This window comes from Capricornis sumatraensis, chromosome 3 (assembly GCF_032405125.1).
Source record: "Capricornis sumatraensis isolate serow.1 chromosome 3, serow.2, whole genome shotgun sequence".
NCBI classification, from domain to species: domain Eukaryota; kingdom Metazoa; phylum Chordata; class Mammalia; order Artiodactyla; family Bovidae; genus Capricornis; species Capricornis sumatraensis.
This window is the reverse complement of record NC_091071.1, coordinates 42,686,910-42,758,998: the sequence shown is the minus strand read 5'-3', so window position 1 is coordinate 42,758,998 and position 72,089 is coordinate 42,686,910. Positions and strand designations below refer to the sequence as shown.

General features: G+C 36.9%; 1 protein-coding gene and 6 pseudogenes across 1 annotated transcript; all 7 read right to left on the bottom strand.

The window, feature by feature from the left end:
• Positions 1 to 208, bottom strand: part of LOC138076233 (olfactory receptor 4A47-like) — a 3,926-nt pseudogene extending 3,718 nt beyond the window's left edge.
• An 11,353-nt stretch (positions 209 to 11,561) lies between these two features.
• Positions 11,562 to 12,444, bottom strand: LOC138076232 (olfactory receptor 4A47-like; annotated as a pseudogene).
• Positions 12,445 to 22,160: 9,716 nt separating this feature from the next.
• Positions 22,161 to 23,076, bottom strand: LOC138076231 (olfactory receptor 4A47-like; annotated as a pseudogene).
• Positions 23,077 to 36,858: 13,782 nt separating this feature from the next.
• Positions 36,859 to 37,977, bottom strand: LOC138076230 (olfactory receptor 4A47-like; annotated as a pseudogene).
• An 8,793-nt stretch (positions 37,978 to 46,770) lies between these two features.
• LOC138076444 (olfactory receptor 4A47-like) lies at positions 46,771 to 47,689 on the bottom strand (annotated as a pseudogene).
• A 9,986-nt stretch (positions 47,690 to 57,675) lies between these two features.
• LOC138075848 (olfactory receptor 4A47-like) lies at positions 57,676 to 58,605 on the bottom strand. The gene has a single exon (XM_068967904.1). The coding sequence runs from the start codon at positions 58,603 to 58,605 to the stop codon at positions 57,676 to 57,678; it is 930 nt and encodes a 309-aa protein (XP_068824005.1).
• A 5,805-nt stretch (positions 58,606 to 64,410) lies between these two features.
• LOC138076228 (olfactory receptor 4A47-like) lies at positions 64,411 to 68,445 on the bottom strand (annotated as a pseudogene).
• Positions 68,446 to 72,089: the final 3,644 nt, after the last annotated feature.

Sequence of the window (72,089 nt, the reverse complement as noted above, 5' to 3'; positions counted from 1 at the left end):
TTAGATATATAAATGATAAGCAAGCAAGAAAAGTGTGCATAGGTGAGTTCAGGGTCTTACTGACAGTTATAGTCACAACAATGAGCAGATTGCCCACCAGAGTGAAAATGTAGAAGAGCAAGAACAGAACAAAAAGGACTTTCTACTCCTTTGGATTCTCTGTGAGGCCCAGGAGGACAAAGTAAGTTACATTGTTCCATGGTTCCATCCAGTCTGGACAGGAACTGAGTTCACACATTAAAACAGTTTACCTACAAATCAAGATGGGAGGGGGGCAGTTTATGCATTATAAACTTCATCTTTTTTAGTCAGCCAATTAAAAGAATTTACATGAATTATGTATTTGTGTCCAATGTGTCACAGATATTATGAATACCAAGTTAAATAAGGCATATTTTCCTACTCTCAGTAAATAGATAATTCCAGAACCATGTAGTAAGTACCTTTATAAGAATATTCACACAAGTTTATAGTCAATATACATATATATTAATCAAGCTAAAGCATAACATCAATCAAGCTCAGTATAAAATCAATCCAGCTGAAGTCAGAGAAGGCTTTACAGAGGAAGCAATTTTTAAAATGTTTTTTAAAGGAAAAGTGAAACAATATGAGAAAGGAATTCCTTTAAAAGGTACACCATATATAAAGTCACAAAGGTATAATACTTAAGATCCATTTAAGCCAATTTCAATATTCACTGTTTGTAGGTAAAACTATAAATAGAAGGTTTGAATTGTGTCAAACCTCACTGAAACTTCTTTCCTAGGGTCTTCAGTTGGATATTCCTCATTTTCTAATCAGTAAATGCCAAAGCACTGTAAGTTTGTCTCCAGGCTCTAGCTTTCCATCTATTTTCACCTTTGTCTTAAAATTCTACATAAATATGTGCAAAGACTATAAAAATATAACCATTGTTGCAAATGGAGCTTTGGATCCTGGCACATGCTACATTTTATTTTGCTGGACAATAGAAAGAACTATGAGACAGCTGTAGAACAATGCAAAGCAAAATATATGCAACATCTCCAACTTTGGACGTACAATTGGATATCCATTTAATACATGTAGAAATAAGTTTTAAATATTCCACAATAAAAAGGGAATTTCCCATCTTATTAAATATCAACTTCCATGTTACTGCTCAAAAAAACCAAAAGCTTCACCATGTTCCTCACTCCCTAGTGTTCTCATCTTACTTAGGGATACCTTTAGCAAACCTTGTTGTCTCTACCTCTAAATACATCACAAAATGGATCATTCGCTACTTGCATTTTCTTCACAGCCCAAAGCAATGGCCTCCTGCCCTGTTTCTCTACTTCTATTCTGGCCTCCAATAAATGTGTTCTCTTAAAGCTATCAGTGAATATAATGCAGAAGACCTGGATTTGATCCTTTGAAGCAAGAAATGGCAAACTACTCCAGTATTCTTGCTTGGAGAATCCCACGGACAGAGGAGCCTGGTGGGCTACAATCCACAAGGTCACAAGAGTCAGACACAACTGAGTATGTATGCATATAAAGTCAGTTTCAATCAGTGCTCACAATATAACATATCATATTTAAACTTAATGAGAACTGTAATCTCTGTTTCATAGTTGAAGAAATTAAGGCACAGAACATTAAATTAATATTTCCAGGGTCACACATTTTTAAGTGATAAAACTAGAATTGATTCTAAATTTGATTTATTTCAAGGTGATTAAATTTCCTCAATAGTAAAGAAAATCACACAATTATGACGCCTACTTCCCACTATTTACTATTGGCCTTACTTGTGGAGGCTTGCTCATTATCTTCAAAATAAATATTAAAATCACTCATATGCATCTTGAATTCTTCTTTCATCCAGGTTGATAACAGAAGGAAAAGGTTTGCATTATTTCTTAAAGAAATATCTTATATCACACCAGTGTCTGTCCATTTTCTCCATGAGTTTTCTGACTATTCAAGAGTTTTTTATTTGTATAAGTTATTTAAAGAAATTTCATGCATATGCAGAAAGAAATTACCACATTAGGATAATTTATCAAAAACTGAAACAAATCCTAAATTTACATAGAAAGATAGCAAACAGTCATTTCCCAAGAAAATGTGTCTCTAGTAATTTATTTTCCTACTAATATCAAAATAGAAAAATACCATTCAATTGCTTAGATCTTCTCTTTTCATTTTGTTAGTAAAGCTAGAATACTTGAACCTAGACTTTGACAGAAATTCTTGTGTTTTTATCTTTTTTATGCAATGTTTTAAGTCAAAAATCCCACCTCCTGAAATTTTACATCAGTTCTTAAAGGATATCATCTTTTTCCTGATATTGATGATGATAACTAGACACTTATCCCTTCTAGCTACATTTATCACTGAGTCCTGAAACCAATATCAATCCTTCCTTAATTAAATTCACTGGGATGTTCGACTAAATGTTAAAACTACCTGTACATGTAAAGATACTATAAGGTCAAGTCACATAATTAGGTCAGAAAGTGTAACATGGAGGAAAATATGGTCTTAAAACCATTATGAAGTTATTGCAACTCAGGAGTGAAATATCAGACCAGGCATTTTGTTCCAGTTTGACTAATTAAAGACATACTTCCCAACTGCCACAACAAATTCATGTTTCTTTTTATTTAATAATATTAAATTTATTTACCTTAAATTTTGGTTAGATATAAAATTTTATCACCAGTTGATATGCAATTACTAGTGATTTACCTAGTAGTTATTTTTAAGCTAAGTTACCTGTTTAATGCCACCAACTGTACCATGAGTGAGTGAGTGAAAGTCACTCAGTCGTGTCTGACTCTCTGTGACCCCGTGGACTGTAGCCTGCCAGGCTTCTCTGCTCATGGAATTTTCCAGGCAAGAGTACTAGAGTGGGTTGTCATTTCCTTCTCCAGGGGATCTTCCCAACCCAGGGATCAAATCCAGGTTTCCAGCATTGCAGGCGGACATTTTACCATCTGAGCCGCAGGGAAGCCCCATCCACGGACAATATGACAACAAATAAAGTACAGTGACAGAAATAAAAGAGGGAATTTTTCTATGGATAATGTAATCAGAGAAGATGGTTTTTAGGGTGGTTCTGAAGCTGAAATCCAAACATTAGAATGTGGCTACCATTGGAAACACTGTTACAAACAATAAAATTAAGTAAAATTTAATTAATTATAAAATCACTTCAGAGATGTTACAATCTATTTGTGGAAAATTCTAAAAATTCCAAGAAAAGTTTTGAAGATCTGTGTTTCTGCAACGTGATGAAAGTCTGCACACTTCTCTTACTCCTAATTTTTAAGGGGAAAGTGTTCAACCTTTCTATAGAGTCTAACATTCCCTGTGGATGTGTCATACCCAGCTCTATCATCAGTTCAGTTCAGTCGCTCAGTCGTATCTGACTCTTTGCGACCCCATGAATCCCAGCACGCCAGGCCTCCCTGTCCATCACCAACTCCCAGAGTTCACTCAGACTCACGTCCATCAAGTCCGTGATGCCATCCAGGCATCTCAACCTCTGTCATCCTCTTCTCCTCCTACCCCCAATCCCTCCCAGCATCAGAGTCTTTTCCAATGAATCAACACTTCACATGAGGTGACCAAAGTACTGGAGTTTCAGCTTTAGAATCAGTCCTTCAAAAGAACACCCAGGACTGAGGTCCTTTAGAATGGACTGGTTGGATATCCTTGCAGTCCAAGAGACTCTCAAGAGTCTTCTCCAACACCACAATTCAAAAACATCAATTTTTCTGTGCTCAGCTTTCTTCAGTCCAACTCTCATATCCATACATGACCACTGGAGAAACCATAGCCTTGACTAGATGGACTTTTGTTGACAAAGTAGTCTCTGCTTTTTAATATGCTATTTAGGTTGGTCATAACTTTTCTTCCAAGGAGTAAGCATCTTTTAATTTCATGGCTGCAGTCACCATCTGCAGTGATTTTGGAGCCCAGAAAAATAAAGTCTGACACTGTTTCCAGTGTTTCCCCATCTATTTCCCATGAAGTGATGGGACAAGATCCCATGATCTTCGTTTTCTGATGTTGAGCTTTAGGCCAACTTTTTCACTCTCCTCTTTCAGCAAGAGGCTTTTTAGTTCCTCTTCACTTTCTTCCATAAGGGTGGCATCATCTGCATCTCTGAGGTTATTGATATTTTTCCCAGCAATCTTGATCCCAGCTTGTGCTTCTTCCAGCCCAGCGTTTCTCATGATGTACTCTGCATATAAGTTAAATAAGCACGATGACAATATACAGCCTTGACATACTCCTTTTCCTATTTAGAACCAGTCTGTTGTTCCATGTCCAGTTCTAACTGTTGCTTCCTGACCTGCATATAGGTTTCTCAAGAGGCAGGTCAAGCAGTCTGATATTGCCATCTCTTTCAGAATTTTCCACAGTTTATTGTGATACACACAGTCAAAGGCTTTGGCATACTCAATAAAGCAGAAATAGATGTTTACCTGGAACTCTTGCTTTTTTGATGATCCAGCAGATGTTAGCAATTTGGTCTCTGGTTCCTCTGCCTTTTCTAAAACTAGCTTGAACATGTGGAAGTTCACGGTTCACATACTGCTGAAGCCTGGCTTGGAGAATTTTGAGCATTACTTTACTGGTGTGTGAGATGAGTGCAATTGTGAGGTAGTCTGAGCATTCTTTGGCATTGCCTTTCTTTGGGATTGGAATGAAAACTGACCTTTTCCTGTCCTGTGGCCACTGCTGAGTTTACCAAATTTGGTGACATATTGAGTCCAGCACTTTCACAGCATCATCTTTCAGGATTTGAAACAGCTCAACTGGAATTCCATCACTTCCACCAGCTTTGGTCGTAGTGATGCTTTCTAAGGCCAACTTCACTTCACATTCCAGGATGTCTGGCTCTAGGTGAGTGATCACACCATCATGATTATCTGGTTCATGAAGATCTTTTTTGTACAGTTCTTCTGTATTTTCTTGCCACCTCTTCTTAATATCTTCTGCTTCTGTTAGGTCCATACCATTTCTGTCCTTTATTGAGCCTATCTTTGCATGAAATGTTTCCTTGGTATCTCTAATTTTCTTGAAGAGATCTCTAGTCTTTCTCATCCTGTTATTTTCCTCTATTTCTTTGCATTGATCCCTGAGGAACACTTTCTTATCTCTTCTTGCTATTCTTTGGAACTCTGTATTCAGATGCTTATATCTTCCCTTTTCTCCTTTGCTTTTCTCTTCTCTTCTTTTCACAGCTATTTGTAAGGCCTCCCCAGACAGCCATTTTGCTTTTTTACATTTCTTTTCCATGAGGTTGGTCTTGATCTCTGTCTCCTGTACAACATCACGGAGCTCCATTCATAGTTCATCAGGCACTCTGTCTATCAGATCTAGTCCCTTAAATCTATCTCTCACTTCCACTGTATAATCATACGGGATTTGATTTAGGTCATACCTGAATGGTCTATCATGGTGTGGTACATTTCTTTTGTTCCTAATTGTTGAAAAGTTTTCATCTCGAAAGGATGTTAAATTTCTATGGTGTCAATAAATACAACAAAGAGGAAATTAAGAATATAATTCCGTCTATGAGATCATCAAAGAGAATAAGATAATTAAAAGTAAACATAAGTGAAAGTTGCTCAGTCATGTCTGACTCTTTGCAACTCCATGCACTATATATTCCATGGAATTCTCCAGGCCAGAATACAGGAGTGGGTAACATTTCCCTTCTCCAGGGGATCTTCTCAACCCAGAGAACAAACCCAGGTTTCCCTCATTGCAGGTGTATTCTTTACTAGTTAAGCCACCAGTGAAGTCCAAAAGTAAATTTAAGTGAGAAGCAAAGTCTTCTACACTGAAAACTACAAAATATTACTGAAAGATGTTACAAAAAGCACACAAATATAAAAAGATATTCATGAGCTGAAATACTTAATATTATTAAGACGTCAACACTGCATAAAGTTATCTGGATATTCAATACAATCCCTATCAAAATCCCCCAAACTGTTTTTATTTTCTTTTTTAGAGAAATAGAAAAATGCCTCCTAAAAATTATTTGAAATCTCAATGGACTCCAAACAGCCAAAACAATCTTGAAAAAGAAGAACATATTTGGAAGTCTCCTATTTTTTATTCTAAAGCACTATAAAACCATGATAATAATAGCAGTGTGGATTTGGCATAAAAGCAGACATATACGAGAATGGCCATCATGCAGAATGGGCTTCCCCGATAGCTCATAAGGTAAAGAGTTTGTCTACAATGTGGGAGACCTGGGTTTGATCCCTGGGTCGGGGAGATTCCCTGGAGAAGAAAACAGCAACCCACTCTAGTATTTTTGCTTAGAAAATCCCGTGGACAGAGGAGGGTGGTGCAGGCTACTGTGCTTGGGGTCACGAAGAGTCGAGCACAACAGAGCAACTTCACTTCACTTCACTTCACTTCACTTCATCATGCAGAGTAAAAACCCTGAGCTCAGTTTTCCAACAGTGACACAAAAACAACAATTACTTATGAAAAAACTACTGATGGGAAAGAAAGAGTAGGAAAAAAAAATTCTCTGAAACAAAAGATATCAGGAAGATCCCACAACAAAAGATAGGAAGAATAGGAACACAACATTGTTAAGACCCTGCTCCACAAATGGGTGGATAATGACAACTGCAGCATTTCTCCCCAAGGAGTGAAAAGTCTGCACAGTACATTGAGCTCCTCAGCCAAGGAGTCCTACATGAGGAAGATGGCCCACAAAATAACACGTCTTCAAGGCCAGTGGGGCTTACTTTAGAGAGAGCCAGAAGATGGATTTAGACCATAGAGACGCCAACCTAAAAGACCCCACACCAAATCACACAGGCTCCAGCAGCCAATCAGGGCAGAAACTGTCATTTGAATGGATTTTGAATGAGACTCACTTGATGATCTTGGGGCATTTTCTAGAGAGGCAGGAAGAATTTGAGACTCTCCGTGGGGAGACATGCTGGGAGCAGCCATTCTGAGGAGCTAGCCTCCATCAGGACACTAGTGCTGGCAAGCTTTGCTATGGAGCCCCCACCACTGTCAGTCGGCTCCGTACCTAGGAAGCCCCAGATCAATGGGCAAAGGATACAACCTGTCCACCAGCATGCTGGCTACTGTGGGAAGTTCTGAAACCCCAGCCACCTGTGAACATGCTCGCTCACCAGCGGCCAGGCAGCAAACCCATGATTCCTCGGTCTTCAGTCCCATCCATGGGCAGGCCAAGACCAGGTTCTGAACTCCTGGACCCTGCCACCAGAGAACCCAGGACCAGTTCCACCCAACAGTGAGCTGGCGCAGCTTCAGGACCCATTAGAGCTTGGCTTCAAACACCAATGGGTGGACAGCAGCCCTGTGATCATAAAGATCCTTCAGCCCACTATGTCAGGACTCAGCTCACTCATCAGGGAACACTCTGGTCCCTAGCCTCATCCACCAGCTCAAGGATCCACAGACAGAAATCCCCGGACCCAACATCTCCACCGGTGAACTAGCACTGGTGAAAGAAATATAATGCACTTTAGATCTTCTAACCAGAAAGAAATTTAAATGGTGAATTAAATACTTCCAGATTATCAGAATGAGAAGAATTCATACCTGGATATAGCAGTGAATGTGGTCTCATCAAGGATTCCTCACATATGCTATGATTCCTCACATAGGGACATGAAATGTGGATCCAGGATGAAAGATCTCTGTATATACTTCTCAAAGTTCTTGTTCTTCCTGTCCAAGTTATAAGGATAATTATCTTTATGCTTTTTAAAGTGAATCATTTTCATTATTTGGGCTTCCCAGGTGGCTCAGTGGTAAAGAACCTGCTGGGTTGGAAAGATCCCCTGGAGGAGGAAATGGCAACCTACTCCAGTATTCTTGCTGTGATAATCCCCTGGACAACAGAATACAATCTACGAGGTGGCAAAGAGTCAGACACGACTGAGCAACTTAGCACACTTTCACATTTACATATTTAACCCACATAGGATATACATTTTCAAGTAGTGTGAAGAGGAAATACTCATCCCTTTCTAACCAACTGGTAAAGAATTTACCTGCAATGTGGGAGACCTGGGTTTGATCCCTGGGTTGGGAAGATTCCCTGGAGGAAGGAAAAGCTACCCACTCTGATATTCTGGCCTGCAGAATTCCATGGACTGTATCGTCCATGGGCTCACAAAGAGTCAGGCACGACTGAGCTACTTTCACTTTTCTGATTAGAAGAATAAATGAATTTTCCCAGTACATGTAGAGAATAATTATTCTGTTTCCCACTAACCTTCAGTAACACTACTTTGAAATATTAAAATCTATATATTTACTATTCTTTTTCTTGGCTTGTATGTATCCATGAAACATAACATGTGCTGTGCTGTCGCTCAGTTGTGTCAGACTTTTGTGACCCCATGGACTGCAGCCTGCCAGGCTCTTGTATCCATGGGAATTCCCAGGCAAGAATGCTGGAGCAAATTGCCATTTCCTACTCCAGGGGATCTTCTTGACCCAGGGATTGAACCTGCATCACTTATGTATCCTGCACTGACTACACTAGTGCTACCTGGGAAGCTCATGTTGGCTATAGTTTATTAAGCTATATTGTACCTTTGATTTTTTTTTAATCCTTCCTTTTTTGTCTGCACCATAGAGCAAGCAGGATTTTAGTTCTTTAACCAAGGGTAGAACCTATGCCCTCTGTTTTGAAAGTATGGACTCTTAACCACTTCAACAGAGTATATGTGTATAAAGTCATCACACTGTAATCTGAAATATACATTTTAATTTGTCAATTATACCCCAATAAAACTAGGAGGGAAAGCCTACATACCATATGACTGAATTTAATTGACATTCTGGAAAATGATAAAACTAAAGGAATGGAAATGGACTTGGAAATGGAGGCAGGAGGTGATTACAAAGTACATGGACAAATACTACTGATGATGAAATATTCTTCATATTGAATGTGACAGTGACTACATGACTTGTGTTTCAAAATTTATAGAACTTAGAATTTTTTTTAAATGATGGATGTACTGTGAAGATCATGTTATTAAAAAAAGCTTAAAAAAAACAGCTTAAAGAACAGATGTCATATATCGAAAGTACAGGTGCTTGGAAAATGTGATAGAAGACATAATCCACTTTAAAACAGTGGCATAAAAATTCAAAAATCTAAAGTTTCAAACTAGAAACATAGGGAGACTTGAACATAAAGGAAAACCTCTAAGTGGAAGATCTATGCAGTTTGTGTATAAAAATTATGAATTCTCAGATGATACAAATTCTTTCCCAGTCAAATCTATTCAAAATACTAAGTACAGTTCTAACTAGAAAGGCATATTGAAATTTAATTTTAAAGTATGAATATGTAAGAATAAGCATAGCTCTGATAAGGAATACTAAATAAAAGAGTCCTAGACTTATAAGATATTGCTTATTTTAAATAATATATAATTATATTCTGTGTTAAATTACACATGAAAAAAGAGATCAAGTGAACATAATGGCAGCCTGAGTTTGATCCAAACACATGCCATATTTTTGATTGCATAATTTGAATACCAGAGCTATGGGGAGAAATAAATATCCACCTAAAAATTGAAAATCTTGAGCAATAATTGAAATGCAATCCCTACTTAACACTTCACTTCACATCAAATGATATGTAGATGGTTTCAAATTTTATTTTTTATTTTTTAATTTTTATTTTTACTTTATTTTACTTTACAATACTGTATTGGTTTTGCCATACATTTACATGAATCCACCACGGGTATACATGTGTTCCCAAACATGAACCCCCCTCCCACCTCCCTCCCCACAACATCCCTCTGGGTCATCCCCGTGCACCCACCCCAAGCATGCTGTATCCTGCATCGGACATCTGCCTCACAAGGGGTGCCAGCGGTACACCCAGAAAACTGAGCAGCAGAGACAGAAAAGGCAACAAGTCGCAGCGACCGCGCTCGCCAGACTCCTGAGCTACTCGGACCTGGGAAGGGCACAAAACGCAGTCCCAACTGAATCTGAGCCTCTGAGGGCTACCTGAGCACCGAACCTGAGCAGCTTAGACCAGGGAGGTGCACGCAGCCTAAGGAATCCAAATTGGTTTCAAATTTTAAATAAAAAACATAAAATAGCAAAAAGACTTAAAAAGTTAAATGTGGAGAAGAATATTTTGGTTACATCAAATTTTAAATGTTCTGCACAGTATAAAAATAAGAAAAACAAATTACAAGCTAGAAAAATAATCATTCCACATACAAAGTAAATGAGATAATTTTTTAGTATATAATTAAATGCCATTCAGTATAGATAAAGATGAACAATCAAGTAAAACATAAAATTTCTTAATAAACCTATGAATAGATGCTCAAATTCAACTTTATTTATTTATTTGTAATTAAAGTATAAAAGTAGAATAATTTCTTTAATCAGACTTTCATACAACATGCATCTTTACTAAGCACTGAATTTTGGAATGTGTCAAAAGGGTATTTTCCAAACTAAAGGGAGTAAAAGACAGAGGAAAAGATGAATAAGACTGGATACATCAATATTAGTGTATCTTTATATCACAGTTAAGCAGTATGAAGAAAAAATGACTTAGTCTTATATATACTTGTATGGAGGCTCCCTGGTGGCTCAGATGGTAAAGAATCTGCCTGCAGTGTGAGAGACCTGGCTTCAACCCTTGGGTTGGGAAGATCACTGGAGAGGCAATCCACTCCAGTATTCTTGCCTGGAGAATTCCATGAACAGAGAAGCCTGGCGGGCTACAGTTCATAGGGTGGCACAGAGTCAGATGCAACTGAAGCAACTTAGCACACACACTTGCATGTAAAGATCTTCAGGAGTTAGAGAAGTAAAATGCAAAATGTATACACAGGATATTTTCATATATTTCTGTTACTATTTAACAACATTAGTTACAAAAATAGTAGCAAAAATATGTGAAAATATGCTTACTTTTAAAAAGATTATTACTTAAATAATTTTAGAAACAAAGTGAAATGACTACATCTGAAAAGTCTAGGAGGCTCAGGTTTGTTGATGAGCAAGAGTTTTATTCAAGGTGCTAAATGTTGCATAATTCTATTTCCATATGTATTCTTATCCAATATATTTTCAGTATTTTACTTAGTAATATTATACTAAAATGTAATATGTAAAACAAATGAAAATGAATAAGAAGACAATCTATATATTTTAAACATTTAACTAGTACAATAAAAATATTGAAGATAAAACCAAAAACTATGACTAAAATAAAATTAAGAATGAGAAAGAATTAAATCAGAATTTGAGTAAATAATTTTATAAATAATATAAAAATCTAATTCAGTAATAAATGACATATTATTATTGACTCCTTACCATAAATACATTTTCCCGCTCTAAGTACAGTGTTAAAATAGACATTATAAAGTTTACATTCTAGCAAAGAAACTGTTAATAAACATATGGTAGATTCATGTTGATGTATAGCAGAAACCATCACAATATTAAAAAATAAATATCCTCTAATTAAAAATAAAAATAACAACACAAACATATAGTACATATTTTAATTATACATATAAATCAGAGTAAAGATACGTTTTTGCATCAGACTTATGAAAACTTTCACACTCCAAGATTATAGGCTCTAATGCTAAATTACTTTTGTCATGATAGATAATGCATTTATCTACTGCCTGATAATGATATTTTTTTCTCCAGAGCCTCTTCATAGCATTAGTCAGTTCAGAATTACTTAGACTATAGATTAGTGGGTTCAGCATAGTAGTTATGACTCCATAAAACACAGTCAAAGATTTATCAATGGGAAAGTTCTGCTAAGGGAACAAAGAAGCAGACAACAGTGATGTGGGAACCACAGGTCTGGAGGGCTTTCAGCCTCCCTTCCTGACTCAGATTCTTCAGAGTGCAGAGAGAGTCCATAGAAGACGGGTAAGAGCAGAAACACTATAGTGCAGATCAGTATCCCATTGGCCACAACTAAGGTGCCACTGAAACACAAGACACCACCAGCAGTGCAAAACACACCCTCTGTCTCATGATCACCAAATAATGCAAGGGCTTGCAGATGGCAACATAGCGGTCATAGGCCATCACCAGCAGAAGGAAGACCTCGGATCCACCGAAAAGGTGCTCAGTAAAGAGCTGGGTCATGCAAGATTCAAAGGATATGGTATTTTTTTCCCAAACATCAAGTCTGAAATTAATCTGGGGGAAACTGAAGAAGAAGAAATTAAATCTATAAATGATAAGAAAAAAATACATTGGTGAGCTCAGAGTCTTACTGACAGTTATAGTCACAACAGTGAGCACATTACCCACCATGGTCAATATGTAAAAGAACAAGAACATAACAGAAAGGACTTTCTGCTCCTTTGGATTCTGTGTGAGGCTCAGGAGGACAAAGTAAGTCACATTGTTCCTTGGTTCCATCTTGTCTCTACAGGAGCTGAATTCACCTATTAGAAACAGTTTATGAGAGGGAAATTTTTAAATGCATAATAAGTTTCATCTTTTTTATCTATTCAATTAAAAGAATGTATATGGATTATTTGTATCTAGTTGCCGTAGATCTTGTGATTACCAAGATGAATAAGGCATAGTTTCCTACCTTCAGTGAGATATGACAAGAGATCCGAAAATAATCAGACTCATATAATAAGTACTATTATAAGAATATTCACACAACCTAAGAGTCTCACTGTAGGACTGCATCAATGAAACAGAAATCAGAGATAGCATCCCAAAGGAACACGAACCTTTGGTAGTTTAAGGGAAAGAAATGAAATAACAAGTGAAGATAAGAAGGGAATTCCTTAAAAGGTACACCATTTATAAAATTACAATGATGGCTCAGGCTATAAAGAATCTGCCTGCAGTGTGGGAGACCTGAGTTCCATCCCTGGGTCCCTGGGTCAGGAAGATCCTCTTGGAGAAGGGAATGGCTACCAACTCCAGTATTCTTGCCTGGAGAACTCCATAGATGGGGGAGCCTGGTGGGCTAGAGCCCATGGGATCACAAAGAGTTGGACATGACTGAGGAACTAACACTAGTGAGCATATCTAGTGCAATAAACAATAAATAAAGCTCTAATACTTGAGACACATTTAAGTTAATTTCTATATATTCAGCATGATTAGAAAAAATTAAAAAACTAAAAATAGAAGGTCAATGTTTTAAAATTTTCTCAAACCACACTGAGGATCCTTAGGGTCTTTAGTTGGATATTGCTCCTTTTCCTGACAAATGCTGAAGCACTTTTTTTTTAATTTTTATTTTTACTTTATTTTACAATTTTTTGTCTCAAGCACCTATCTCCTCACTTATTTCCAACCTTGTGTAGGCAGCCTCTCTAATTTTGGACATCTACAATTGGATGTCAATTCCATATACATCAAAAATAAATTTCAAAGCTTCCACAATAAAAAAAGTATTCCCTATCTCATTAAATGATACTTGTCATGTAATTGTCCAGACAAAAAACTTCACTGTGTTCTACACTCCCATACGCCCCTCAAATTATTTGTTGATACCCTTAACAAATCCCATTGTCTCTACTTTAAAAATATGTCCCAAATTAGACCATTTCCCACCCCACCTCCATGTTTTTTCTGATGCCTTAAAACAGCCTCCTGCCCAATTCTTTTCACTTTTATTCTGGCCTCCAAAATGTGTTGTCTTGAAGCAGTCCATATAATCCTCTTTAAATCCTATTTTGATTACATCTTCACTACGTTAGGAACTCCTACAGCGAATTCCAGCCATGCCCTCACAATTCAATATGTCACATGTAAATTTACTATAACAAGACATGTATTCCCCATTTCATAGTTGAAAAAATTAAGACTCAGAACATCTAATTAATTTTCCCAAGGTCACACATTTTTAAGTGATAAAACTAGAATTGAATCAAAGCTTGATTTCATTCAGAGTAATTTATTTACCTAATAAATTCACACAATGATGAAGCCTATTTCTCAATATTTCATATTAGTCTTACCTTCTGAAGGTTTGTTCATAGTCTGAAGGAAGACTTTTTAACTTACTCGTAGGGACCTGAAATTCTTCTTTCATCTAGTTTGACATTAAATGGCAAAAAAAAAAAAAAGTTGCATTATTACTTAAGATTGTATTTTATTTCATTCAACAGTTTACTTATTTTCTCCATGAAGTTTTCTGATTCTTCAGAAGATTGTTTTTGGTTACACTGTAAATTTTTAAAATAAAATCCATGCTGCATAAATAAAAATATACACACGATTCACCAGGTTGGGATAATTTATCAAAAGACGAGCAAATCATACATTGACACAGGAAAATAGCAACTAACCATTTGCAGGAAAATTGTCTCTAGTAACTTCTTTTCCTACTGATTGCAGAACAGAAAAATGCCATCCAATATTTTAGTCCTTTACATTGGACCATGCTGAAGGACCCAACTTGCTGAAATTTTGAGAGATAACCTTGTGCTTTTTTTTTTTTAATGGAATGTTTTAAGCCTAACAAAGAACCTCTAAATTTTTTCGTATCAGTTCCTGAAAGGATATCATCTTTTTCCTGATATTGGCAAAGATCTGGACATTTTCTTCTTTTTAGCCACATTTATCCTTGAGTCTTTTTTTCTTTTTTCATTGAGTCTTAGAATTGAAATGTGTCCAAGACTATTTTATACTTAATTGAATTCACTGGGATTTTCCACAGAGTTTTAAAAGTACAAGTACATGTAAAGATACGATTGGATAAAATCATATAGTTAGGATCAGAAAATGTAACATGAAGAAAAGAGTAGCTTTAGAACCATTTAGAAGTTATCATGACTCAAGAATAAAATATCAGCTCAGTCATTCCATTAAATTTACACTTACTAGAAATATATTTTCTAACCTGTCACAGAAGTTTTTCTTTCTTTTTATTTGGTACTCCATTTATTCTGCCTTGAAGTTTGGTTATATATATAATTTTTTTCACCATTTAGAAGAAAAACTATTTATCTAATTATTATTTTTTTAATTAAAGCTGCCCGTAAAGAATCTGCCTGCAATGCAGGAGACCCTGGTTCAATTTCTGGGTTGTGAAGATCTGCTAGAGAAGGGATAGGCTACCCATTCCAGTATTCTTGGGCTTCCTTTGAGGCTCAGCTGGTAAAGAATCCTCCTACAATCAGAGAGATCTGGGTTCCATCCCTGGGTTGGGAAGATGCCCTGGAGAAGGGAAAGGCTATCTACTCCAATGTTCTGGCCTGGAGAATTTCATGGACTGGAACAACAGACTGGTTCCAAATAGGAAAAGGAGTACACCAAGGCTGTATATTGTCACCCTGCTTATTTAACTTATATGCAGAGTACATCATGAGAAACGCTGGGCTGGAAGAAGCACAAGCTGGAATCAAGATTGCTGGGACAAATATCAATAACCTCAGATATGCAGATGATACCACCCTTATGGCAGAAAGTGAAGAGGAGCTAAAAATCCTCTTGATAAAAGTGAAAGAGGAGAATGAAAAAGTTGGCTTAAAGCTCAACATTCAGAAAACGAAGATCATGACATCTGGTCCCATCACTTCATGGCAAATAGACGGGGAAACAGTGGAAACAGTGTCAGACTTTATTTTTGGGGGCTCCAAAATCACTGCAGATGGTGACTGCAGCCATGAAATTAAAAGATGCATACTCCTTGGAAGGAAAGTTATGACCAACCTAGATAGCATATTCAAAAGCAGAGACATTACTTTGCCAACAAAGGTCCATCTAGTCAAGGCTATCGTTTTTCAAGTGGTCATGTATGGATGTAAGAGTTGGACTGTGAAGAAAGCTGAGCACCGAAGAATTGATGCTTTTGAACTGTGGTGTTGGAGAAGACTCTTGAGATTCCCCTGGACTGCAAGGAGATCCAACCAATCCATTCTGAAGGAGATCAGCTCTGAGATTTCTTTGGAAGGAATGATGCTAAAGCTGAAACTCCGATACTTTGGCCACCTCATGTGAAGAGTTGATTCATTGGAAAAGACTCTGACGCTGGGAGGGATTGAGGGCAGGAGGAGAAGGGGACAACAAAGGATGAGATAGCTGGATGGCATCACTGACTCAATGGACGCAAGTCTGAGTGAACTCCGGGAGTTGGAGATGGACAGGGAGGCCTGGCGTGCTGTGATTCCCAAGTCTCCTGTATTGCAGGCAGATTCTTTAGCAATCAATAAAACAGAGGAAAATATGTAAACCTTCCTTCCTAATAGTGAGTATGGACATACTTGTCTTGTTCCTGACTTTAATGGGATAGCTTTTAACCTTTCAATGTTGAGTATGATGTGAGCTGTGAATCTGTCATATACTGCTGCTCCTACTGCTAAGTCACTTCAGTCGTGTCCGACTCTGTGCGACCCCATAGATGGAAGCCCACCAGGCTCCCCTGTCCCCGGGATTCTCCAGGCAAGGACACTGGAGTGGGTTGCCATTTCCTTCTCCAATTCATGAAAGTGAAAAGTGAAAGTGAAGTCGCTCAGTCGTGTCCAACTCTTAGTGACCCCATGGACTGCAGCCCACCAGGCTCCTCCATCCATGGGATTTTCCAGAGTACTGGAGTGGGGTGCCATTGCCTTCTCCGTCTGTCATATACAAGCTTTATATTTAGTTGGAGTACACTCCTTCTATACTCAATTTGTTTAGAGGGTGGTTTTATCATGAAAGAATGTTGAATTGTTGTAATATCAATTAACAACTCAAATATCAAACTAAGAAAATTTCATTTACAATAAATAGCCTGAAGAAGAATAAACTTAAACCAGGAGGCAAAGCCTTGTATGCTGAAAACTGCAAAATGTTGCTGAAAGATATTGCAAAAGACACACATTAATTTTAAAAAGTTGGAATATTGAGAATATTGATATGTCAATACTACCTAAAGTGATCTACATATTCAATGCAATTCCAGTAAAAACCTCAAAAATATTTTCCATAGAAATAGAAAAACAAAATCTTTCTTAAAATTTATATGAAATCTCAAGGGAATACACATAGCCAAAACAATCTTGAAAAAGAATAAACTTGGGCAGGTGTTCCTATTCTTGATTCTAAAGCATGCTACAAAATGATGGTAATCAAAGCAGTGTGGTTCTGGCATGAACACAGACATAGGAGAGAGGAGGCAACGTGGCCACTCAGCATGACCTGGAGCTCACCTCCTTCCGTGAGTACACCACAATCGCAACTGTTGAAAGAGCAACTGCTGGCGAGAACAGCCTGAAGACTAGCAGAAATGATCCTCTGCAACAAAAGATATAAAGGAGGAACTGCAACAAAAAGGGTAGGAATTGTGGAGATATATTAATAGTATAGTTAAGACTCATACTCCCGGGACTTCTCTGGTGGTCCTGGAGTTAAGGCTCCATGCTTCCACTACAGGGGGTATGAGTTCAATCCTTGGTTGAGGAACAAAGATTTCGCATGCTGTGTTGTGTGCCCCGAAAAATAATAAAAATTACTGGGGAAAAGAAAACCCCAGCAGATGTGTCTGTGAGGCGTTACCAAAAAAACAAAAACAAAAACAAAATAACTCAAACTCAAGCAAGTGACACATAAACAAGATGACAATTACGGTTGCAGAGTTTATTTCAAAGAAGTGAGGAGTCCAAGCCCCACATAAAGTTACCTACTCGAGGAACCCTGCACCATGAAGATGAGACCACAAACTAATTTCACTTTGAGGGCTAGCAGAGCTTACTTGGGGGAGAACTGGAAGATGACTGGGAAATAGAGACGCCCACCTGAAAGAATGCACACAAAATCATACATGTTCTAACACCTAGTGCAGAAACAGTAACTTACAAAAAGATTAGGTCAGACTCATTGGCTGATCTTGGAGAGTTTCCTGGAGAGGCAGGAAGCAATTGAGAGCCACCTTGGAAAGAAAGATGCTGAAAGCAACTATTTTGGGAAGACTACTGAAAAAACCATAGCTTTGACTATATGGACCTTTATCAGCAAAGTGATGTCTTTGATTTTTAATACACTGTTTAGGTTTGTCATAGCTTTCCTTCCAAGGAGCAGATGTCTTTTAATTTCATGGCTGCAGTCACCATTCACAGTGATTTTGAAGCCCAAGAAAATAATACCTGTCACTGCTTCTACTTGTTTGCCATGAAGTGATGGGAACCAGATACCATTATCTTAGTTCTTTTAATACTGAGTTTTATGCCACCTATTGCACTTCCTTCTTTCACTCTTAAGTTTGCTAAGAGAGCAGATTTTAAAAGGTTTATGAAATGGCAACCCACTCCAGCATTCTTGCCTGGAGACCTCCTTGGACAGAGGAGCCTGGTGGGTCACAGTTCATGGGGTCACCAAGAGTCGGAAATGACTGAGAAACTAACACACACCAGAAAAAAAAAAAGTTGTTGTATTAATTAATAGATGTGTTAATTCACTTGAACCTGGTAATCACTTGAATACTGAGGAGGGTAGCCATTCCCTTCTCCAGGGGATCTTCCAGACCCAGGCACTGAACCCAGGTCTCCTGAATTGCAGGCAGATTCTTTACTGTCTGAGCCACCAGGGAAGTGCTGATAATCACTTTCTATGTATATAAAATCATCACATTGTACACAGGAAATATACAAAGTTTTAACTTGTCAATTATACCTTAATCAATCTGGAAGAAAGAGACTATATACTGTGTGATTCAATTTACTTGGCATTCTGGAAAAAGACAGCACTGACAGAATGGAAATGGATCAGTGCTTTCCAGGACCTGGAGGTGCAGCCAGGAGGTGATTACAAAGGCACGTGGGGAAACGCTTTGATGAAATGTACTAGAATGACAGAGAAATTATGAAACATTCTACATAGTGGTTGTGGTGGTGACTATACAGCTTACGTATTTGTCAAAACTTGTAGAATGCAAACTAGAGTATGAATGATGTACCGTGAAGATTGCATCTTATTTTTTTTTAATTCCTATATTTAAAGTACAGATACTTGGAAAATGTAATAGAGCACAAGATCCAGTTTCAAGTAGTGACATTTAAAGAAAAATTCAAAAAGACTAAAGTTACATGCAAGAAACTTTGTAAGCCTGATGAGCATAAAAGAAGGCTTAAGTAGAAAGACCTACTCAGATTATGGATAATAATTCTCAATTGTTTGAAGGTACAAAATCTTTTTGTAGCTTTTTAAAATAAGTTAAATCTTATTCAAAATACTATGTAAATGTAGATTTTACCAGACTAGCTTATTGAAATTTAACTTAAAATGTAAATATGTATGAATAAACCTAGTTCTGCTAAGAAATAATAAGGAAGGAGTCTTAGGCTAATCAGATACCAAAGTGTATTGTAAATTAAATTCAGTTACATCTTGTGCTAAATTGCACATGAATAAAGAGACCAATTGAAGATAACAGAGTTCTGGGTTGGATAAAAACACATGCCATATTTTAGAATGCATAGTTGGAGTACTAAAGCCATGGGGGAAAATAATTATATTTTATAAAAATAATTAAACTTTGACCCCTACTTAACTCCTTACAACTAAATGAAATGAGGATGGTTTTAAATTTAAATATAAAGCAGCAAAGAGACTTAAAAAATTAATGTTAAAAAAAATGTGGGGAATATTTTGGTAACGTTGCAATAGGGAAATTCTAAACAAGACATAAAAAACATAACATAGTGATAAATCTAATTATATAAATGTAAAAATATTTCTATATGGCCAAAAATATTTTGCCCAATATAGAAACATCAAAAGCAAATCACAAGCTGAAAAAATAATAATTCCACATATGTGTTAAATGGGATAATTTCCTTAGTACGTAATTCCTTAGTATATAAAGATGTATGGAAAAACCAATACAGTATTGTAAAGTAAAATAAAGTTAAAAAAAAAAGACAAAAATGCTCCACCAAAAAAAAAGGAAATTAAAACTAAAGTGTACAAAATGAAAAGTGAGAGTATCTTCTAATTTCACCCTCCAGAGTAACTACTGTTAACTGGGTTCTGTAATTTTCAAAACATCTTCTCTCCCTCTTTGTATATAAAACATAAACTAATTTTTAAAAAAATAATAAAATAAAGTAAAATATTAAAAAAAAGAAAATCCTAAAAAAAATATTAGTCTGGAAAAAGACTAGCAATCAAATAAAACACACAAAATTCATTGATAGGCAATTCATGAAAGGAAAAGACATCATTTTGAATTTGTGAATAATTGCCCAAATTCTACAAAACTTATTTATTTGTAATTGAAGTATACAATGATTTGTATTTCTCTTATAGTTACTATGGTGATGTTGAGCATCTTTTCATGAGTTTTTTGGCCATCTTTATTTTTTCTTTGGAGGACTGTCTATTTAGATCTCCTGCCTATTTTTTGACTGGGTTATCAGTTGTTTCATTTGCAGATATTTTATCCCATTCTGTGGGCTATCTTTTCATTTTGTTTATGGTTTCTTTTCCTGTGCAAAAGCTTTTAAGTTTAATTAGGTCCCATTTATTTATCTTTGCTTTTTTTATTTTTTTTATTTTTACTTTATTTTACTTTACAATACTGTATCGGTTTTGCCATACATTGACATGAATCCACCACAGGTGTACATGCATTCCCAAACATGAACCCCCCTCCCACCTCCCTCCCATAACATCTCTCTGGGTCATCACCGTGCACCATCTTCATTACTCTAGAAGGTGAATCAAAAGTGTGTGCTGTTGCAATTTATGTCAAAGAGTGTTCTGCCTACGTTTTCCTCTAAACATTTATAGTGTCTGACCTTACATTTACATCTTTGATCATTTTGAGTGTATTTTTGTCTATGGTGTTGAAGAATGTTCTAATTTCATTCATTTACACTACTATATATGAAACAGAAAATCACCTACTGTACAGCACAGGGAACTACTATATAGTACAGGGATCTCTACTCAATATTCTGTGATAACCTATATGAGAAAAGTATCTAAAAAATAATGACCATGTATGCATGTATAACTCAATCACTGTACTGTACACCTGAAACTAACACTATATTGTAAATCAGCTATATGCCATAAAATTAAAATTTTAAAGTACACAAATGAAACAATTTCTTAATCAGACTTCCATCAAGCACTGGTTGTTCAGAATGTGATCAAAAAATTTTTTCCACTGAGAGTGGTAACAATTTTGGTCATGAATGGCATTTTGGCAATAGCTATAAATGTCAATGTATGGCAAAACCAATACAGTATTGTAAAGTAAAATAAAGTAAAAAAATAAATACATACATACGTACATATACCAATTGACTCAAATGTTCCACTTCTAGGAACTCAAACTTAGAAAATTTCAAAAAGATTTCACTGTATAATTATTTCTCATAGAAAAAGACCAAGGAAAACATGAGCAGTATTTAATACATCAATGTCACTGTATCTTCAAACCACAGTTAAGCAGTATGAGGAAAGAGAATGAGTTAGGTTTGTATAAACTGATATGTAAAGATCTTCAGGAGGCTGAGGAGTAAAATGCAAAATTCATAAATGGAAGCACAGTTACAAACACATTTATTTTTGCAAAGATTATTGTTTGAGTGACTCCATCTGGAAGAAATGGGAGGGGCTCTGGTTTGGGATGGATTTGGAAGGTTTATTCTACAGTACTGAATTTTGCTTAAATTTATTATATATGTATTAATATCTAGCATATATTCAATACTTTATTTAAAATTAAATATTACCCTAAAATGTCATATACAATGCAAATAACATTGAACAAAAAGGATAATCTGTGTAGCATTAAATATTTTAACTATTACAATCAAAAAGATACAATAAAAGAATATCACTAAAATAAAACTAAGAATGAGATTGTATTGAAAGTAAATCAGAAATTAAGTAAAAATTAGTGCAACTGTAAAAATTTCATTGACTAATATTATCTTTGATTCCCTACTGCATTTCAGCTTTCTAGATGCAATAATAAAACAGACATTAAAAGGTTACATTTTAGCAGAGAAACTATTATTAATACACAGACATGTAGTTCTGTTTTTAGTTATAATCATCATAAATCATTTATAGAAATGGAAAGGTTGCATCAGATTTATGAAAACTTTTACATTCCAAGGAGACTGGCCCTAAAACTACATTACTTTCTTCACTATGAATAATGCAGTTATTTGCTACTTGATAAGACATAATTTTCTCCAGAGTTTCTTCATAGCATTGGTCAAGTCAGAATTTCTTAGACTGTAAATTAATGGGTTCAGCATGGGGCTTATGGGTGTATAAAACACGCTCATTGATTTGTCAATGGGGAAGATCTTAGCAGGTCTCGCATACATGAAAATGAAGGGAAAAAAGAAGCAGACAACCCCAGTGATGTGGGAACCACAGGTCTAGAGGGCTTTCTGCCTCCCTTCCTGACTCAGATTCTTCAGAGAGTGCATTATGACTCCATAGGAGACAAGTAAGAGCAGAAATAAAATAATGCCCATCAGTCCTCCATTAGCCAACACTGAGACGCTGATGACAGGTGTCAGTACAGACGAGTTTCAATAGGGGTACATGTCACATGTAAAGTGATCAGTGACATTGGGGCCACAGAATGGGAGCCCATAAACAGTGCTAAGTTGAATAATTGAGTGCAGAAAACCTCCAAAACAGGGCACTATCAGCAGCACAACACACACCCTCTGCCTCATGATCACCAAATAATGCAAGGTCTTGCAGATGGCCACATAGCAGTCATAGTCCATCACCAACAGAATAGATATCTCAGACCACCAAAAAAATGTTCTGTAAATAGCTGGGTTATGCAAGATTCAAAGGATATGGTGTTTTTCCCAAGGAACAAATCTGAAATCAATCTCGGGGTAATAGAAGAGGAACAAATCAGATCTATAAATGATAAACAGGCAAGAAAAAGTACATTGGCGAGTTCAGGGTCTTACTGACAGTTATAGTCACAAAAATGAGCAGATTGCCCACCATAGTCAAAATGTAGAACAGGAACAGAACAAAAAGGACTTTCTGCTCCTTTGGATTCTGTGTGAGGCCCAGCAAGACAAAGTAAGTTACACTGTTCCTTGGTTCCATTTAGTGTGTACAGGAGCTGACTTCACATATTAGCAGTTTACATACAAAACAAGAGGAAAACTTTTACAATGCTCTATGATCTCAACCTTTTTTAATCTATTCAGTTAAAAGAGTATTGTGGAGTATTTGTGTGCAATGTGTCATAAATATTCTGATTACCAAGTTGAATGAGGCATAGTTCCCTACTCTCCATGATATGATACATGATGAGGATTAAGACAATTTCAGGCCCAAAGGGTATTTACACAAAGCCAAGGTTCAGTGTAAAAGCATATCAATCAAACCAGAATCAAGAAAGAAGTTTCAGAGGAGAAAAATCTTTAGCTGAGTTTTAAAAGTGAAAGCGCAAGAGAAGATGAGAAGAAAATTCCTTAAAAATGTACATCATACATGAAATCACAAAGGTGCAACACTTGATATCAATCAAGCTAATTTCCATAGTCAGTATAAGTGGATCAAACTATGACTTGAAGGTCACTGTCCTGAACTGTCTAAAATCATATTGAGAATCCTTAGGACTTTAACCTTGATATTCTTCCTTTTCCTGCACAATAAATGCTGAAGCACTTTAATTTTGTGTCAAGCCCCTATCTCTCTACTTATTTTTTAACCCTTATAGGCAACATACAATTTTGGACATCTATAGCTAGATACCAATTTAATACATATAAAAATAAATTGTAAAGTCTCCACAATATAAAAGGAGTTCCCTGTCTCATTAAATGGTACCCATCTTCCATGTAATTGCTCAGACAAAAAAACTTTAGAATTTTCTTTACTGGCTTTATTGCTCTAATTTTATTTTTTGACACACTTGACAAATTCTGTTGTCTCTACTTTCAAAATATAATAAGTTTTATTTCCTTCCTGGCCAACTTCAGTAGCTTCCTGCTGTATCTTTCTACTTTTATTCCTGCCAGGAACAACTTGTTGACCTAAAGTGGCTTGTATGACTGTTTTTGAATCTTGTTCTGATTATCTTACTCCACTTCTTAAAACTCCTGCAGTGAATTCCAATCATGCACTCACAGTTTAATACATCACGCTTAAATTCTACAGTACATTCTATAATCCTTATTTCATAGTTGAGGAAACTAAGGTTTGTATATGGGCTTCCCTGGTGGCTCAAAGGTTAAAGTGTTTTCCTCCAGTGTGGGAAACCCGGGTTCTACCCCAGGGTTGGGAAGATCCCCTGGAGAAGGAAATGGCAACCCACTCTAGTATTCTTGCCTGAAGAATCCCATGGATGGAGGAGCTTGGTAGGCTACAGTCCACGGGGTCACAAAGAGTCAGACACGACTGAGTGATTTCACTTTCACTTTCAAGGTTTGTATGGTCATATATGGATGTGAGAGTTGGACTGTAAAGAAAACTGAGCACTGAAGAACTGATGCTTTTGAACTGTGGTGTTGGAGAAGACTCTTGAGAGTCCCTTGGACTGCAAGGAGATCCAAGCAGTCCATTCTAAAGGAGATCAGTCCTGGATGCTCATTGGAAGGACTGATGCTAAAGCTGAAACTCCAATACTTTGGCCACCTCATGCGAAGAGTTGACTCATTGGAAAAGACCCTATACTGGGAGGGATTGGGGGCAGGAGGAGAAGGGAATGATAGAGGATGTGATGGCTGGATGGCATCACTGACTCAATGGACATGAGTTTGAGTAAGCTCCAGGAGTTGGTGATGGGCAGGGAGGCCTGGCACGTTGCGATTCACGGGGTCGCAAAGAGTTGGACACAACTGAGGGACTGAACAAAACTGAACTGAAGGCTTAAAACATCTAATTAATTATCCCAAGATCACATATTTTTCAATGGTAAAACCAGAATTAAATCTAAGCTTGGCTTGTTTCAAAAGAATTTAATTTCTTGCATAATAAAAGTCACACAATTGTGAAGCCTGGATCCCACTCTTCACTGTTGGTCTTACCTTGTGGAATCTTGGTCACAATATGAAGGAAGACTTCTTAAGTTACTCATAAAAATTTCAAATTCTTTATTCATTCAATATGACAATAAAGGCAAAAGGATGCAGTATTACTCCAGGATATATTTTATTTCCTTCAGCTGTCTGTCCACTTTCTTCATGAAGTTTTTTGGTTATTCAGAAGACTGTCTTAATTGCACTAAGGACTATTTAAAAGAAATTTCATGGGGCACACACATAAACACATGCATGCACAAAAATAAATATTTACCATGTTAGGACAATTGATTAAAATTATAAACAAATCCTATGTTGTGAAGGAAGATAACATTCATCTTTTCCCAAGAAACTGTGTCTCTAGTAATTTCTTTACCTACCAACTTCAAAGTATAAAAATACTATTTAGTTGTTTAGTCCTTCTCATTATACCATGGTGTAGAACAGACTAGTCAACTTGAGATTTTGAGAAACATTCTTGCATTGTTTTTCTTTTTTTAATGTAATGTTTTCACCCTAACAAAGGACCACCTGAAATTTTTATATCAGTTCTTAAAATAATATCACTTCTTTTCCCCAAAAGGGGCAAAGATCAATGGACATTTTACCCCTTCTAACGACATTTATCACTGAGTTTTGGAGCTGGACTGTGTTCAAGATTGATTCTGTCTTAATTAAATTCACTGGGATTTTCCACAAAGTTGTATGTGAAGATATTATTGGGTCAAATCACATAATTAGGGTCTGAAAGTGTAACATGGATAAAAAAAATTATTTTAGAACCATCATGATGTTATTATGAGTCAAAAATAATCAGCTCAATCATTTTGTTCCAGTTAGACTAACTAGGCACACATTTCCCAGCCTGCAACAGCAATTTTTCTTTCCTTTTATTTAATACTAAATTTATTCTACCTTGAACTTAGGTTAAGTGTATAATAATTTTCTCACTAAAATTTAGATATAATATCTAATTATTTATCTGATTTTTAAAATTACCTATTTAAAGCCAGGAACTATACTCTGAGTGAGAACACAGCAATTAATAAAACAGGGTAGAAATCATGTAAAAATTCCTTCCTGCATGGGTCTCATGTCCTCATGAGTCAAACAATACAGGAGAAAATTTAATAAAGTATGAATTGCCTTATTCACTGCTTATAAGAAAGCAAATAGGGTACTATGACAGAAATAAAGGGAAAAAATTATACTGAAAGGTTGCTGCTTCAAGCCAGGTATTATGCCAGGATTCATGGCCTCTGGAGGAGAGGATTACAATCCGGGTTCAGAAATGAGCTTCCCTGGTGGCTCAGAGGTTAAAGCATTGGCCTGCAATGCAGGAGACCTGGGTTTGATCCCTGGGTCGGGAAGATTCCTCCTGGAGAAGGAAATGGCAACCCATTCCAGTTTTCTTGCCTGGAGAATCCCATGGACAGAGGAGCCTGGTGGGCTACAGTCCACGGGTCGCAAAGAGTCGGACACAACTGAGTGACTTCACTTTCTTTTCAGAAATGAGGCTTGACTACTTGGAGCTTTTGTGTAGCAAAGTTTTATTAAATTATAATAGTTTATAGCAAGGTGTTTTATGTCTGTTAGAAAGCTATTCATCAGATAAGAGAGACACCTCAAGGCTGAGAGATTTTCACTAGACCCCTCTCCCACAATATGTGCTTTTGAGATAGGATAGCACAGGGTGTGTTTCCCCTGGCCAAAAAACAATTGACAGGAATACCGGTTTGTTGAGTCATTTTCAGCCCAAGTTTTGGGAAAAGAAAAGTTAGTCTTAGGCAGAAATATTTTGAAGAAAGGCAAATTCCAAAGGACATTCGTAGTTTCATTAACATATGGGAGACAGCAAAAGAGACACAGATGTATAGAACAGTCTTTTGGACTCTGCGGGAGAGGGCAAGTGTGGGATGATTTGGGAGAATGACATTGAAACATGTATAATATCATATATGAAACAAATCGCCAGTCCAGATTCGATGCATGATACTGGATGCTTGGGCCTGGTGCACTGAGACGACCCAGAGGAATGATATGGGGAAGGAGGAGGGAGGGGGTTTCAGGATGGGGAACACGTGTATACCTGTGGCAGATTCATGTTGATGTATGGCAAAACCATACATAATGTAATCAGTCAGTTCAGTTCAGTCACTCAGTCGTGTCTGACTCTTTGCCACCTCATGAATCGCAGCACTCCAGGCCTCCCTGTCCATCACCATCTCCTAGAGTTCATCAGACTCACGTCCATCGAGTCTATGATGCCATCCAGCCATCTCATCCTCAGTCATCCCCTTCTCCTCCTGCCCCCAATGCCTCCCATCATCAGAATCTTTTCCAATGAGTCAACTCTTCGCATCAGGTGGCCAAAGTACTGGAGTTTCAGCTTCAACATCATTCCTTCCAAAGAAATTCCAGGGCTGATCTCCTTCACAATGGACTGGTTGGATCTCCCTGCAGTCCAAGGGACTCTTAAGAGTCTTCTCCAACACCATAGTTCAAAAGCATCAATTCTTCAGCGCTCAGCCTTCTTCACAGTCCAACTCTCACATCCATACATGACCACTGGAAAAACCATAGCCTTGACTAGACGGACCTTAGTCGGCAAAGTAATGTCTCTGCTTTTGAATATACTATCTAGGTTGGTCATAACTTTTCTTCCAAGGAGTAAGCGTCTTTTAATTTCATGGCTGCAGTCTCCATCTGCAGTGATTTTGGAGCCCCCCAAAATAAAGTCTGACACTGTTTCCACAGTTTCCCAATCTATTTCCTATGAAGTGATGGGACTGGATGCAATGATCTTCGTTTTCATTTTCTGAATGTTGAGCTTTAAGCCAACTTTTTCATTCTCCTCTTTCACTTTCATCAAGAGGCTTTTTAGCTCCTCTTCACTTTCTGCCATAAGGGTGGTGTCATCTGCATATCTGAGGTTATTGATATTTGTCCCAGCAATCTTGATTCCAGCTTGTGCATCTTCCAGCCCAGCATTTCTCATGATGTACTCTGCATAGAAGTTAAATAGGCAGGGTGACAATATACAGTCTTGACGTACTCCTTTTGCTATTTGGAATCAGTCTATTGTTCCATGTCCAGTTCGAACTGTTGCTTCCTGACCTGCATACAGATTTCTCAAGAGGCAGGTCAGGTGTTCTGATATTCCCATCTCTCTCAGAATTTTCCACAGTTTATTGTGATCCACACAGTCAAAGGCTTTTGCATATTCAATAAAGCAGAAATAGATGTTTTTCTGGAACTCTCTTGCTTTTTCCATGATCCACCGGATGTTGGCAATTTGATCTCTGGTTCCTCTGCCTTTTCTAAAACCAGCTTGAACATCAGAGCGTTCACGGTTAATAAATTCACATTTAAAAAAAAGAAAAACACATTGGTTAGCTCAAGGCAGGAAGAAGGCAATGGCAACCCACTCCAGTACTTTTGCCTGGAAAATTCCATGGGCAGAGGAGCCTGGTAGGCTTCAGGCCATGGGGTCACTAAGAGTCGGACATGACTGAGTGACTTCACTTTCACTTTTCACTTTCATGCATTGTAGAAGGAAATGGCAACCCACTCCAGTGTTCTTGCCTGGAGAATCCCAGGGACGGGGGAGCCTGGTGGACTGCCATGTATGGGGTCGCACAGAGTTGGACACGACTGAAGCGACTTAGCAGCAATAGCATCAGCAGCTCAAGGAAGAACCAGGTGTCTTTATTTGTTTTTAAATATAAAGTTATTTATTTTATTTGGAGGCTAATTACTTTACAATATTGTATTGGATTTGCCATACATCAACATAAATCCTCCATGGGTGCACATGTGTTCCCCATCCTGAAACCCCCTCCCTCCTCCCTCCCCATACCATCCCTCTGGATCATCCCAGTGCACCAGCCATGTATAATATCATATTTGAAACGAATCACCAGTCCAGATTCTATGTATGATACAGGTGTCTTTAATTTTGTGTAGAAGGGGAAAAAGAAAATCTGCCAGGTGCAGTTTATTTCCTCCTGCCCCTTGGGGACCTCTGGCCTTCCTGCCTGTTACCCTCTCAACACTATGATAATGTAATTGGAGTAAATATTTTCTGAAAGGTGGTGTTTAAGTTGAGATTCAAACACCAGAGAGTGGCTACCATTGGAATCACTGTTACAGACAGTAAAATATAATTAATTATAAAATTGTTTCACTTTGAAGATGATATGATCTATATGTAGAAAACTCAAAAAAATTTCAAAGGAAATCTTTTACAGTACTTTATATTTGTTTTCTTTAAGTGGTAAGTGGTTGCACTTTTATGTTACTCTTGATTTTTAACAAGAAAGATTTCAGTCTTCCAGTGCTGAGTCTAATGTGAGCTATGGAACTGTTCTATACAGTTTTTATTATGTTGAGGTACACTGTTTCTATACCCAGTTTCTTGAGAGCACTTTTTATTATGAATGAATGTTGAATTTCTATACTATTAATGAACAACCCAAAGATCAAATATGTTGCTGAAAGATATTACAGAAGACACAAATAAATGGAAAACATTTATTTTCTGGACTGATGATCTGGACTATTTAATATTATTAAGATGTCAATGCTACCTAAAGTGAATCTATAGATTCAATGCAATCCCTAATAATTTATTAGGGATATTATAAATTATAAATCCCCAAATATTTTTTGTACAAATAGAAACCTTCATCCTAAAATTCATATGAAATCTCAAGGGAATCTAAATCAGCAGAACAATCTTGAAAAAAGAACAGATTGGTGGATTTCCTATTCCTGATTCTATAACATATGACAAAACAGTGGTGATCACAGCAGTGTGGCTTTGGCATAAAGACAGACATATAGGAGAGAGTAGCCAACATGCAGGGTAGGAAAACCCTGAGATCACTTCCTTCCATGGGGATACCACTTTTCAAGTGGCTAACGCAGGAAACACAAGAGATGCAGGTTGTATGCCTGAGTCAAAGAGATCCGTAGAGTAGGTAATGGCAACTTGCTCCAGTATTCTTACCTGGAAAATCCCATGGACAGAGGAGCCTGGGGGGCTATAGTCCATGGGGTCACAAAGAATCAGATATGACTTGAGCACACACACATAATAATAATATAGAGCAATTACTAAAGAGAACAACGTGAAGACTAGCAGGATAATCCCCTACAGCAAAAGATATGATATAAAGAAGGAACCACAGCAAACAGGTAGGAAGAGTGAAGACACAATATAGTCAAGACCATGCCCCCAAGTGGGTAAACCACACAGGATGGCAATAACAGTTGTAGTTTCTCCACAAGAAATCAGGAGTCTGAGCCTCACTACAAGCTCTGCAGCCAAGAGTCCTGCACCAGGAAGAGGGATCCTCAAAATATTGGGGAGAGCTGGAAGACAGCTGTAAGAAGCAGACTCCAACGTCAAAGAACACACATGCAAATCACACAGGCTCCAGCCTCCAGAGGATAAACAGTATTTTGAAAAGAGCTCAGGTAGACTAAGGTGACAATGATGATGATAAAAAAAAAAGTAATCTAGGTTTGATGAACAGAGGCCGAATTGAAACACCAGAATTTGGTTCAGGAAAATCATGGCCCCTTATCTAATTATCAGGTTTCCCTGGTGACTCAGATGGTAAAGAATCCGCCTGCACTGCAGGAGACCTGGGTTTGATCAATAGTTGGGAAGATTCCCTGGAAGAGGGCATGGTAATCCAATCAAATATTCTTGCCTGGAGCATGCCATGGACAGAGGAGCCTACCAGGCTACAGTCCATGGGGTCGCAAAGAGTCAAACATGATTGAGTGACAGCACACATCTAATTACCTGGTGTAAAGACTTTTTGGGCCCCTCAGTTGGTGCAGTGGTAAAGAATCCATCTGCCAATGCAGGAGACACAAGAGATGACGACTTGATTGCTGAGAAAAATAGATTCCCTGGAATAGGAAATGGCAACCTGTTCCAGTATTCTTGCCTGGAAATTTCATGCACAGAGCAGCTACAGTCCATGGGGCTGCAAAGAGCTAGACAGGACTGAGTATACACACACATTTTTTTCCCCAAATCCAGAGATTTTTGAATGAATGAATCTTCTTGTATTATGGAATAAGATTCTTGCAATATGACCACACATAGGTGATATAAGTCTTCATTCCAACATTTCTATGAAGGATCTGAAAAGGAAATATTTAATTCACTGTACTACACACTTCCAAATTATTAATTAGGGGAATTCACACCTGGATACTGCAGTGAAGATGGTTGGAATCAAGGATTAACCACCTATTCTATTATGTAGGAATATGGAAACTAGATTCAGGATGAAAGTTCTCTGCATTTTAGTTCTCAAAGTCCTTCCCTGCCTCAAGTTTATAAAGATAATTATCTTTAAGCATTTTAAAGTTATTTATTTCACATTTATATTTATAACCCATATAGACTATACTCTTTAAAGTATAATGTGAAGTGAAAATACACTTTCCTATCATAAGGATAAATAGGGACTTCCCTGGCAGTGTAGTGGTTAAGACTCTGTGCTTCCAATGCATGGGTACAGGTTCAAAACGTGGGTGAGGAACTAACCTCACCTCACGAGGCTGTGCCTTGTGGCACAGCCAATAAAAATAAATAAATAAATAAATCACGATTGTTTTTTAAAAAAATAAATTTTCCCAGTACATATAGTGAATAACCATTTTCTCCCATCCCCTGAAACACCATTACTTCCAGACACAAAAATCTGTATATTTATCATTCTGTTTCTTAGCTTTCTCTTTTGTTCAGTCAGTGCACATATCCATGAGCCAATAGCATAGTGTCTAAATTACTAAAGTGTTTCAGATACTATTGTAATATCTGAAAAAAAAAACTACTTGAAACACCAACATTCACTTTATTATATCAGATTATTTCAGTGGGTCAAGAATTTGATCCATTCATCTGAATACTTCTGGCTCCACCTCTCTCAAGATGGAAGTTAGAAATTATCAGACTGAGGTCATCTAAAATATTATTCAATCCTCCATCTAGTACCTAGGCTTGGAAACCTTGAAATGGCAACTGAAATAGCTTGTACCCCTTGAGATCATAAGGGTCAGTCCCAATCTGATAGAACTGGCATCCTTATAAGAAGTGGAGGGGACAAAGAACTTTCTCTTCCACAAGTGCACAGAAGAAAGGCCATGCAAAAACAGGGTGAGAAGGTGCCCAATGCAAGGTAGAAAGAGAAGATTCACCAGAGACTAACCTAGCAATTGCCTTGGTCTTGGATATCAGCCTGAAGAACTATTAGGAAATAAATGTCTGTTGTTTAAGCTCCACAGTCTATAGTATTTTGTGATGGCAACCCATGCAGACTAAGGTGACAATGATAATGATAAAAAATAATCTAGGTCTGGTGAACAGAGGCCTGAACCAAACCACCTGAAAATTCAACTCAGGAAAATCATGTTCCCTCATCCAATTACCAGATGTAAATATTTTTCAAATCTGGAGATTTTTGAATTCACATATTCTTGAATAAGGTGTATGCAATATGACCACAAACAGGTGGCATAAATCTTCATTCCAACCTTTCTCTGATGGATCTGATACCATTTAGCTTGTGGATAGGAATTCTCAATTCTCTGAAGATGCAGATGCTTTCTCAATCAAATTTTACTCAAAATACTAACTCAATGTAGTTTTTACCAGGCTAGCTTATTGAAATTTAATCTTAAAATACAGATGTCCATCAGCAGATGAATGGATAAGAAAGCTGTGGTACATATACATAATGGAATATTACGCAGCCATTAAAATGAATACATTTGAATCAGTTCTAATGAGGTGAATGAAACTGGAGCCAATTATACAAAGTGAAGTAAGCCAGAAAGAAAAACACCAATATAGTATACTAACACATATATATGGAATTTATAAAGTTGGTGATGATAACCCTGTATGCGAGACAGCAAAAGAAACTTAGATGTATAGAACAGTCTTTTGGACTCTGTGGAAGAGGGAGAGTGTGGGATGATTTGGGAGAAAGGCATTGAAACATGTATAATATCATATATGAAACGAATTGCCAGTCCAGGTTCGATGCATGATACTGGATGTTTGGGTCTGGTGCACTGAGACAACCCAGAGGGATCGTATGGGGAGGGAGAAAGGAGGGGGGTTCAGGAAGGGGAACACGTGTATACCTGTGGCGGATTCATCTTGATGTATCCAAAACCAATACACTATTGTAAAGTAAAAAAAAAAAAAAAGAGAAAGAAAAAATACAAATATGAAAAAATAGACATAGTCCTGATAACAAAATAGCAATGAAGCAGTCCTAGATTTTTAGATAATAAAATATATTCTAAATCAAATGCACACAATTAAATTGTGTGTTAAATGGCACAGGAATAAAGACATAAATGGAAGCTAGTGAAGGAATGAATTTGATGCAAACACATGCCATATTTTGTAATACAAAGTTAGGATATCAAAGCCATGGGGAAAAATAATTATGCATCTATAATAATGACAATCTAGGAAAATAGGTAAAATGTAACCCCTACTTATCTTCTTATATCAAAGGAAAATGTAAACAAAATGTAAACATAAAATGTAAAACAACAGAAAGACAAAAAATTAAATGTTGAAAACTGTGAAGAATATTTTGGTAACAATGAGATAGACAAATTCAAGACATAGAGGCAAAAAAATTAATAGAATCAATTATGTAAATATAAAATATTTATGCAGCCCCAGAAATATTCTGCACAGTATTAAAAAAATTTTAAAAGAAATCACAAGCAAGAAAAATAATAACCAAACACAGGGTAAATTGGATAACTAGTGTATAATTCAATCATAAAATCAGTATGGAAAAGTTGCAATCAAATACACACAAAAAATTCAAAATAGGCAATTCATGAAAAAGGACTGCAAGTCATTTAAACATGGGTGATACTCAAATTAAATTATGTTTATTGAATACCAATAAAAGTATACAAATGAAAGTTTCTTTAATCAGATTTTCATATACCATAAATGTTTATCAAGCCCCCACAGTAGTTAAAAGCACAAAAACATTAAATTGGCAGTTTGAGGACACATGTGGAACTTTCCAACCCTATGTACTTCCTACGCTCCCCTTTACCCTGTGGGGGAGGGACGTGCTGTCTCAAATAGGAGTTGCTCAGAGAAGGGTTTTCTCAAATTCTTAGTTATCAACAGGCGGTACAATTAACAATACTTTATGTATTATTATAAATACATAATATATTTAAATATAAATATATTTGCCTAATTACAGTTTGCCTAATTAGATATGGATATAAATAAAATATAATAAAGGTATACCTAATTCTATTTATAAATTTATACTTTATTAACTCGTATATAAATTATATATGTATGCTATATATATACATATTGAATATATACCATATAATTATATTATATATATAATATATATATTGCGGTAATATATGTATGTGGCTGATATTAATTGGTATAGATTGGTGTGCTGTGATGGTATGTATATTATATATACTGTATAATTATATTGTGTATGTGTGACATATTTTATTATAGTACATTGGTTTGTGTTGGTTAGTATTAGTTGTGTGCATGTTGTATTGCTGCAATAATATTAATTAATATATTAATTATAAAGATTAATTCAAGTATATTAATTTATATATATTATATGTCAATAAATTTATACTTATTGCCATATATAAATACATTATTTAGGTATATCTGTATACCTAAATGAGATAAGGAGGTTATACATTTATTATTTAAATTTATACAGAGACCTAAACTAAACATTAGACCTAAATTAATATATCCCTAAATTCATGTCATTAAAACACAAATTTTAAAAATTTTAAAAATTAAATTGACAACTGCTTGACAATTCCTTTGCCATAAAACCCCCGTAGGTGTAATTGGGGTAGCCAGACCCAAAAAAAAATTAGTTTTATGGCAAAGCGGCCCCCTAGAGTGGGTCCATCTTCTCACTCAAGCTACAAAAGCAGTGGCTTCTTATCCAGGGCTGATAGCTACTTTGATATTAAAGAGAAGACAGCAGAGTATTGAATTATTTGGTAAAGAGTCATCAAAAATTGTAATTCCATATAATAAGGAGCAGCTTGGTGCTCATTTAATGTTTGATGAAGATTGGCAGATTGCCATAGGAAATTATTGCGGTCAAATTTTGCATCATTTACCCTCACATGCTTTGTTAACTCAAAATAAAAAAAAAGGAGGGGAGGATTTAAGTATAGTTCTCCCCATCAGATTTTATAACATGCTCTCTTTGTAATAAATAACCTAAATGCTGATTCGTCTGGAACAACAAAATGCAAAGCCATTGGTAAAGTGGAAGGACCTCCTCTCCGGACACTGGAAATGTCCCGACCCATTATTAACTGGCGGTAGAGGATGTGCTTGTATTTTTCCACAGGACGCAGATTTGCCAATTTGGATCCTGGACAGAAGAGCCATAAAAATGTTAACAGGCCCTCTGGCCAGAAGATGATGTAAAACCACCTGGGAGCTTTTGTATACGGGAAGGTATGCAAGAGGAAAGCCTGGTCTCAATAAGGGTCAGGACTGCTGCCCCTGCATAACTCTGCATATTCCATTATTTCTTTATGTACAACTTGGCGTATATAAGCTGCTTTTGAAAATAAAGTTGTGGGTCTGGCACCAATGCTTGGCTCCCCCATGTCATTCTTTTCTCCCTTTCTGGCTGAATTCCCATCTGGAGCATGGAGGGTCATCGTGTCTACTTATTTGCCCTGGCTTCTAAGACCCACATGAGAGAGAGCCCAAGGCGGGGCACCCTCCGCTATTCAAGCGGGCGCCGATGGCCTACGTAGATGGTGCAATTTCCTTGTCTTGGAACTTTATTGGTTTTCCACGTAAACCAAGTTATTCAGCCTCTTTACTCCACTTATTTTCCTACTACACTATTTCTTTCTAATCTCCCTCCATATCTTTAATTAAGCAATTAATTCCCCAGATGCTGACTCCATCCCCGCTTCGAATTCCCTGGATCCACCAGGGCTGGAACCTGGCAGGAACTATAATGAGTTAGATCTGTGAAGACTGTATGGAAAGATCTTCAGAAAACTGAGTTGCAAAAGGCAAAATTTATTAACAGAGACATACAGGCAAACACACATGAAAATATGCTTTTTTTGCAAAAATTATTATTTGAGGAGTCTTAGAAACAGAGGAGCCTCTTGGACTGCCATCTATGGGGTCACACAGAGTCAGACACGACTGAAGTGACTTAGCAGCAGCAGCAGCAAAAACAGTATAGTGACTGCATCTGGAAAAACTGGGAAACTCTGATATTGGGTGAACAGGAGGTATATTTTATATGATTCTATTTTGTAGGGATTCTATTTTTTTAACATTTATTATTGTCCATCATACTTTTCAATTTTCTATGCAAAGGAAAATGTTACAGTAAATTTTCATATGTAACAAATGAAAGTGAAAGAAGATAGAATATAGTATTAAATATTTTAATTAGTAAAATTAAAAGTGACTATAAAAATAAGAATCTAGTCACAAGAAATGAGAAGTAATAAAGTAATGCATAATAGTTAATTATTTTTGTAATATTGACAAATGCATTGCATATTACTTACTGACTATTTTAAATGAATTTCACCTTTCCAGTTGCAGTGATGAACTAGACATTACTGTTTACATTCAAGGAGGGAAACTCCCATTAATAACATAAACATAAATTTTATTCTTTAATAAAACATAATAAATTATTCAGAGAAAAGGAAAGTTTACATCAGAATAATAGACTTTGATATTTGAACTAAATTCCTAGTGTTAAACTACTCTCTGTAATGCATAATGCACTTAGTTACAGCTTGATCTCACTTTTTCTGTCCAGAGCTTCTTTATAGCATTCATGATCTCAGAACTTCTTAGACTGTAGATTAATGGGTTTGTCATGGGACTTATGACTATATAAAACATTCTCAATGATTTGTCAATGGGGAAGGTCTTAGCAGGTCTTGCATACATGAAAATACAAGGAACAATGAAGCAGACAACCACAGTGATGTGGGAACCTCAGGTCTGGAGGGCTTTCTGCCTCCCTTCCTGACTCAGGTCTTCAGAGAGTGCAGGATGACTCCATACAATACGAGTAAAAGCAGAAAAACAAGAGTGCAGATCAGTCTCCCACTGGCCACAATTAAGATGCCAATGACAAGGGTGTCAGCACAGATAAGTTTCAATAAGGGGAACATGTCACACATAAAGTGATCAGTGATATTGGGATCACAAAAAGGGAGCCCATAAACAGTGCTAACTTGAATAATTGACTGCTGAAAACCTCCAACACAGGATACTAGCAGCAGTATAACACATATCCTTTTCCTCATGATCACCGATAATGCAAGGGCTTACAGATGGCCACATAGAGGTCATAGGCCATCACAAACAGAAAAGGTATCTCAGATCCACCAAAAAATTTCTCTGTAAACAGTTGGGTCATACAGGATTCAAAGGATATGGTGTTTTCTCCAAAGAACAAGTCTGAAATCAATCTGGGAGAAGCAGAAGAGGAATAAACTAAATTTATAAATGATAAACTAGCAAGAAAAACTGCATTGGTGAGTTCAGGGTCTTACTGACAGCTACAGTCACAATAAGCAGATTTCCCACTACAATCAAAATGTAGAATAAGAAAATAACAAAAATGACTTTCTGCTCCTTTGGATTATGTGTGAGGCCCAAGAGGATGAAATAAGTTACTTGTTCCTTGGTTCCTTCTTGTCTGTACAGGTGCTATCTTCACATGTTAGAAGCAGTGTACCTACAAAACTTTGGGAAAACTTTTAAATGAATTATAATTTTCATCTTTTGTTATAAATTCAATTAAAAGAATGTATGTAGGGAAATTTTTCATGTTCAATGTGTTTTTGACTTTGTAATTGACAAGTTAAATAAAGTAGAGTTACTTGCCCTCATGACTAGGACTAGGGAACAGATAATTACAGATCCATGTATTAAGTTATAAGGATAATCACAGAGGCTAAGAGCTGTAGTATAGGGATATATCCATCAAAATGGAATCAGAGAAGAATTTCCAGAAGAATTGTTTTAGCTGATTTAAAAAAAAAAAAACTTGAAAGCAATCTTGGGAAAGAAGATTGGAAATGGAGGAATCAACCTGCTTAACTTCAGACTATACTACAAAGCTGCAGTCATCAAGAAAGTATGGCACTGACACAAATATAGATGAGTGAACAAAATAGGAAGCCCAGAGATAAATCCACACACCTATGGACACCTTATTTTTGACAAAGGAGGCAAGAATATACAATGCAGAAAGGACAATCACTCTAACAAGTGGTGCTGTGAAAACAGGTCAACCACTTGTAAAAGAATGAAACTAGAACACTTTCTAACACCATATACAAAAAATAAACTCAAAATGGATTAACGATCTAAATGTAAGACCAGAAACTATAAAACTCCTAGAAGAGACCATAGGCAAAATACTCTCTGACATAAATCACAGCAGGGTCCTCCCTCTATGACCCACCTCCTAGACTTATGGAAATAAAAGCAAAAATAAACAATAGGACCTAATTAAACTTAAAAGCTTTTGCACAACGAAGGGAACTATAAACAAGGTGAAAAGACACCCTTCAGAATGGGAGAAAATAATAGCAAAGGAAGTGACTTACAAAAAAGTAATCTCAAAAATATACAGGCAGTTCATGCAGCTCAATACCAAAAAAATTAACAACCCAATCAAAAAATGGGCCAAAAAATTAAACAGAAACTTCTCCAAAGAAGACATACAGATGGCTAACAAACACATGAAAAGATGCTCAACATCACTCATTATTAGAGAAATGCAAATCAAAACCACAATGAGGTACCATCTAATCCCGGTCAGAATGGCTACTATCAAAAAGTCTATGAACAGTAAATGCTGGAGAGGAGAAAAGGGAGAAAAGAGAATCTTATTACACTGTTGGTGGGAATGCAAACCAGTACAGCCACTATGGAGAACAGTGTGAAGATTCCTTTTAAAAACTGGAAATAGAACTGCCATATGACCCAGCAATCCCACTTCTGGGCACACACACTGAGGAAACCAGAATTGAAAGAGATGCATGTACCCCAATGTTCATTGCAGCACTGTTTACAATAGCTAGGATGTAGAAGCAACCTAGATGTCCATCAGCAGACAAATGGATAAGAAAGCTGTGGTTCATATACACAATGGAATATTAATCAGCTATTAAAAAGAATGCATTTGAATCAGTTCTAATGAGATGGATGAAACTGGAGCCTATTATGCAGAGTGAAGTAAGTTAGAAAGAAAAACACCAAAACAGTATATTACACATATATATGGTATTTAGAAAGATGATAATTATGACCCTATATGCGAGACAGCAAAAGAGACACAGATATAAAGAACAGATTTTTGGACTCTGTGAGAGAAGGTGAGGATGGGATGATTTGAGAGACCAGCACTGAAACATGTATATTATCATATGTTAAGTAGGTCATCAGTCCAGGTTTGATGAATGAGACAGGGCACTTGGGGCCAGTGCACTGGGAGAACCCTGAGGGATGGGATGGCGAGGGAGGTGGGAGAGAGGTTCAGGATGGAGAACACATGTACACCCATGGCTGATTCATATCAATGTATGGCAAAAACCACCACAATATTGTAAAGTAATTAGCTATCAATTAAAATAAATTAATTAATTAAAAAGAAAATAAAAATTGTATTTTCTCTTTTCCATTTTAAAGACAAACTCACTTTTTTTGTTGTTATGATTATTTCCCAAAATCACTTTTTCATCCTAGAACTTACTCATAGTATTTTCACGTCTAAATTTCTGAATACGAAGTTTAAGAAGTTTAACAAATGCCTTATCATGACATAAAATGTACCCAACCTTGGGTACAAATACACAAATAAGCAGAGCACAAAAACTAAGATGACCGCAGTGATGTGAGAGACATAGGTGGAGAGAACTTTGCATCTCCCCTCCAAGCTATGTCTCTAGGGAGGACAAGATGACCACATAGGAGACCAACAGGTGAAAATATTTTAATAGGTAAATGAACCAATGGTTGACAGCAACAGAGACCGAGGATGTGAATTCCATTCAGACAAGTTTCAGTAAAGGGTTCAAGGCACACAAGAATGGTCCATGACATTGAACCACAGACAGGCAGCCACACTATGAAGATCTGTGTGATTGCAAATACAACCCTCCAGCTCCTATTACTTGAAAGAGATAGCCACATTCCTTTCACTCATGATGGTTTCACAGTTCAAGGTTTTGTAGATGGCCACATAGTGCTCATTGGCAACCACTATGGGCGGGAAGATCTCAGCAGCAAAAGATACTCAGCAAAGACATGAGTCCTGGACTTCCTGAAAGAGATGATTGCTTTCTTACAGCAAGTGACAGTTGGTATTTCAGGTGTTACAGATGAAGAACAGCAGATGTCCACAAGGGACAGAAACACAGCAGGAACTGTAAGCTCTACACAAATTTACAAAAGGTGACTTTTAACTGAAGACATCTTTTCATATCTGTGTCACAGTTTTGTACTCTAAAGATATCAGCTCCTCTAAAATCAATCCACACATCAACAGAAAATTAGATTAAAGATTTACTGAGCATGGCCATGCCAATCAGAACAAGATCATTTCTCCCTCAGTCAGTCTCTCCCATCAGGAAGCTTCCATAAGCCTCTTATCCTTCTTCATCAGAGGCCAGAGAAAATGAAAATCACAGTCAAAGAAAACAAACCAATCTGATAACATGGACCACAGCCTTGTCTAATTTAGTGAAACTGTGAGCCATGCCATGTAGGGCCACCCAAGACAGATGGGTCATTGTGGAGAGTTCTGACAAAATGTGGGCCACTGGAGAAGGGAATGGAAAACCACTTCAGTATTCTTGCTTTGAGAACCCCATGAACAGTATGAAAAGGCAAAAAGATAGAACAGTGAAAGATGAACTCCGCAGGGTGGTAGGTGCCCAATATGCTAGTGGAGATCAGTAGGAAAATAACTTCAGAAAGAATGAAGAGATGGAGCCAAAGTAAAAACAACATCCATTTGTGAATGAGACTGGTGATGGAAGCAAAGTCTGATACTGTAAAGAGCATTATTGCATAGGATCCTGGAATGTTAGGTCCATGAATCAGGGCAAATTGAAAGTCGTCAAGCAGGAGATGGCAAGAGTGAACGTCGAAAATTTAGGAATCAGTTAAGTAAAATGGACTGGAATAGGTGAATTTAATTCAGATGACTATTGTATCTACTACTGTGGCAAGAATCCTTTAGAAGAAATGGAGTAGCCATCATAATCAACAGAAGAGTCCAAATGCAATACTTGGATGCAATCTCAAAAAAGACAGAATGATCTCTGTTTGTTTCCATGGCAAACCATTCAACATCACGGTAATCCAAGTCTATACCCCGATGAGCAATGCTGAAGAAGCTGAAATTAAGTGGTTCTATGAAGACCTAGAGAACTAACCTTCTAGAACTAACACCCCCCCAAAAGATGTCATTTTCATATAGGGCACTGGAATGCAAAAGTAGGAAGTCAAGAAACACCTGGAGTATAAGGTAAATTTGGCCTTAGACTACAGAATGAAGCAGGGCAAAGGCTAATGGAGCTTTGCCAAAAGAATGCACTGGTCACAGCAACCACACCGTTCCAACAACACAAGAGAAGACTCTACACGTGGATATCACCAGATGGTCAATACAAAATCAGATTGATTATATTTTTTGCAGTCAAAGATGGAGAAACTCTATACAGTCCGCAAAAACAAGACCAGGAGCTGACTGTGGTTCATCCTTATTGGCAAATTCAGACTTAAATTGAGAAAAGTAGGGAAAACGACTAGACCATTCAGGTATGACATATGTCAAATCCCTTATGATTACACAGTGGAAGTGACAAACAGATTCAAGGGATTAGAACTGATTGACAGAGTGCCTGAAGAACTATGGATGGAGGTTCGTGACATTGTACAGGAGACAAGGATCAAGACAGCCCAAGAAAAAGAAATGCAAAAAAGCAAAATGGCTGTCTGAGAAGGCCTTACAAATAGCTGTGAAAAGAAGAGAAGCGAAAAGCAAAGGAGAAAAGGAAAGACATACCCATTTGAATGCAGAGTTCCAAAGAATCGCAAGGAGAGATAAGAAAGCCTTCCTCAGTGATCAATGCAAAGAAATAGAGGAAAAGAACAGAATGGGAAAGACTAGAGATCTCTTCAAGAAAATTAGAGATACCAAGGGAACATTTCATGCAAAGATGGGCTCAATAAAGGACAGAAATGGTATGGACCTAACAGAGTCAGAAGATATTAAGAAGAGGTGGCAAGACTACACAGAAGAACTCTACAAAAATGATCTTCATGACCCAAATAACCACGATGGTGTGATCACTCACCTAGAGTCAGACATCTTGGAATGTGAAGTCAAGTGGGCCTTAGGAAGCATCACTTTGAACAAAGCTAGTGGAGGTGATAGAATTCCAGTGGAGCTATTTCAAATCCTGAAAGATGACACTGTGAAAGTGCTGCACTCAATATGCCAGCAAATATGGAAAACTCAACAGTGGCCACAGGACTGGAAAAGGTCAGTTTTCATTCCAGTCCCAAAGAAAGGCAATGCCGAAGAATGTTCAAACTACCACACAATTGCACTCATCTCACATGCTAGTAAAGTAATGCTTAAAATTCTCCAAGCCAGGCTTCAGCAATATGTGAACCATGAACTCCCTGATGTTCAAGCTGGTTTTAGAAAAGGCAGAGGGACCAGAGATCAAATTGCCAACATGCACTGGATCATCAAAAAAGCAAGAAAGTTCCAGAAAAACATTTATTTCTGCCTTATTGAGTATGCCAAAGCCTTTGACTGTGTGGATCACAATAAACTGGAAAATTGTGAGAGATGGGCATACCAGACCACCTGACCTGCCTCTTGAGAAACCTGTATGCAGGTCAGGAAGCAACAGTTAGAACTGGACATGGAAAAACAAGCTGGTTCCAAATAGGAAAAGGAGTACATCAAGGTTGTATATTGTCACCCTGCTTATACTTATATGCAGAGTACATCATGAGAAATGCTGGGCTGGAAGAAGCACAAGCTGGAATCAAGATTGCCAGGAGAAATATCAGTAACGTAAGATGTGAAAATAGGACCATCTTTTTGGCAGAAAGTGAAGAATAACTAAAGAGCCTCTTGAAGAAAGTGAAACAGTAGAGTGAAAATTTAACTTATAGCTCAACATTCAGAAAGCTGATCATGGCATCTGGTCCCCTCACTTCATGGCAAGTAGATGGGGAAACAGTGGAAACATTGGCTGACTTTATTTTGGGCTCCAAGATCACTGATGTTGGAGACTGCAGCCATGTAATTAAAAGACACTTGCTCCTTGGAAGAAAAGGTATGACCAACCTAGACAGCATATTAAAAAGTAGAGGCATTACTTTGCCAACAACGGTCCATCTAGTCAAAGCTGTCGTTTTTCCAGTAGTCATGTATGGATGTGAGAGCTGGACAATAAGAAACTTGAGTGCCAAGAATTGCTGCTTTTGAACTGTGGTGTTGGAGAAGACTCTTCAGAATCTCTTGGACTGGAGGACATCCAACCAGCCCATCTTATAGGAAATTAGTCCTGAATATTCATTGGAAGGACTGATTTTGAAGCTGAAACTCCAGTACTCTGGGCACCTGATGAGTAGAACTAACTCATTGAACAAGACCCTGATGCTGGGAAAGATTGAAGGTGAGAAGAGAAGGGGACTACAGAGGGTGAGATGGTTTGATGGCATCACCGACTCGATGGACATGGGTTTGGGTAAACTCTAGGAGTTGGTGATGGACAGGGAGGCCTAGCCTGCTGCAGTACATGGGGTTGCAAATAGTTGGACATGACTGAGTGACTGAACTGAAATGAAAATTAACCTTCCAACAGTAAATCTTATTGAAAATAATAACTGAATAGTATTTTTTGACTAAACTATTTTAAATTTATTTTAACCTCATTTCAAAATATATTATTTATCTTACTTATATTTAATGTATTATTTTTAATATAAATTTATTTATTTTAATTGGAGGTTAATTACTTTACAAGATTGTATTGGTCTTGCCATACATCAACATGAATCCGCCACAGGTATACACGTGTTCCCCAGCCTGAACCCCTCTCCCTCCTCCTTCCCCATATTTTGTTTATAACATTTGGAACATAAATATACAAACTTAGGCATACCTCTAAAAAAGAACAATAATGAGTGACTGCTAGCCTCTTTACTTATCAAAATGTATTATACATCATAGCAATTATATTATGTGCCAATTCGCACATGAATATAGAGATCAATGAAAAAGAATAGAGTCTTGAATCAGATCCAAATACATTGGACTTCAGGATACAATATTCAGAATTTCAAATCAAAAGGGAAAAGATATTTATGTGACTATTTCAAAAAACCCTAAAAATTAGAGAAACAACTGAAAATTCAATCCATATTTAACTCCTATAGCAAAATTAATTCAAGACAAATCAAAACTTTTCATATGATATCAAAAATGTTTCAAAAATTAAATACTAAAACAGAACTGAAGCATTGTCACAATAGAAATGAGAAAATTTTTCATAAGCAGTATACAAAAATTTGAATATAAAATATAGAAATATTACATGCAAAAGCACTCCGCATAGGATAAAATGTTAAGAACATATAACCAAAAAGTATTAATTATATATGCAATGTGAAAGAGATCATTTCTTTTATATATAATCTCAGTTAAGTTCAGTTCAGTTCAGTTCAGTCGCTCAGTCGTGTCCGACTCTTTGCAACCCCATGAATCGCAGCATGCCAGGCCTCCCTGTCCATCACCATCTCCCAGAGTTCACTCAGACTCACGTCCATCGAGTCCGTGATGCCATCCAGCCATCTCGTCCTGGGTTGTCCCCTTCTCCTCCTGCCCCCAATCCCTCCCAGCATCAGAGTCTTTTCCAATGAGTCAATTCTTTGCATGAGGTGGCCAAAGTACTGGAGTTTCAGCTTTAGCATCATTCCTTCCAAAGAAATCCCAGGGTTGATCTCCTTCAGAATGGACTGATTGGATCTCCTTATATAATCTCATAAAAATCAAAAATTGAATGAAATAAATAAGACATATATATATATATATATATATATATATATATATATATAATCCACAAAGAATAAATACAAATCAAATAAACATATAGAATGATGCCCAGCTAAATTATGTCAAAAGGGTAGCAAAGTATAAAAATAACTTTAATCAGTTGTCATAAATATTTATCAGGTACTGGACTTGAAAACGTGGACAAAAGAATTCTCACTGACAGTAGATGATACTGTAGCTGTTGTACAACCTTAGGAACCATAGTTTATCAATAACTATCAATATCAGCATTTTAAATGCAAATGTTACCTGATTATTGATTCAAATATCAAATCAGCAATTCTATGCCTCGGAAATCATATTTGCACATATTCAAATGTATATTTGGATATACATATTCAAATAAATGTATTTATTTGAAAGCTCTTTGTCATAAAAATGTTTAGCAACCGCATAAAAAGGAATGGGCATATGGATTTTAAAATAAATTTGTAAGGAGCATTGTGAAACATGAAAAAAGTTAAGGGATATGTTTGAGCTGGTACTGAAATATCTTTAAGATGTGGCATAGTAAAAGCAAATCTGATATATACAGAAAAAACAAAAATACATATGGTAAATAGACTAGCATTTGCAAAGATTTTTACCAGATGAAAATCAAGAAAAAAATTTAGATTCTACATCTTAGAATGAAGAATGGAAAATATTAAGAGAAAAGGGGGAAATTTGTTTGGCACTTCACCCCATATTATTTGGTTTTATTTATTCTGTTTATTATTATCTATTTTACTTTAATTTTTGTGAACACTTACAGTATTAAAGTGAAAAATGTGTGTATAATGCAACTGAAATATGCTAACAAAGGGACCTATATAGAATTAAATATTTTAAATTGTAAAAATTAAAAATTTCACTTAAATTACAAGAGTTTAAACAAAAATTATCTGTCTCTGAAAAAGAGTGAAAAAGGTAAATGCATAAAATGATTAAAAATCAATGTTACTATATTGTACTTTTCTCACTTCATAATTAATTATTAATTCCTTACTATACAGGAAATCAGAGAAGGTGATGGTTCCCCACTCCAGTACTTTTGCCTGGAAAATCCCATGGGCAGAGGAGCCTGTTAGGCTGCAGTCCATGGGGTCACAAAGAGTCAGACCTGACTGAACTTCACGTTCACTTTTCACTTTCATGCACTGGAGAAGGCAATGGCACCCCACTCCAGTGTTCTTGCCTGGACAATCCCAGGGATGGGGGAGCCTGATGGGCTGTCGTCTATGGGGTCGCACAGAGTCAGACATGACTGAAGTGACTTAGCAATAGCAACAACATACAGGTATTACACATTTCTAGGTACAGTGATAAAGATTATTATGAACCTTACATTTTAGCATGGAGGAAACTGTTATTAATAGCACAGCTGTAAAGGTGTAATCTTTAATTACAATTATCATAAACTCTTTGAAGAAAGATAACTTTTTCTTTTTAAACAAAATATTTAAAATCAGAATCAAATTTTAAAATGGCTTCTGCATTCTAAGGAAATGGACCTTGATGACAAATGACTCCCTTTATTGTAGCTGATGCAATTATTTAATATGAAATATAATGTTTCTTCTCAAGAGTTTCTTCATAGCATAAGTTAACTCAGAACTTCTTATACTGTAGATTAATGGGTTCAGCATGGGGGTTATGACTGTATAAAACACTCTCAATAATTTGTCATTGGGGAATGTTTTAGCAGGTCTTGCATACATGAAAATACATGGAACAAAGAAGCAGACAACCACAGTGATGTGGGAAACCACATGTCTGGAGGGCTTTCTGCCTCTCTTCCTGACTCCGGTTCTTCAGAGAGTGCAGGATGACTCCACAGGAGACGAGTAAGAGCAGAAACACGATAGAGCAGATCAGTCCTCCACTGGCCATAATTAAGATGCCAGTAACACAGGTGTCAGTACAGACGAGTTCCAATAAGGGGTACCTGTCACACATATAGTGGTCAATGACATTGGGACCACAGAATGGGAGCCCATAAACAGTGCACAGTTGAATTACTGAGTGCAAGAAACCTCCAACCCAGGACACCACCAGCAGCACAACACACACCCTCTGCCTCATGATCACCAAATAATGCAAGGGCTTACAGATGGCCACATAGCGGTCATAGGCCATGACCAGCAGAAGGAAGACCCCTGCTCCAGCAAAAAGGTTCCCTGCAAACAGCTTGGTCATACAAGATTCAAAGGATATGTGTTTTCCCCCGAATAACAACTCTGAAATCAATCTGGGGGTGATAGAAGTGGGGTAAGTGACATCCATACATGATAAGCTGGCAAGAAAAAAAGTACATCAGTGAGTTCAGGGTCTTATTGACAGCTAGAGTCACTATAATAAGAAGGTCAAAAGGTAGATGAACAAGAACAAAACTAAAAGGACTTTCCACTCCCTTGGATTCTGTGTGAGACCCAGAAGTACAAAGTAGATTACATTATTTCTTGATTCCATCTAATCTGGACAGGTGCTGACTCCACATATTCAAACAGTTTACCTAAAAACAAAGGGGATAACAGTTAAAGGGTAAAAATGCTCAAATGTATAAGAATACATTTTTATATATCCATTCACTGTAAGAACATCAACAGAACATCCATTTGTGTCTAATGTGTCATAGACATTTTGATTATCAAGTTGAAAAAGGCATAGTTCTTTTTTTTTACCTCAGTAATATGACATAGAACAAAAAAACAAGCATTCCAGACACATGTATTAGTTAGTTAGTTAGTTAGTTCAGTCGCTCAGTCGTGTCCAACTCTTTCCGACCCCATGAATTGCAGCACCCAGGCCTCCCTGTCCATCACCAACTCCCAGAGTTCACTCAGACTCACGTCCTTCAAGTTGGTAATGCCAAAGACACATGTATTAAGTTCCATTAAATTCACACAGCACCGAAGAGTCAGAATATAGGAGTATATGAAGTGGTATCACAGAAGACGTTCAAGAGGAAGTAATGCTTCAGCTGAGTGTAAAAAATAATTGAAAGTATAAAGAAATAGACAGTCATGAAAAGGTGCAGCATTTATAAAGACACAAATATAATACATGAAACACACTTAACATAATACACAAAATCAGTGTGGGTAGATGAATGTGTGAATAGAAGATCCTTGCCCTAAATTGTCTCAAACCTCACTGACACTTCAGTCTTTCAGTGGTTATTTCCCATTTTGGACCAATCAATTAGACTGCAGCAGTCTAATCTTCTATCTCCAGTCCTTACCTTTCTCCTAAATTTCAAATGCTTATTTGCAACATCTCTAACTTTGAAACCCAACTGAATAGAAATTTACTATTTGTAAAACATGACTTCTAGTTTTCCAGAATAAACATGAATATTTTCTAAATAAAATTTAAAGAGGCATTCCTTATCCCATTAAATACTATAATTTTCATGTTAATGTTCAGACAAAATTTCAGTGCTCTTTACTCATTTGTCACTTTCATAAAACTTAAATAAATCCTACTAACTCTGCTTTCAAAATATATCACAGATTTGATCATTCCCTACTTCTTAATTTCTTCCTGACCCACTGTAACAGCCTCCTACTAAGTCTCTCCACATTTATACTGGACTCAAAAGTTGGTTCTCCTGAAGCAGACCAAATTGTCCTTTTTAATCTTATTCTGATAACATTGCTCTACTTCTCCAAACTCTTACAGTATATTCCAATCATGCACTCATAGTTTAATGTAACACATTTAATATTTACAGTAGCAAGAACTGTAATCTTTATTACAGAAGTGAAGAAATTAACACTCAGAATATCTAATTCACTTTCTCAAGTACACATTTTTAAGTGCTATACCTAGAATTGAATCTGTTTGATTGATTTCAAAGTAATTAACTTTCTTATATAATAAAGAAAGTCTCACAGCTGTGAGCTTGGTTTCCACTATTTAATGTTAGTCTTACCTTCTGGAGGCTTGTTCAGAACCTGAAGAATCACTTAAAGTTATTCATAAACACTTGAAATTATTTTTCATCCAGTTTGACAATAGAGAACAAAAGGCCACTTTATTACTTGAGCATATAGTTTATTTACCACTTACTACATGGAGTCTTCTAATTATTCAGGTCATTTTAAAGTGCAGTGTAAATTATTTGAAAGGAATTCCTTGGTGCACACACTGAAAAACAAGTTTATTGCATTAGAAAATAAATCAAAATGACCAGCAAATCCTACATATACATAGAAGAAATCAGCTAGCTATTTGGCAGGGAAATTTTTCACAAGTAACTTCTTTCCTACTAACTTTAAAAATAAATATAGCATTTGACTGTTCAGTTCTTTTCACTCTGTCATGTTAACATGCCCAGACTAGTTGATTGTGATTTTGAAAGACATTCCCATGATTCTTTTTAAGCCATGCTCAGTTGGTAAAGAATCTACCTGGAGTGCAGGAGACCTGGGTTCGATCCCTGGGTCAGGAAGATCCCCTGAAGAAGGAAATGGCAACCTACTCAAGCATTCTTGCCTGGAAAATCTTATGGACAGAGGAGCCTGGTGGACTGCAGTCCATGGGGTCACAGTCGGACACGACTGAGCGACTAACACTAACTAACTAATATGTCTAAGAAAGGACCTCCTTAAGTTTGTATGCCAGTTACTAAGCGAATAGCATCTTCTTTCTATTAGGGGTGAAGATCACGGGATATTTCATCCCTTTCAGCTGCAATTATCACTAAGTCTTGAACTGTGTCCAAGGTTGATTCTTGTTTAATTAATTCATTGTGATTGTACACAAAGGTTTTAAAGAACATCTATAAGGGCTTTCCTGGTGGCTCAGCAATGAAGAATTCACTTGCCAATGTGTTAGATTCAGATTTGTCCCCTGAGTTGGGAAGATCCCCTGGAGAAGGAAATAGCAACCCATTCCAGTATCCTTGCCTGGGAAATCTCATGGACAGAGGAGCCTGGCAGGCTACAACCTGTAGGGTGGCAAAAGAATCAGACATAACCTAGATAGTAAACAACAACAAAAAAAAAATATGTGAAGATATTAGTAGAGCAAATCACATAATTAATATCAGAAAGGTACAACATGCAAAAAAAGTAGCTTTAGAATTTTTATAAGGCTGCTATCAATAAGGATAAAATATAGACTCACTCATTTTGATCTAATGGACTTATTAATATATTCTCCCCTGCCATGGAAAGAATATCTTTCCTTTTATTTAATACTAGATTTAATCACCTTAAAATTTGGTTAAATAAATAAAATTATAGTAAAAATAAAATTAAATGTTTTAAGGTTTTAGATGTAACAACTAATAATTTATCCAATTAGTAATTGTTTTTAAAAGTTAGGGCACATTTCTTAGGCCAGCAACTGTGCTATGAGTTGGGACACAGCACTTAATAAAACCAGAGGGAAAATTATGTAGAAAGCTTTTTCTTGCATGGATATTACAAAAAGTCAGACAATAAGAAGCAGACGTTTAATATAGTAGTTATAGTCTTATTCAGGGCTTATAATGTAATAAATAGAATAATGTGACAGAAAAGAAGAGGGAGAAGTCTACTGTGGATAATGTAATTGGAGAAGTCCCTTCTTAAAAGGTTATATTTAAGCTGTGATTGAAAGGTAGGAAGTTGCTGTCTATAGAAGCACTGTTACAGAATAAGTAATACTAAATAAAAATTAAACCAATACAGTATTGTAAAGTAAAATAAAGTAAAAATAAAAATTAAAAAAAAATTATCTCCTTGCAGAGGTGACAGGACCTATATTTAGAAAAATATAAACTTTTCACAGGAATTTTTATGGCAGTGCTATGTTATAGAAGGACTTGTGAGAGTGTGCCCTCTTGTCTTATTCTAGATTTTAATGATTATATTCTAGATTTCAGCCTTTCTATGTTGCGGATGATGCTAGCTATAGATCTGTTATATATGGACTTTCTTATGTCAAGGTACATTCCTTCTATTTCCAATTTGTTGGGAGATATTTTTACAAAATAATGTTGAATTTCTATGTGAAAATTAACAACTCAAGGAAAAATTAAGAATATAATTCCACATAAAAAGCATCAAAAAAATAAAATATTTAAGTAAACTTAACCAAAGAGACAAGTCTTGTAAACCGAAAACTACAAAAGGTTACTGAGAGATATTATGGAACACACACAAATATGAAAAGACATTTATGATCTGGGACATGTAAAGGAATTAAGCTGTTAATATTATCTCAAGTGATCTACAGATCCAAATAGCAAAATTGACTTTGCAGAAATAGAAAAATCCATGGTAAAATTCATAAGAAATCTCAAGGACTCGAAATTGCCAAAACAATCTTGAAAACAAGAAAGCTGGGGGTCTCATACTTCCTGACTCTAAAACATACTATACAAAGCAATGGTAATCATGGCACCAGTATTCTAATAAAGATGGACAGCGGACTAATGGAATAAATAGAAAGTCTAGAAATAAACCTTTGTATATGTCTTTAGATAATTTTCAACAAGGGTGCCAAGAGTATTTAGTGGGGAAAAGATATTATAACAAGTTATAAAAAGGCAATCACAAAAAAGCAATTATTGTATGATTTCACTTACATAAAGCACTTAAAGCAGATTCATAATGGGGTTCCATGAGCTTAAATGGAGAATTTTGTTTAATGACTAATTTCAGTTTGGGAAGTTGGTTAAATTTAGGAGATGGATAGTGGTAGTTTTTGCATAACAAGTATGTGTCAATTTAAAATGATTAAAATTGTAAATTTTATTATGTATGTTTTACTAAGTCATGTCCAACTCTGCTGATCCCATTGGCTGCAGCAGACCAGGCTTCCCTGTCCTTTTTTGATCTCCTGGAGTCTGCTCAAAGTCATGCTCATTGAGTTTGTGATCCTATCTAACCGTCTCATCCTCTGTCATCCCCTTCTCCTCCTGCCTTCAATCTTTCCCAGAATCAGGGTCTTTTCCAATGAGTTGGCTCTTTGTATCAGGTGGCCAAAATATTGGAGCTTCAGCTTCAGCATCAGTCCTTCCAAGAATAGTCAGGGTTGATTTCCTTTAGGGTTGGCTGGTTTGATCTCTTTACTGCACAAGGGATTCCCAAGAGTCTTCTCCACTACCACATTTCAAAAGCATCAATTCTTTGACACTCAACCTTCTTTATGTATATATGACCACAATATTCAAAATAAATGTAAGAACTAAGGGACTTCTTTGGTGGGGCAGTGGATGGGAATCTGCCTGCCAGTGCAGGGGACATAGGTTCAATCCCTGGTCTTGGAAAATTCCACATGCTGCAGAGTGGTTAAGTCCATGCTCCACAACCACTGAGCACATGCTCTAGAGCCTGAGAGGCATGGCTTGAGAGCTGCATGCCAGAACTATCAAAGTCTGCATACTCCAGGGTCCTCTAGCCACAACTAATGAGCCCCAGTGCTGCAATTACTGAAGCTCAGGCACCCTAGAGACAGCAAGTCACAACTACAGAGCCCTCAGGCTGCAGCTATTGAAGCCCATGCATCTAGAGCCTATGCTCCTCAACAAAAGAAGCCACAGAAATAAGAAGCCTATGCACTGCAACTAGAGAGCAGCCCCCACTCTCCACAACTATAGAAATCCCAAGCACAGCAATGAAGACCCAGTGCAAGCAATAAATAAACAAAACAGTGTATGTGTTAGTAGCTCAGTCATGCCCAACTCTTTGCAGCCCCTTGGACTGTACCCCACCAGGCTCCTCTGTCCATGGGATTCCCCAGGCAAGAATACTGGAATGGCTTGCATTCCATGTCAAAAAAAAAAAAAAGAAGAAGAAGTCAGTTTCTTAAAAGGAACAAAAAGAAAAAAACCTAAGGTGACTTCATTAATTGGTTTATGATAGCTAGATAGCCCAAAGCATACGCAAATATCATTGGCTTCAGATAAACTTGGGTAACTTGTTTAAGAGGCAAATATGTTAATCCAATGGCAAAACCACTAAATTAAATTTTCTTTTTTTTAATGTAAATTTATTTATTTTATTTTTTAATTTAAATTTATTTATTTTAATTAGAGGCTAATTACTTTACAATATTGGGTGGTTTTGCCATACATCAACATGAATCTGCCACAGGTATACACGTGTTCCCCATCCTGAACCCCCTTCCCTCTACCATCCCTCTGGGTCGTCCCAGTGCACCAGCCCCAAGCATTCAGTATCATGCATCAAACCTGGACTGGCGATTCGTTTCATATATGATATTATGCATGTTTCACAATTAAATTTTCTATTTTTTATTTTATATTAGAGTACAGCTGATCAATAATGTGTTAGTGTCCAGTGTAAGGCAAAGGGACTGAGTTATACATATATATGTATCTATTGTATCAAATTCTTTTTCCATTTAGGTTATTACAAAATATTGAGTATAGTTCTCTGTGTTATAGAGTAGGCCCTTGTTGATTATCTATTTTAAAAATACTAGTGTGTATTGTCAATATCCAAGTATTATGTAATCAACTTGAGCAGCCTGCCAGTCTCCTCTGTCCATGGAATTTTTCAGGCAAGAATACTAGAGTGGGTTGCCACTGTCTGCTCCAGGGAATGCTCCCAATCCAGGGAGCAAACCCAAGTCTCTTGCATCTCTTGCATTGGCAGGTGGCTTCCTTACTACTAGTGCCACCTGGGGTTGTAATAAGTCACAATAAATTAAACATGTTTGCACTTCAGAAAAAATAAATCTCTAAAACATTTTTTTAGGTTTTCTTTTTTTCTTTCTTCTTTTATTTATTTTTATTTTTTGTGTGTGTGTGAGGGGCTATATTCTTCCTGGCAAAGCCCATGGACAGAAAATCCTGGCGGGTCATGATCCACACAGTTGCAAAGAGTCAGACAGGACTGAGGCAACCTAGCACCTAGCACAGAGCATGGCAAGAAGATCTCAGCAGCACAAGATGATTTAAGTCCTGAACTTCCTGAAAGAGATTATTTTTTCCCTAAAGCAAGTGTCACGTAGTATTTTAGGCATCATAGCTAAAGAACAGGAGCTATCTACAAGGGATTAGAAACAGGGGCAGGAACTGCAAGTTCAACCCAATGATACAATGGGTGACTTGTTAACTGAAAGCACCAATTCTTCTCTGGATAACAGTTTTTTTTAATACTCTAAAGGTATAAACTCTTTGTAAAGTAACCTTCTTAATGGGACTATTGGAGAAGGCAATGGCATCCCACTCCAGTACTCTTGCCTGGAAAATCCCAGGGACGGAGGAGCCTGGTAGGCTGCAGTCCATGGGGTCGAGAAGATTCGGACATGACTGAGCGACTTCACTTTGACTTTTCATTTTCATGCATTGGAGAAGGAAATGGCAACCCACTCCAGTATTCTTGCCTAGAGAATCCCAGGGATGGGGGAGCCTGGTGGACTGCCGTCTATGGGGTCGCACAGAGTCGGACACGACTGAAGTGACTTAGTAGCAGCAGCAGCAGCAATGGGACTATTAATGAAAATAATAGTTTTGAACATATTTTAAATTTATTTTAACAATTTTAAGCTAATTTTCATTTAAATATTTTTATCTTATTTATACTTAATTTATTATCTAATTTTTACTAATTTTGATATAGAAATATACAGGCTTAGGCAAAATTCTGAGAAAGAATACTAATAAGGGACTTCTGGAGTCTTCACATGTCAAAATATCTTAGATATCATAGTAATTATGTGGCAAGGTGCACATGAATAAAGAGATCAGTGGAAAGATTAAAGTTTTGAATTGGACCCAAATACAGTGGGAGTTCTAAATAAAATAGAATTTCAAATCAATGGCAAAAAGATAAATAGGTGGATATTTTTTAAAATTCTAAAATTTAAAGAACAAATACAATCAACCCCTATTTAAACTCCTAAATAAATTCAAGATGAATCAAATATTATAAAATGTAAGATTTGAAAAATGATTGGAAAATTAAGTGCAAAAGGAAAAAATAACTGAAGAACTTTTGGTGCAAGTGAAATGAGAAAATTCTTTCTAAGCAAGATGCATTTTTTTTAATTTAATATAAACTACAAGAAGTTTTACAGGCAAAAATAATTCTACATAGGATAAAAGGTTAAAAACAAATGGCCAGAAAACATTAACTATATATACAATGTAAAAGAGATCATTTCTTTTGCTTAAAAATCTCTCATAAAAATAAATAATTGAATGAATCAGATTAAAGATATATATATATAATCCACAAACAAATACAAATCAAATTAAACATGTGGGAAGATACTCAAACTTAATTATATCAAAAGGTTTGCCATTAAAGTAAAAAATAACTTTAATCAGATGTGATACATATATTTATCAGGTACTGGTTGTTGAGAATGTTGTCAAAAAAATCCACATGGACTATGGACAGAACAACAGCTGTTAGTGGGGCTTCCTCAATGGCTCAGTGAGTAAAAGAGACACAGGTTCGATTCCTAAGTCAGGAAGATCCCCTGGAGGAGAAAATGGCGACCCATTCCAGTATTCTTGCCTGAAAAATCCCAAGAACAGAGAAGCCTGGCAGGCTACACTCTGTGGAGTTGCAAAGAGTAGGACACAGCTGAGCAGCTAAGCACAGACACAGTAACTGTTAGTACAACCTCAAGAGCAATAGTTTGGATTGAATTAAGTCAGAAAGAGAAAAAGAAATATAGTATATTAATGTATCTGTATGGAATCTAGAAAAATGGTGTTGATTAATCTATTTGCAGGAAAGAAATGGAGATGCAGATATAGAGATGGGATTCATGGACACAGTAGGGTAAGGAAAGAATGAGATAAACAGAGAAAGTAGCATCGGCATATAAACACTACGTTGTGTAAAACAGATAACTGTGAGAAGCTGCTATAGAACACAGGGAGCCCAGCTTGGCACTCTCTGGTGACTTACAAGGGTGGAGTCAGGGGAGGAGAGGGAGGCTCAAGATGGAAGTGATGCTGGTTCAGTCACTAAGTCATGTCTGACTCTTGCAACCCCTGGACTGTAGAGTGTCAGGCTCCTCTGCCCAGGGGACTCTCCAGGCAAGAATCCTGGAGTGGGTTGCCATTTCCTTCTCCAGGGGATCTTCCTGACACAGGAATCAAACCCGGATCTCCTGCATTGCGGGCAGATTCTTTACTGACTGAGCTAGGAGGCAAGGTGACATGTGCATGATTATGACTAATTTGGGCTGTTGTATGGTAGAAACCAACACAACATTGTAAAGCAATTTTCCTCCAATTAAAATTAATTTTAAAAAAGAGAATGATATTTTGGCAATACATATCAATATCATCATTTTAAATGCATATACCACATGACCTTTGAATCAAATGTAATATCAACAATTCTATACCTAGGATCTTATATTTGCACATATTCAAAACCATACATTTATTGGAAACATAACTGTCCTAAAAAGTTTTGGAATCTCATGAAAAGAATAGACATTGATTTTGATATAAATTTATAGAGTGTTTTGAAAAATGAGAAAATCTAAGAAATACATATGGCCTGGTATGAAAATATCTATATGATATTGCATATCTATAAGATATTGCATAGCAAAGCAAGTGATGCATATATAGAAACAAAGAAATATACATATAGAGAATACACTTGCATCTGAAAAGATTACTAGGTAATAATTAAGAAACAAATTTAGGGTCAGCCTCTGAGAATGAGCACTGGAAGAAGCTGAGAGAAAAATAGAAAATTCATTTTACATTTCACCTCATATTGTTGGGATCTCCTTGTGGCTCAGACAGCAAAGAAATTGCCTGCAATGCAGGAGACCCAGGTTCCATCCCTGGGTTGGGAAGATCCCCTGGAAAAGGGAATGGTAATCCATTCCAGTATTCTTGCCCGTAGAATTCCATGGACAGAGGAGCTTGGTGGACTACAGTCTATGGGGTGGCAAACAGTCGGATTCTACTGAGTGACTACACTTTTGTAGCATTTAGCTTTCACTTATGCTATTTATTATCTATTTTACTTCAGTTTCATTGTAAACAGTATAAGTATAAAAGTAAAAATGTTGTGTATAATGCAAATGAAAAACAGTATAGGCAAGCCATACACAATTATGCATTTTAAATTGTATAAGTAAAAATGCTAACTTAAATGACAAGATGCTGAATAAAAATTACACTGTCCCTGAGAAAGAATAAAAATATAAATGCATAAGTTGATGAAAAATCAGTATAACTATGTAAAAATTTACTCTCTAATTCATTACATATCAACTCCTTGCTATATAGGCATTACACCATTCCAGATACACTGATGGGCAAGTAATTATAGTCTTTATATTCTAGAAAGTAGGAAAACTGCAGTTATACCATGGTTGTATAATCATAATCTTTAATTACTATTACCATAAACTCGAAGAAAGAGAAATCAGAACAACTTTTAAAATGACTTTTGCATTCGAAGAAAATGAACTTTGATGTCAAATGACTCCCTTCACGATGGATGATGCATTTATTTAATATGGGGTATGATGTTTCTTTTCCAGAGCTTCTTCATAGCATAAGTTAACTCAGAATTTCTTAGACTGTAGATTAGTGGGTTCAGCATGGGGGTTATAACAGTATAGAACACAGTCAATGATTTATCAATGTAGAAGGTCTTAGCAGGTCTTACATATATGAAAATACAGGGAACAAAGAAGCAGACAACCACAGTGATGTGGGAACCACAGGTCTGGAGGGCTTTCCGCCTCCCTTCCTGACTCAGGTTCTTCAGAGAATGCAGGATGACTCCATAGGAGATGAGTAAGAGCAGAAACACAACAGTGCAGATCAGCCCCCCATTGGCCAGCACTAAGATACCAATGACAAAGGTATCAGTACAGACGAGTTTCAATAAAGGGTACATGTCACAGAGAAAGTGATCAATGATATTGGGGCCACAGAAAGGGAGCCAATAAACAGTGCTAAGTTGAATTACTGAATGCAGAAAACCTCCAACCCAGGACACCACAAGCAGCACAACACACACCCTTTGCCTCATGATCACCAAATAATGCAAGGGCTTGCAGATGGCCACGTATCTGTCATAGGCCATGACCAGCAGAAGGAAGACCCCTGATCCAGAAAAAAGGTGCTCTGTAAAGAGCTGGGTCATGCAAGATTTGAAAGTTATGGTTTTTTCTCCAAAGAACAAGTCGGAGATCAATCTGGGGGTAATAGAAGAAGAATAAGTAATATCCATAAATGACAAGCAAGCAAGAAAAAAGTACATTGGTGTTTTCAGGGACTTACTGACAATTATAGTGACTATAATTAGAAAATTGCCCACCACAGTCAAAATGTAGAGAAACAGGAACATAACAAAAAGTGCTTTCCCCTCCTTTGGATTCTGTGTGAGTCCCAGGAGGACAAAGTAGGTTACATTGTTTTTTGACTCCATCTAATCTGTACAGGAGGTGACTTCATATAGTAGAAGCAACTTACCTACAAAACAAGGAGGGAAAGTTAAAGGGAGGAAATGTTCAAATGTAAGATTTTTTTTTTCCATTCGTTAGAAGAATGAGTATAGAACAACTATTTGTGTCTGATGTGTCATGGACAATTTTATTATCAAGTTGAAGACAGAGTTTCTGTCCCTCAATGCTATGACACACAACAAGAAATCAGGCAATTCCACACTCAGGTTATTAGTGCCATTAAATGAATATTCAAACAGTGCTGAGAGTCATAGTACAAGAGTGTATCAAATAGGTATGACAGAAGACTTTCCAGAGGAAGCAAAGCTTCAGCTTTGCTGAAGTGCAAAAAATAATTGAATTAATTTTAAAAAAAATAAGTTAGAGAAATCCAAAAAGTGCAGCAGTTATAGTCACAAAAGTCTAATACTTGAGGCCCACTTGAGATAATTTAATAATCAATGTGGGTAGATCAAACTGTGAATGGAAGTTTCCTGTCCTGAATTGTCTCAGACCTCACTGACACTTCTTAGGCTCTTAGGTGGATATTTCCCTTTTCCTGACAATTAAATGCTACAGCAGTGGTTTTGTGTCCCCACCCCTACCTCTCTTCTTACTTTGCAAACTTGGATATGCAACATCTCTAATTTTGACATCCAAGTGAATGGCAATTTAGTATTTAAAAACTTTTTAAATGTCCATAATAAACATAAGCATTTTCTATACAAAATTTAAATAAATGTTTCCTATTTATCTCATTAAATGCTTTTTCCATGTTATTATTCAGACAAAAAATTGCTGTACTCTTCACTCATTTGTTACTCTCATAAGCCTTTAATAAATCCTATTCACTCTACTATGAAAATATATCACAAATTTGATCATTTCCTACTTCTCATTTTATTCCTGGTCCACTGCAATAGGCTCCCAGCAAGTCTCTCCATGTTTATTCTAGCCTCCAACAATCGGTTCTCCTGAAGCAGCCCAAATGACATCACTCTACCGCTCAAAAATCCTAGAATATATTCTAATCATACAATCACAGTCTACTGTTTACAATATTGACAGTAGCAAGAACCGTAATCCTCATTTTATAATTGAAGAAACTAATGTTAGAAGATCTCATTCATTTTCCCAAAATCATACATTTCTAAGGGACAAATCTAGAGTTGAATCTAAGTTTGATTGATTTCAAAGTAATTAAATTTCTTACATAATAAAGACAGTCCCACAATTATGAGCCTGGTTCCCACTACTTACTGCTAATCTTACCTTGTGGAGGTTTGTTCAGAATCTAAGAGTGACTTTAAGTTACACGTAAAGGTTTGAAATTATTTTTCATCCAATTTGACAACAGAGGACAAAAGGTCACCTTATTACTTGAGGATGCATTTTATTTCATTTGACTATCTGTCCATTTTCTCTATGGAGTTTTCAGATTAATCAGAGACACATTTTTTATGCATTGTGTTGATTATTTGAAAGGAATTCCATGGTGCACACCCAGAAAAACAAAAGTTTACCATGTTAGGAAATTTATCAAAATGAGTAGCAAATCTTACATATACATAGAAGAAATGAACTAGTTATTTGGCAGGGAAGCTTTTCAGAAATAACATATTTCCTACTAACTTCAAAAAGAAAAATAATATTTGACTGTTTAGCCCTTTTCATTCTGTCATATTAATATGACCAGACTCATTGACTGAGATTTTGAAAGACATTCTTATAAATTTTTTTTTGTCATGCTTTAAGTCTATAAAAAGACCTGCTGAAAAAATGATCCCAGTTACTAAGTGGATAACATCTTCTCCCTGTTAAGGGGAATTATCAGCTGCAATTATCATTGAGTCTTACAATTGGAATGTGTCCAAGACTGATTCTTGTTTAATTAATTCACTGGGATTTCCCCGAGTTTTTTTTTTTTAAGCATCTATATATATAGATATTTAATAGGCAAAGTCACATAAATAATATCAGAAGAATCTTTATGAGACTAAAGTCAATCAAAAATAATCAAAAATTTTGTCACAGTGAACTTGTTTGTTATTTCTTTCCCCACCTGCCATAGCAAGATTTTCTTTCCTTTTGTTTAGTACACAATTTAATCACCTTAATTTGGTTCGATATATGAAAATTAGATTAAAAAAAACAATTACATATATTAAAATTTTAGATATAATAAATAATTTTGTATCCAATCATTATTATTTTTTAAAGTTTAAAATGAGTTTACTGATATCCACAAAATTACTTGCTGAGCTTTTGGTGGGGATTGCATTGATCCATTTAGTATTATGATAAATAGTTTTTACAGGTTTCTCAGTGCTATTTCTTTCTTTAACATAAATTTATTTTAATTGGAGGTTAGTTACTTTACAATATTGTATTGGTTTTGCCATACATCAAGGAGGATTCATTATCATTTTTTAAGTCAAGGCACCTCTGTCATGTCAGCAACTGTCCTGTGAGTGAGGACACAGAGACTAGTGAAACCTGGGGAAACACGTGAGAGGCTTTTCCTGCAGGGATCTTCTTTCTTAGAGTCAGACAATAAAGAATGAGACAACCTAACAAAGCAGATTCAGTCTTATTCACTGCTTATAAGAAACAGAATGCTGTGACAAAAGATAAGAGAGAATTCTACTGTGGATAGAGATGACCTTTCTTTAAAGCTGATGCTTAAGCTGAGATTGAAAGGATAGCAAGTGGCTACCATCAGAAACACTCTTACAGAAACTAAAACTAAATAAAATTAGTGAATAAAACTATCTCACTTCAGAGAAAACAGGAGCTATACTTAGAAAACTCTAAAATTTTCACAGGAATTTTTATGGAAGTACTATGTTAAAAAGGACCAGAGAGAACATGCCTTGTTTATTACAGATTTTAATGGAAAAGCTTTCAACCTTTCATGTTGAGGAAGTTATTAGCTGTAGATCTGTCATATATGGATCTTTGTCAAGGTACATTCTGTTACCAGCTTGTTGAGAGATTTCTGCGAAATCTAGTTCATGAAATTATTTCTATGAAATGATAACTGAATTTCTATCTGATCATGGGCAATCCAAGGAGAATTTAAGAAAATAACTCCACTTACAAAAGCATCAAAAAAGAATAAAATAAAATTTTATACTCTGAAAACTACAAAATGTTGCTCAGAGATATATAGAACACACGCATACAAGAAGACGTTTATGAGCTGGAATATTCAACAGTATTAAGATGTTAATAATGCTTCAAGTGATTTAGTGCAATCCCTATCATAATCAGAAAATTGCTTTTTGCAGAAACAGATAAATTCATGCTAAAACTCATATGGAATCAAGGACTCCAAATTGTCAAAACACTCTATAAAAAGAAGATCGGGAGTCTCATACCTCCTGATTTTAAAATATTTTATACAAAGCTATGGTAATCACAGCCCCAGTGTTGAAATAAAGATGACAGTGGACTAATGGAGTAAAATAGATAGTGTAGAAATAAATCTTTCTATATGTGTTTAGATAATTTTCAACAAGGGTGCCAAGCGTTTAGTGGAGTAAAGAAATTATAATAAGTGATAAAAAGGCAATCACCAAAAAAAACAAAAATGCTATGATTCCACTTACATGAGGCACTTAAAGTAGTCAAATTTATAGGCAGGAAATGGAATGGTAGTTGCTCTGCCTAGGGCTCAGTGAGTGAAAATGGAGAATTTTGTCTAATGGCTGTGGAATTTCAGTTTGGAAAGCTGAAAAATTTTGGAGATGGATGGTGGTAATGTTCGCTTAACAATGTAAATTAACTTAGTGCCACTTTAAAATGGTCAAATTGTAAATATTGCTATGTATATTTCACCACAATTTTTAAAATAAATTTAAGAACTAAGTTTACCTCCTTAGTTGGCTTCAGTTCAGTTCAGTTCAGTCGCTCAGTCGTGTCCAACTCTTTTCAACCCCATGAATTGAAGCACGCCAGTCCTCCCTGTCCATCACCAACTACCGGAGTTCACCCAGACTCACGTCCATCGAGTCAGTGATAACATAAACTATAGCACAGTAGCCCAAAGTATATGCAAAGATCATGGGCTTCAAACAAAACAAGGTATTCTTCCTAAGAGGTAAACAGGTCAATAAATAACAAAACTACTACATTAAAATCTGTATTTGTAATATTTATTTTGTATTGGAATATAGTTGACTAACAATGTGTTAGTTCAGGTGTACAGCAAGGTGATTCAGGTATACATATCCATACATCTATCCTTTTTCAAATTCTTTTCCCATTTAGGTTACTGCAAGATGTTGAGCAGAGTGCCCTGTGCTATACAGTAGGTCTTTGTTGGATAGCAATTTTAAATATAGTAGTCTGTGTATGTTAATTCCAAAACTTTATTCAATCAATTCAACAAATATTGAGTACCTCCTGTAGGCCAGGCATTGTTTAAATACTCAGGATGAATCAATGAAGAAAGTAGACCAAAAAAAAAAAAAGAAGAAGAAGAAGGGGAAAGAAGGAACAAAAACCAAAACTTTTTATTTTGGAGTTTCAAACTCAGATCTTATAAGCAAGTTATCACACACTTTTGAAGGATTTTATGCTCCTCTGGACTACTTCAGATTGTCTGGTTTTGCAGAGGAAAGAAGGGATTTTACAATACAAAACTTCCTTACCTACAAAGCAATGAGAATTTGCATTACAGATTGGAGTTAAACTCCACCTTGCAAACAGAGGTACCAAAGTTACTGATGAAACACTGAGTGGGATGGGTTTACCCTCAAAGTCACAGGGAATTATTTATGCAACATGGGACAGTGATATCTTAAATAGAAATTCCAATGAGTAGTAATAAAACGGATTGGTGCAAATGTGACTGTGGTTTCAGACTGTGACTATTAAATTAACATATTAATAAGTAGGCTCAAATATCTTTATTAATCAAAATAGGAATCATTGCAATCAACACATTTTTGTCAATGAGAAATGTTTGTTTATTGTTGTATGTAAAAATCCAGGCTTCGGGAGTCCACAAACTCTTAGAAGTCATTTTCTGCCTCCTGCTGGTTGTGGAAGTGTTTTCCCTAAAAAAGTTATTGATATGCTTGAAGTAATGGTAGTCAGTTGGCAAAAGGTCAGGTTGAAGATGGCAGATGATGCAAAACTTAGTAGACCCGTTTGTTCAACTTTTGAAGAATTGTATGTGTGAGGTGCAGTTGATCATTACCCTGAAGAAGAATTAGGCCCCTTCTGTTGACCGATACTGGCTGCAGGCATTGCAGTTTTGGAGGCATCACATTGATTTCCTGGGACTTCCCTGGTGGATCAGACAGTAAAGAATCTGCCTGCAATGCAGAAGACCCAGGTTCAATCCCTGGGTTGGGAAGATCCCCTGGAGAAGGGAATGGCAACCCACTCCAGTATTCTTGACTGGAGAATCCCATGGACAGAGGAGCCTAGCAGGCTACAGTCCATGGGATTGCAAAGAATCTGACATGACTGAGCAACTTGCACTTCATTTCACTTTACTTCATTGATATGCTGAGCATACTTCTCAGATGTAATGATTTCACTGGAATTCAGAAAGCTGTAGTGGATCAGACCAGCAGCAGACCACCAAACAGTGACCATGACTTTTTTTTTTTTTTTTCGGTGCAAGTTTGGCTTTGGGAAGTGCTTTGGAACTTCTTTTTAGTCCAATTTCACCTTTCCAATTTGCTTCAAACACTGAATGACCATTCAATGGTTGACTTTGAGTTCTCCAGCAAATTCTCATGTAATTATAAGAGAATCAGCTTCAATGATTGCTTTCAATTGGTCTTTGTCAACTTCCAATGGTCAGCCACTAAGCTCCTCATCTTCAAGACTCTCATCTCCTTTGCAAAGCTTCTTGAACCACCACTGCACTCCACTGCACCAGAACTGTTCGTTAGCAGTTCCTGGGCCAGATGCATTGTTGAGTTGTGAATGGTCTCTGCTGCTTTAACACTCATTTTGAATTCAAATAACAAAATCGCTTGAATTTGCTTTTTGTCTAACATCATTTCCCTACTCTGAAATATAAAATACAGAGTAAATAATAGGTCATTAGCAAAAAACATAAAGTGAAAAATGTGCATTAAAATGATGCATATAATTTAACCACATTTAAGAATGTACTGCAATATCAAATGGCAAATGTTAACAATGCAGATACCACAATTACTTTTGAACCAACCTAATAAATATGTTTGTATTTCCACCCCCCACCCACCCCCCAGATCAAGTACTTTGGCCACCTCATGCGAAGACTTGACTCATTGGAAAAGACTCTGATGCTGGGAGGGATTGGGGGCAGGAGGAAAAGGGGATTACAGAGGATGAGATGGTTGGATGGCATCACTGACTCAATGGATGTGAGTCTGAGTGAACTCCGGGAGTTGGTGACGGACAGGGAGGCCTGGCGTGCTGCGATTCATGGGGTCGCAAAGAGTCAGACACGACTGAGCGACTGAACTGAACTGAACTGAATAAATGTTTGTATTTCCACCACCACCACCACCACCACCACCACCACCACCACCACCACCACCACCCCAATCTCTAGAATTACATCTAACAAGGTTTTTGAGTTTTGTTAATGAGTCTGTTTTTTGTATGCTTTTAGTTTGGTGAGGGGAGGGTTTTCTCTGTGTCTTGTAGAATCCTAATTCCCTGAAAAGAGACTGAGCCCAGCCCCTCAATAATATTTGCACAATTCAAAAGCATATATTTGTTGGAAAAGTATTTACCATAAAAAAAAGTTTATGAACCACATGAAGAGGAAAAAACATACTAACTTTATATTTATAAGGAGTACTGTGCAGAATGAGAAAAATTAAAAGACATATATGGATTGATATGGAGATATTTTTAAGCTGTTGCATACTAAAAGTAAATGCTACATCCATAAATAAGAACAAACATACATATGACATATACATTTGCATTTACAAATATTGTTCTCAGATGAAAATGAAGAAACAAATTTGGGCCAGTCTCTGAGTATGAGGCCTAGAAAATGCTGAAGGAAAATAGGAAATTTATTCAACACTGCATTCCATATACTTTGGATTTCATTTATGCTTTTATTATTATCTATTTTACTACATTTTCTTATAAATAGTAAAAATGTTAATTTTTTTATTTTATGTATAATACAACTGAAATATAGTAAAGAAGGAAAGCTATATAGAATTAAATATTTTAAATAACATAAATAAAAAAGTTCACTTAAATGACAATAATCTAAATAAAAATTTATTAAATTTAGAAATTTAAATTCCAACCCATTCTAAAGGAGATCATCCCTGGGTGTTCTTTGAAAGGAATGATGCTAAAGCTGAAACTCCAGTACTCTGGCCACGTCATGCAAGGAGCTGACTCATTGGGAAAGACTCTGATGCTGGGAGGGATTGGGGGCAGGAGGAAAAGGGGATTACAGAGGATGAGATGGCTGGATGGCATCACCAACTCGATGGACGTGAGTTTGAGTGAACTTCGGGTGTTGGTGATGGACAGGGAGGCCTGGCGTGCTGTGATTCATGGGGTCACAAAGAGTCAGACACAACTGAGTGACTGAACTGAACTGAACTGAAATAAAAATTGCACTGTCTGAAAAAGTATAAAAGATATAGATACATGAACTGATGATGTATGGCAAAACCAATACAATATTGTAAAGTAATTAGCCTCCAATTAAAATAAATTAATTTAAATTAAAAAAATCAGCATAAATATATAGCATTTTCCTCATTAAATCATTTGTTTATTATTAATGCCTTGCTGTATAAGCATTACAATTTTCTAGGTTGTAATTTTTTCTAATTTTCTATGGAGCTTACATTGTATCATGGAGCAAACTGTTATGAATAGCGCAGTTGTATGATTATATTATTTAATGATAGTTATAATTTTCTAGAAGAAAGAGAAATCAGAGTCAAATTTATTTATTTATTCTTTTAATATAAATTTATTTATTTTAATTGGAGGTTAATTACTTTACAATATTGTATCGGTTTTGCCATACATCAACATGAATCCACCTCAGGTATACACATGTTCGCTATCCTGAACCCCCTCCCTCCTCCATCCCCGTACCATCCCTTTGGGTCGTCCCAGTGCACCAGCCCCGAACATCCAGTGTCATGCATCGAACCTGGACTGGCGATTCATTTCATATATGATATTATACATGTTTCAATGCTATTCTCCCAAATCATCCCACCCTCTCCTTCTCCCACAGAGTCCAAAAGCCTGTTCTATAGGTCTGTGTCTCTTTTGCTGTCTTAAATAAAGTAAAGTCGCTCAGTCGTGTCCGACTCTTTGCGACCCCATGGGCTGTAGCCCACCAGGCTCCTCTGTCCATGGGATTCTCCAGGCAAGAATACTGGAGTGGGTTGCCATTTCCTTCTCCAGGGGATCTTCCCGACCCAGGGATCGAACCCAGCTCTCCCATATTACAGACAGACACTTTAACCTCTGAGCCACCAGGGAAGTCTTGCATACAGGGTTATCATTAAAATAGTTTCTGCATTCAAAGGAAATGGAACCTGATGTCAAATGACTCTCTTCATGATGGATGATGCATTTAATGATGCATTAATTAATATGAGATACAATGTTTCTTCTCCAGAGCATCTTCATAGCATTAGTCAACTCAGAACTTCTTAGACTGTAGATTAATGGGTTCAGCATGGGCGTTATGATTGTATAAAACACACTCAATAGTTTATCAATGGGGAATGTTTTAGGAGGTCTTGCTGCTGCTGCTGCTGCTGCTGCTGCTAAGTCACTTCAGTCATGTCTGACTCTGTGTGACCCCATAGATGACAGCCCACCAGGCTCCTCTGTCCCTGAGATTCTCCAGGCAAGAACACTGGAGTGGGTTGCCATTTCCTTCTCCAGTGCATGAAAGTGAAAATTGAAAGTGAAGTCGCACAGTTGTGTCCGACTCAGCGACCCCAAAGACTGTAGCCCACCAGGCTCCTCCATCCATGGGATTTTTCCAGGCAAGAGTACTGGAGTGAGGTGCCATTGCCTATCAGGTCTTACATACATGAAAATACAGGAAACAGAGAAGCAGACAACCACCGTGATGTGGGAACCACATGTCTGGAAGGCGTTCTGCCTCCCTTCCTGACTCAGGTTCTTCAGAGAGTGCAGAATGACTCTATAGGAGACGAGTAAGAGCAAAAACCCAAGAGTGCAGATCAGTCCTCCACTGAATGCAACTAGAAGGTCACTGACATAGGTGTCAGTGCAGATGAGTTTCAATAAGGGGTACATGTCACACACATAGTGGTCAATGATATTGGGACCACAGAATGGGAGCCCATAAACAGTGCAAAGTTGAATTACTGAGTGTAGACAGCCTCCAACCCAGGACACCACCAGCAGCACAACCCACACCTTTTGCCTCATGATCACCAAATAATGCAAGGGCTTGCAGATGGCCACATAGCAGTCATAGGCCATCACAAGCAGAAGGAAGACCCCTGATCCAGCAAAAATGTGCTCTGCAAACAGCTGAGTCACGCAAGATTCAAAAGATATGTCCCTCCACCCCCACGCAAAGAAAAAGTCTGAAATCAATCTGCAGGTAGTAGAAGAAGAAGAAGTGATGTCCATAGACGCTAAGCTAGCAAGAAAAAAGTACACTGGTGAGTTCAGAGTCTTACTGACAGTTACAGTAATGATAATGAGAAAGTTGCCCAGTACAATCAAAATGCAAAGACCAGGAACATGACACAAAGGACTTCTTGCTCCTTTGGATTCTTTTTGAGGCCTGAGAGGACAAAGTAAGATAAATTGTTCCTTGGTTCCATCTAGTTCTTACAAGAGCTGAATTCACATATAAGAAGCAGTTTACCTACAAAACAAGGGAGTAAAGAATTAAATGCTTAATTTTTTATTTATCCATTCATTAGAAGAATGTGAATGGAGTATCTTTTGGGTCCAATGTGCCATGAATATTTTAATTACCAGCTTGAATAAGCCATAGGACACTACCCTCAATGCTATGACACATAATGAGGAATTAGGCAATTCCAGCCATTAACTGAATGTTCACACAGTGCTAAGAGTCACATCATAGGTGTATATCAAATGGGAATCAGAGATTTCCCAAAGGAAGCAATCTTCAGCTTTTTTTTTTAATGAGGGAATAAAAAAAATGGAAAGAGAATTCCATGAAAAGGAGCACCATTTATAAAGTCACAAATGTGTAATATCTGTGGCTCTCTTAAGGTAATTTACATAATCAATGTGAGTAGACTAAACTATGAGTAGAAGATCCCTGTCTTGAATTGTCTCAGACCTCACTGATACATCTTAGGTCTTTAGGTGGATATTTACCTTTTCCTGACCAATAAATGCTGCAGCAGTCTAATTTTGTGTCTCCAGCCCCTCTCTCTCCCTTAATTTTCAAATTTATATATGCAACATCTCTAGTTTCTGACATCCAGTTGATTGACACTTCAGTATTTATAAAACTAGCTTTTAATTTTTCCATGAAAAACAGAAGCAGTTCCTATACAAAATTTAAAGAGGCATTCCTTATTTATTTCATTAAATACTATCATTTTCTATGCTATTGTCCCGACAAAATTTTACAGTCCTCTGCACTTGATATTTTCATAAAACCTTGTTAAATCCTATTGACTCTACTTTCAAAATATATCACTAATTTGTCATTCCCTTCTTAATTTCTTCTTGTTCTACTGCAGTACCTTCCTACCAAGTTTTTTTTGTGTTTATTCTCCAAAAATTGGTTCTCCTAAAGCAGCTCAAATTGTCTTTTCAGTTTTATTCTGATGACATCACTCTATTGCTCAAAACTGCTACAGTATAGGCCAATCATGCACTCCACTCATAGTCTAATGTATCATATTTAATATTTACAACAAGAAATGCAATTGCCATTTTATAATTGAGGAATTTAACACTCAGAAAATATTCATTTTCCCAAAATCACACATTTCTAAGTGATATATCTAGAATTGAATTTATGTTTGCTTGACCTCAAAGTAATTTAATTTTTTATACAAAGAAAGTCATGCAACTGTGAGCCTGGTTCCCATTATTTTCTTTTATTCTAACATTGTGGAGGTTTGTTCAGAATCTAAGGATGATTTGAAGTTACTCATAAACACTTGAAATTATTTTTCATCCAGTTTGATGACAGTTTGAGTTTATTTCATCTAGCAGTCTGTCCTTTTTCTCCACTGAGTCTTCTGATTACTCAGAAGTTCATTTTTATATAAAATAGAGATTATTTGAAAGGATTTCCATGGCACACAGGAAAAAAATAGTTTATCATATCAGGAAATGTATCAAAATGACCAGCAAATCTGCCACATTCATAGAAACATAGATATCAATTAGCCATTTCCGAGGGAAGCTTTTCACAACTTATTTCCTACTAACATGAAAAATAGCATTTGAATGTTTAGCTCTTCTCACACTCACATTAACATGGACAGAATAATTGATTTCAGATTTCAAAAGATTTTACTGTGATTTCTTTGTCATGCTTTAAACTTAAGAAATGACCTCCTGAAAAATGTATTACAGTCACTGAATGGATAGCATTTTCTCCCTGTTAAGGGTAAGATTATGGGATATTTCATCCCTTCCAGTTTAATTTATCATCAGTTCAGTTCAATTGCTCAGTCGTGTCCAACTCTTTGTGACCCCATGAATCGCAGCATTCCAACCTCCCTGTTCATCACTATCTCCCAGAGTTCACTCAGACTCACATCCATCGAGTCCATGATGCCATCCAGCCATCTCATCCTCTGTCGTCCCCTTCTCCTCCTGCCCCCAATCCCTCCCAGCATCAGAGTCTTTTCCAATGAGTCAACTCTTCGCATGAGGTGGCCAAAGTACTGGAGCTTCAACTTTAGCATCATTCCTTCTGAAGAAATCCCAGGGTTGATCTCCTTCAGAAGGGACTGGTTGGATCTCCTTGCAGTCCAAGGGACTCTCAAGAGTCTTCTCCAACACCACAGTTCAAAAGCATCAATTCTGGACCGAGCATAAAGATGGCGGAGGAATAGGACGGGAAGACCACTTTCTCCCTCACAAATTCCTCAAAAGAACATTTCAGCGCTGAGCAAACTCCACAAAACAACTTCTGTAGGCTGGCAGAGGACATCAGGCAACCAGAAAAGCAGACCATTGTCTTCAAAAACAGGTAGGAAAAAATATAAAAGACGAAAAAGGAGACAAAGGAGGTGGGGAGGGAGCTCCGTCCCGGGAAGGGAAGCCCGTCCCGGGAAGGGAATTTTAAGAAGAGAGGTTTCCAAACACCAGGAAACACTATCCCTGCCGAGTCTGTGGCAAGTCTTGGAAACACAGAGGGCAACATAATAGGAAGGGAAAATAAAGAAATAATTAAAACCAAGAGATTACAAGCCCAACAGTAACTCCCCCATCGGAAAAGCAGCACAGACGCCTGCATCCGCCATTGGGAAGTGGGGCAGGGCAGGGATGCGCGGGAGGCGCGGGCTGCAGTTCTTTGTAAGAATCGGGCAGGAACGCCCCACGCGCAACCAGAACGATCTAACTTGGGCTAGCAAACCAGACTGTGGGATACCTACCGTACAAAAGCTCGAACATAAGACACTGCCAGGACCAAGCACAGAACAAAGGATGGAACAGAAAAAGCCGGCTGCAGACCATCCCCCGCCGGGGACAGGCAGCCAGAGCCGTAAGGACTGGAAAGGGGCAATTGCAGACCCGGAGAGACTTTACTTACCTAACTGCAAGCAGGCTTCTTTGCTAAGACTTCTGGGGGTGCTGGACAGTCACAATCTGCCTCACGGGGGACGCCAGCTGTCCACCCAGAAAGCTGAGCAGCAGGGGCAGAAAAGGTGACAAGCCGCGGCGATCGCGCTCGCCAAACTCCTGAGCTACTCGGACCTGGGAAGGGCACAAAGCGCAGTCCCAGCCGAATCTGTGCCTCTGAGGGCTGCCTGAGCGCCGAACCTGAGCAGCTTGGACCGGGGAAGTGCACGCAGCCTAGGGCCGGCCCCAGATGGTTCCCGGCTGAGCATCGTAGAGCCAGAGCAGTTTGTGCGCCACGAGAAGGGACAGGTCAAGCGGGGCTGAGACACTGTGTGCACACGACAGTGCTATTTGTTTGCAGCATACCCCCTCCTCACAGCACGACAGAACTAGTGAGCCTAAAAAACCAGCAAACAGAAGAAGTTAAACAGAGGGAACCACCTTGGAAGTGATCCCACATGGCCCAAAACATCAGAGAAGGGCCAGATATATTTTTAGTATTTTTAAAATCATTCCTTTTTTTTTTCTTCTTTTTCTAACTTTTTTTTAATTGTTAAGTCTTCTATTTCTCCTATAATTTTTATTACTATAACCTATTATTACTATAACCTATTATTAAAAAAAGACTTTTTTTCTTTTTTAAGGCAAACACCATATATAGCCTTTGGATGGTTGTTGGTGG

Coding starts and splice junctions, on each gene's coding strand:
- LOC138075848 (XM_068967904.1), bottom strand. CDS start 58,605: ATGGAGTCAAAAAACAATGTAACCTACTTTGTCCTCCTGGGACTCACA.